Source organism: Toxotes jaculatrix, chromosome 4 (assembly GCF_017976425.1).
Source record: "Toxotes jaculatrix isolate fToxJac2 chromosome 4, fToxJac2.pri, whole genome shotgun sequence".
Taxonomy (NCBI): Eukaryota; Metazoa; Chordata; class Actinopteri; family Toxotidae; genus Toxotes; species Toxotes jaculatrix.
The window spans coordinates 8419408-8484093 of NC_054397.1; the positions used below are offsets into that span (position 1 = coordinate 8419408).

At 41.6% G+C, this 64686-nt stretch overlaps 2 protein-coding genes across 4 annotated transcripts; both read right to left on the reverse strand.

The window, feature by feature from the left end:
- Positions 1-12129: 12129 nt before the first annotated feature.
- Positions 12130-20140, reverse strand: mmaa (metabolism of cobalamin associated A). 3 transcript variants are annotated; one of them, XM_041035216.1, is made up of 7 exons: positions 20071-20140; positions 19289-19697; positions 18397-18519; positions 17968-18138; positions 16928-17013; positions 15846-15995; positions 12130-13281 (listed from the first exon to the last, which is right to left on the reverse strand). In XM_041035216.1, the coding sequence occupies exons 2-7, from the start codon at positions 19674-19676 to the stop codon at positions 12976-12978; spliced, it is 1224 nt and encodes a 407-aa protein (XP_040891150.1). In that variant the 5' UTR covers positions 19677-19697; positions 20071-20140; the 3' UTR covers positions 12130-12975. The 3 variants fall into 3 exon arrangements, with proteins under 3 accessions (XP_040891150.1, XP_040891152.1, XP_040891151.1); XM_041035218.1 differs by having other exon boundaries at positions 12130-13266; positions 20065-20130; XM_041035217.1 differs by lacking the exon at positions 20071-20140 and adding an exon at positions 19986-20040 and having other exon boundaries at positions 12130-13266.
- Positions 20141-21526: 1386 nt separating this feature from the next.
- Positions 21527-37358, reverse strand: smad1 (SMAD family member 1). Its single transcript, XM_041036570.1, has 7 exons — positions 37223-37358; positions 28704-29282; positions 26515-26778; positions 26298-26414; positions 23858-24079; positions 23350-23606; positions 21527-23150 (listed from the first exon to the last, which is right to left on the reverse strand). The coding sequence occupies exons 2-7, from the start codon at positions 29101-29103 to the stop codon at positions 23007-23009; spliced, it is 1404 nt and encodes a 467-aa protein (XP_040892504.1). The 5' UTR covers positions 29104-29282; positions 37223-37358; the 3' UTR covers positions 21527-23006.
- Positions 37359-64686: the final 27328 nt, after the last annotated feature.

A 64686-nucleotide genomic window follows, 5' to 3' on the forward strand; every position in this document is an offset into this window, starting at 1 on the left:
CAAAAAAAATTTTGACCTCAAAATGTCATAAAAAACGTCATAGTATAGTAAGGCGTCAAAATCGGACAAAAAAAGTCAAAAAAATTTTTGACCTCAAAGTGTCATAAAAAACGTCATAGTATAGTAAGGCGTCAAAATCGGACAAAAAAAGTCAGATTTTTTTTTCGCCTCAAAATGTCATAAAAAACGTCATAGTATAGTAAGGCGTCAAAATCGGCCAAAAAAAGTCAACATTTTTTTTGACCTCAAAATGTCACAAAAAACGTCATAGTATAGTAAGGCGTCAAAATCGGACAAAAAAAGTCAAAAAAAATTTTTACCTCAAAATTTAAAAAACGTCATAGTATAGTAAGGCGTCAAAATCGGATTTCAGCACATCCCACAGTTGCTCGATGAGATTGAGATCTTGGGAACTTGGTGGCCAAGTCAGCACCTTGAAGTCTTTGTCCTGTTCCTCAAACCATTCCTGAACACTTTTTGCAGCGTGGCAGAGCATCATCATCCTGCTAAAAGAGGCCACTGCCATCAGGGAATACTGCTGCCATGAAGGGGTGAACCTGGTCTTCCTGTACTGCAATGCACTGTAATAAGATAATCCGTGTTATTCACTTCACCTGTCTGTGGTTTTAATGCTGGTGCTGATCTGATTTTGTTTTTACGTGTCAGTGTGCATTGGAGGGAAGCTCCTTTGACTGAGCTAAACCAGCTTGCTGATGAAGACGCCGAGATGCAGTTAAAAGCTCATAAAATGGGTACAGGACGTTTCTGTCAAATAATTAAAAATATTTATTTCTGACATTGTTAGGAGCACAATAGGATAAATCTAAGCAATACAACATAAAATGGTCAAATTCATTTTGAGTGCATTACTGCTTTGATTTACATCAAGCAACTTTTTTGTTGTTTGAAGCTGAATATTTTCTATCATAATTTTAGACTCTTGGAATTAATAATATTTACAACAGCACCAAAAAGATCAGCATTTAGCTAACATTCATTTCAACTTACACAGAGAGCAAATGCAAATGTGATAAGATTATTTTCTCAGCTGCTGTTTTCATGGTCAAGAATGGACTCTGAACCTCAGCTTTTACACCAACATGGATGAGAAGTTATTAAAGTGATAAGAAAAAGAAGAGAAATTTAAACATCTACACATCAGTGACAACTGGCTATACTCCATCTGCTGAAGAAGACAATGTGTTACGATCCAAAGCTCCAGAACAGCTACAAAATGGGCCTTGTTTTCCCACACAACAGTAAAATAAACTCCAATTCCTCCATCATGCAAAGGCCCTGGTACCCAGTCAATAATCTTGTCAGAGAGAACAGTAAGGGAGGACATAAAAACGAAGGCTGAGAAGAGATCAAACAGGTCTCAGAAGAAGAAAAGCTGGAAAAGAGCAGATATCATTCAGCAGGGAGACAATGGCATGAGTTAAGAAAAAGCACTGATCAGCTTTGAGGGACATAGCATCGTCTAATTTATAACAGTGACGTTCCATCATAATAATAAGGAATAGGATCTGTCATGGTGTCTAGCTAGTGTTTTTATTAGACCGATGGGAGGTCTCTCTCCCTCTCCTTTCTGTGTTGTAGTAATGAAAGTTACAGCACGTTCTCGCCCAGCCAAAGGTTGGCCCTGCCTAATGAAAACAGATGAAGCAGAGATAAAGTGTTTGCCGACATTAAGGGACTCATTTATCACCGTTAGCCCCCGAGCTATAGAACACCTTGGTCTGGAGCTCTCCTTTAACAGGCCCTGCCTCACAGCACCCTGGTGGCACGCTGCAGCCTTCCAGGCACATGAACACCTCCATCTTTACTTTTCTTTCTCTTTCATTCGTGGCATTTTTCGCACTGTGCTCACAGATAAGTTTGCTGTTTACACACACACAATGTCTTCTCATTCACAGGGTTTATATAAGTTAGAGTGAGGTTTTAGCAGCGGAAAGAAAAGAAAGTTTTTAGAGAACCTTATCAGATCTAAAGGATTTGGCAGTCCTTGCGGGACCTACATCACCACGCCCTCTGTGTTGACCCATGTGGGTTCAACAGCCATCCGAAGCCGAATCTCTTCTGTTGAGGGGCCATGTTCTCATCTAGCTGCTCATCTTGCCTGTGTATTAATGAATCTTTTCGGCTGTGTTTAAAGCTGCTTAATTAAGTTCAAAGCAGCGCTCGGGGCACTGTACGCCTGCTCAGCTGACCTCCCTACGAGTGGAAGTGTTGATTAGGAAGTGAAGAGACATGCAGGCACTGCAGGGGATGGCTATTGATTGAAAGGATAGAAAACCTCATTTGGATTTTGTGATTGGAATATCACACTGTACACGGGGGCTGTTTTTCTTCATTTGCCGAATAACAATAACCCTATTCCTGCGCTCACAGTTTGGTGAAATTGTCAACGAAGTGAGGAATTTCTGTGATAAGACTAAACGTCGGAGTTTTCCCTCATCCCAATAATAGCCCTTCACCCTGGCCCAAGCTGTCTGCACAATGTCGACCTTTCGACACCACCTCACGAAAGTTGGCCACTGTCGATCGATAGCGTGTTAGCTTTTTGTTTGTAGGTTCAGGCTGCCTTGGCTTTATTACAGCTGCTGAGAGTCATGGGGGAGTTGTGCACGGCTTTGTGAGAGAGGAGCTCCCTCTTGTTTGCCAAAAGTGTAATCCCGCCATGACCCGCCGTGACCCTGCCCTGAGAGGAAAGCTGCTTAGACAGAAGTGCGTGTCTGTGGGAGCTCCCAGCTGCCTGGCCTCTCTCTCTGTCTCTCTTTTTCTCTCTATTTTGCTCTCCACATCTACCTCACTCTTATTTTTTTCCCTTTATAGGTTCATATACATCTTTCTATCACACAGAATATCTCCTTTTGCCCCTCACTCACTGCTCTTCTTTTTCTCATCTCCTGTTTACCTCCTCATTCTTTTCTGCTCGTTTGTCTTTCTTTTACAGTAAACTCCATGCACGCTTCACTCAGCATTAGTACTTCCAAGACTCCCCTCCACACCGCCCCTCCATCCACCATCAAGGTTTTTAGCTTGTGAAGGAGCCGAGGCTTTGCTAAGTGGAGACAGATCTCCTGTTTTTTGCTCCAACAGAGAAAATAAACACACAAAGTCCTGCCATAGACAGCCTTCAGTATGGGCTGCAGAGCAGGACCACTGGTGCACTGGAAAGAGAAAATGAAGAAAGAAAATGACCTCTGGAATCGATTTGGCATGGGTTGAAGCCAGGGCTACAACTGTGCAGAACAAGGCTCCGCCGAGGCTGCTTGTTGATTTGTAAATCTATTCATCTTTGAAAAAAATTAGGCACCGAAATGAATCAGTAAATATAAAATTCCATGTTTACTCAGCCCTTAATAGTGTGTAGAAGTTGTACAAGTTTGCACAGACTGCTTTATGTAAAGTGCAAAAACAAAGATGTCACGTCCAAGTGTGTGCAAGAAAAAGCAAGAAAAAGACAGTCCACAGCTGAAGGTACACCTAGGAGAGCAGCAGTTAGAGAAGATCTGCCGGCTTGTGTGGCATGTCACTCGCTTGCCACTCTGAGTTGGGTTGGACACGCATGGAGGGACATGTATTTACATGCACGTTTGGTGCCCAGCCCAGGGGCATAGCATCACTGTCTGCGTGCTCCCCTGCTGTGCCCGTTCCCCATTCTCCAGGGTGAGACATCACTCAGTGGGGGTCAGCTGCAATCTGATTCAGGAAGCGCTGCAGGGGGTGTTTGGGGGGAGGAGGGGGAGGGATTACCTGGCATATCCAGACTTAGGGCAGTCTCAATCAGCAGGGGGGACAGATCATACCCCCCTGCTGGCTGCTGCCTCAAAAATAAAGCTAGTGCTTGGACACTCCAACTGGATGACAAACACATTATAGAAGAGAGGAAAGGGGAGGAGGAGGAGGATAGTAATGGGCAGAGGGAGAGCAGCTCTGCTTAAGTATGGTCATGTCTTTGAAATAGATAGGACACAAGCCAGCCAACTCCCCTGTTGTTAGGCTCCACTGTTACCATGGCATTCAATGGCAGTCACCAGCCATAGGTTACTTGGTTTCTATGGGTAACGGCCGGTGCTGCACTTCATTCACATCTCCGGTGACACTGAACCTAAAGATATCGCCCACCGTTTCTCAGCACCTTACAAGTACAATCTCCTCTGTACTAATATAGCTAGGTGTTCATTTTGAAATATCAACACACTCTTGCTGTGTCTTTTTTTTTTTACTGCAATGATTTCAATGATTTGGGTCTGCAGAGATTTGAAGTGAGGAGATTTAGTTGGAGAGAGCTTAACAGAATAGCCCAAGGTCAAGCCCAAACTAATCAGGCTGCTCATTCCCCTGGATGGAGTAATGAAGTAGAAAGCTGACCCCCGACTGACCCTGGGAATCTGTAGCAGGGAAAACTGGCCTGGAGACCAATTAGCCAAAAGTAAACGGAAATATTAAAACAGAGCAGTCATTTATTAATAAACATGATCTGAGTCACCCAAAAAAAGCAGCTTCAAAGCATCTAAATGTGCCTTTATATGAAAAGAATGGTTTGATGTTTTACACCAACTGTCATGAAACCTTAAATCTAGCAGGATAATAAGCTCCATTTAGTCTGTATCCTAAAGATGATTTGTACCGAGGGTTGATTACAACCTGGTTAGCTCTCCTAATTATCTCATGCACTTGAGCTTTTAATGATTTCCATGATTCAATTATCCCTAACTGAATTCCTGTCTTCAATCAATTAAAGCCATAGCTGCACACTCATCCATCTTCCAATCAGGGCATCAGGAATCTCTCCATCCATTCTCATTTGTGAAGAGAGTGGGTCAAACAAATTAACAGGGATCGCATCCATCCATGTCTTTTCATCTTTTTTTCCTTCATTTTCTAACCTTTTCTGTTACTTTTACTTTGTTACTCTTGGGTGTAGCTGGGGCTTATCATTGTTTCATGCGTCCTCAACAATATGGGCGCCCTACTACCTGGACCCTTCATCTGCACAAACAGCTGCTGTGCTTGTGATCATAATGCATTTTGCTGAGACCTTGAACAAATACAGTACAATCTTTTATCTAAAACCCTTTTGTCTGTCTCCTCTCCATTTTTTAAGGTGAATAGTAGGTAGCCCCCTTCACCTCTCAAGAATGCCCTCGCAAGACACTCACTTAGAGACTTAAACACATACACAAACATGCTTTTATACACAAACGCACACAGTTTGGCACCATCTGCTGGAACCTTTAGAAACATGGAGAAGAAATATTTGCAAGGATATTAGTAATAAAGTAGGAGGAGAGAATAGTTGTAATAAACAATAAAAAGGACTGGTGAAAAAAACATCTCAGGCCTGACACAAAAGCCACAAATTATTCCAGTGAGATCAAAGACACACAAACATAATTCTGGGCTCCTTGATAGCAGATTGGTTATTTTTGACAGAAAACCAAAGGCATGTCTGACTGATGAATGCAGCCTGTTCAGCCAGTTCACAGTCGAATTAGAGGAAGAAGAAGCAGCACAGAAATGGTTGCCAAGGTGCCCAGATAGTCATTTAACCCTCATTGGTTGAAAGGGAAGCCGAGGGCAGCGCAGCCTTTTCACATGCTGCTCTTTCCATCCCCATTATCTCCTCTGTCTCATCCCTGCAACCACCAATATGGTTTCCTTGAAAGGGCTTAGCATTCTTTTAAATGTAAATACCAAACTGTGCTCTTTCTGCACAGACGTACAGGATAGAGCCGAAGATTAGGTTTGATGTTGTAACACTGCGGTGGCTTTCTCCTGGGCAAAATCGTTTAACGGCAGCACCAACTGCAGAGCAGAGCATTAGGGGTGTTTTGGTCACATTTAACATTGGGTAAGATCAAACACAAAGACAGACCCAGTAGACTGCAGTGGCCTTGTTCAAGCGTCCCACTATGATGGACTCTGCGGCAAAAACATGGCTACAAACTTCAATCTCATCACTCTCAGCAGCGTTCATCGTGTTACTTCAGATGTCTTTATTCAGAGGACAGCCTCGGCTATATCTTTTCTCAGAGCCCTTGCATTTTTTGGAGGGTGGTGAGTGTGCATTCCCTGGCACAATTTTCAACAGAGCTCCCCCTGGAGTAGCTGGGGAATGGCTATCACAACAATTACACTGACAGCTCGTTTCTAAAGTGCACTTGATTTATTTGATTTAGCTAAGATTAATGGCCCTCCCTCATAGCAGGCCTGCCTGAGATGTGCAGCAAAACATAGGCTTAACCTCTACATGAGCACAGGTGTATGCTACCACAGATAATGAAATTGTATAAAATATATGCACACATCCAAACACATGTGTACATACACTCACAAATCATTCTTGATCATGTTTAATCTGACAAAAGCTTAAGCCTGATTCTCTTTTTTTTCCCTAGTTACCCCTGAAGTGATAAATTCATTCCTCCCAGGATCTCTTATATAAGCAACGGTTGCTTATCTATATACCTGATGAGGGCCATGTGGATCAAAATGTTTTAAGAGTTCAGCGGTCTTCTGACTTACCTGTCAGACATTCAGGTAAGACAGTACCTAGATAGCAGAGTTGCTTAAAAGTTAAGATACAGGAGTCTGGTTATCGCTCAGGCTTGTTTTTGTTTTGAACCAGATTTCATTCTAGCACTGGCAGCCCTAGCCTTTCAATATCAAAATCAGAGAGTGGCTTGAGATCACTGTCTAAATTATTTAAAAAATTATTATTATTATTATTATTATTACTTTATTTAATCTATTCTACTGTTCTACTGCTTATAAAACATTTTAGCCCTGAACTTCAACACTATCAAAATCAGTTCAATTTTTCAATTTTAAAATACTAATATAATTATACGGTTTAATCTTTTTTTTCACTGTCTCACACACACAGGCACAGAAGCTGTATGGAGAGACACATGTTCCTAGAGCTCGCTGCTAGAGGGAGACACCTGCCCATCCACTATGTGCCAGGAAGTGCTACGTCTGGCTGGCTGGCTGACAGTTGCCAGGCCAGTGGTCCGGTACGGTCCAGTGAGGTTGGCACTGACGCCTGCCCATCTGCCCGAGTTGACACGTTCGCTCCCACACCACTTGTCCAGGAGGACGAAATGTGCTGTGGTGTTCTGGCAATGTTCCCCGAAATGTCAACCTGGCGTGACAAACCCATGCCGGCCCCTTGGCCCTCACAGGCCTGATAGTGTGGGGCATTGCCCTGGATCAGACGAGGAGCCAGGAACATGCCATGGTAACAAAAACTGCTGATCGACTACCAGGGCGCTACCATCTTGTCCAGGGTGGATAGAGCTTGTTCGGTCGGGTAGAGGATGACTGTTCCCATTACTGGCCCTGAACCTTACAAAACTTGGCTATTCACTAGTTGATAGAGGGCAGCTGGATAGAAATGAGACATCATGAGCAGGAAACGCATGTGGGAAACACGCTTGGACTCTCTGCCGAAGCAATCCCGTCCCATTAAAAATTGTTATGAATGAAACAAATTGTAACTTGGCGTCTCCTCTTACATGCCAAAAACAATGGAGGCAGAAGACAAATAACATGCGGAACATATTTTCCCTTGTTTGAGCAGATGGTCTTGGAGGTGCTGTGAGGGTCTGATGTTGGCTGACTCTGTCCTGCAGTCCCCCCCAGGGCAGCAAGTGTGAGTGGTCATTAACACAGGGTGCAGGCCATGCCAGGAGAGAGTCTAGCGGTAGTTAACAGCCACTATCCAGTTAAATCCTCCTCCTCTATGCTAAACAGGAACGGCTACAGTATTTCTACTGGTTGCCAAGGCTGTAAAGGCAACACATCGTGTAAGACCTTTAGAAAAAAAAGACATTGTTTTGGAAGTACAAAGGAACAGAATGGGGAAGGATGTATTTCTACTCCACTGCACCTCATCGCTCACTTTTGCTGAATTTAAGGTTACAGCCAGGGCTGTCTGGCAGTTATCCATACACAGCACATCATGGCATTTGTGTGTGCGCACATGTGCCTGTGTGTGCACAATGGAGCTGTGGACAGGTATGACAGGCTGACCTCCACATGTTACCAGAGAGAGTGTGCGGCCCAGTGTTACCTGTCATAACACGGGCTGCCTGGAGCCCCGGAGCACCAGCCTGACCAGGCCACTGGGCAGCCAGAAATAATAGAGACTGGCAAGAGGGCAATGAGGGGTCACACGGAGGGAGATAGGGGGGGGACAGGGACATATGACAGGAGGACTGGTGGAAGGATGAAAGCAGGAGAGTGAGAATGAGAAGGAGAAGGGGAGAGGAAAGAGAAATCTATTTAAGTGAGGAGAGTGGTGAGGATAATGATGTGGGAGCAAATGGGTCAATCAAGGAGCACAGAGAAAAAGATAAGAAAGAGCGAAGTAAGGAAGGTGGCTGCTGTCCTCCCTGCATATTACTGTCTCAGGCCTCTGAAGAGGGATAAAAATTATGCGTAAAGGCAGTGAGGGAAGTGAAGAGGAAATCTGACTCGTGCTTCCAGAGTTCTCAGCATCTGTGCAGCGCACGCAAAGCAGAAAAACAAACCTCGGTTTTAACAAGACAGACCACCTCGCATCACTTCCCATTTGTTTAGAAGCTCAGTTTATCTTTGCGAGTATGATGTTGGAGTATTCTTGAGGTACAGCCACTCGCCTGCAGAGATGGAACAGCTGAATTCACTTAGACAGGCTTGGCCAGCAATTAAAGTGCTGGATTAAGAGTGATTGCATTTTGTGTCCTGAGGAGGCGCTGCCTGCCATCTTGAGAGGTCTCATTAACATGGCTGCCGTGGGCTGTGCTGAGCACTGCCACAGGCAGTTAAAAAATAATGGAGACATTATCAACCTTAATGTCTTGTACCTAGAGTGGAGAAGATTTTATAATCACTATTGTGATGGGCCACAGGCTGCCAGTTGTGCGAAAGGGAAAGGTTGGATGAAGATAACCCTTTTTCTGACCAGACCCCTGTGTGTTTTTTTGATCAGCCACTACACGTGGGGAGTCTGAGCAGCTGGATTTCATTAATTGAGTGCTGGCAGCGTTCTGCTCTGGCGGCAGGGGTGAGTCACACTGGTGGGATTGGTCTCTCTCTCCCTGATATCATCTTCCAACCATAACTACAAATAATTATTCACTCAAATCCATTACCGGGGGTCAGTCAAGTTCCCCAATCAGTTCTAAAGTCCAATTACTGGCGCCAAGGCTGTATTCGCGCTTTCCTGCAGATGAAGGCCTGGCCCACAGGCTGCCCAGTAAATTACACATAGCAAACAGTGGAGTGTGCATGTGTGCATGAGAGCGAGCCTCCTCAGGTGGGTAATAAAGCAGAGGTACATACTGGTCTCCCTGGGGCATTCTGACCGTACCATCTAGCAGACTTTACCAGGTTAAATAGAATTAGCCCATGCAATGAGACACACTTCGAATACCAACCACGTCTCGTCACTCTACAGGCTAGAGAGCATGCACAGCGCAGCCTGGTATTAACATCCATCTCAGCGGTTGATATAATAAGACATGTCGCCATAAGGGTCTTCTTATAAAGAGGCTGAACAGTGACCCATCAGAGCAACATAATGAGTGGGGTGTTACAACTAGCGTACACACACACACACACACACTAAGGGCTTCACTGCAGCTCTCCAACCCCATTAGCGTGTGGCTCCTTGTATCATTTTGCAGCCGTCTTGAAAGTGAGCCCGGAGCCGGGAGGAAATGCTTCTCGCACACTCATCTGTCACTACAGAGAGACAGCAGTGCAGCCAGCCGAGTCGGAGAGGCCGGGTGGGCAACAAGGCAGGCAGTGTGTGTGGCTGCATGTGCGTGAGTGTATGTGACAGGGGATGGATGGCTTGTATGGATGTAGGAGGTGAGCAGGACGGGTGTTCATGTGTGAGAGTGCAGTGGTACAGTGCGTGCTCGTGTGTGAGGAGCAGAGCAACCATAGCGGGGACAGGATGAGGCTTTGTGGATCAGCAGCCCATGACCGGTTGTCCCACTACACACATACATATACACACACAGCTCCCAAATCAGCCTGGTAGGAGGGCCGGTCTGACATTTCCCTCAGTGTCAGGCTTCCCTCACGCTCTGATCTGGCCAGAAAAAAACCTAACTATAATGCTGACACAACCAACAAGAGGAAAAGCACAGATGTCTGTCTGCGCTACGATATGTCTGTTTTGTTTACTGACATTTGTAGCAGCCCCATTGTTCATTGCTAATTCCAGACTTTGAGGTTTTGAAGAGGAAAAGCTGAGTTTTTGGACGGCAATTACAACAGTATGAGGGCACCATGTTGCTTTGTCCTGAGCCAGGAAAGCATTTTGACTTGAGACTGCTGACACAAAGAAAGACTGTCAATGTAAGCCCCTCCATTAAACATGAAAAAACCTCATCAAAGAGCCAGTCTCTGTCCTCTGCTTACATTCAAGAAATCCAGCAAAATGCTAAACACATGTGGATGGGCCCTGTGTTTAGGCTAAAATGGCCGAACACGATCCAGCAGCATTTGAGTTAATCTTCCTTAGTGAAACCGCATAGTGTTGTTTACACTGGAGACAACTGTGTGTGTACGTATATGCATGTCTGTGTGTGCGTGGAGAGCGTCCAGAGCAGCAGAACTCACTGTTCCCTTTTGCAAAGCCAGAGCAGTTACAGTGTGTATGTGTTTGTGTCAGCATGATGGAGGAGAAGGGTGTTACTCAGACCTAATGAATCCATCTGCATTCAAGGGGCATTCTTCCTCTTGTACGCAGGCGGGAGCAAACGAGCAGCGACCTGGGAGCCTGTCCAGCGGTTGGGGGGCTCAGGCTCAGTATTTCCAAAGGAGACAGAGCAAGGACAAGCATGGATTAGTATTGAATTCACCTGATTTTTTTTTCCCCTTTGAAATATAGGCTATTTTCAAAGCGAGGGTTGAGGTTGAAAGCTGTACAGTCACACACTCAACCCTCCTGTCCTGCGCTGAGCTTTGCTCCTTTCTGTTTTTCAGCGAGGATTGAGAATAGCCGAGGTGGGTTTGGCGCTGAGGGTGAGGACTACAGTACAGCCTGTGCTCCAGGAGAGTGGCAGCTGCTGATGTCCTCACCTCCGAGTGACCTGGCACCCTAGGCAACCTCAATGAAGAATGGATGGAGGGCAGGAGGCGGGGGCGTTATGAAGGGGAGGGTGGTTGGCACTGAGGGCCCAGTCATTAGGATAATGAATCCAGAGCTGAGTGGAATTAGGGAGACCTCTAGTGGCTGAGGAAAGTCTGAACAACCAACTTGAAAAACTTTATGTATCGTGTTACTTATTATTATTACTTTATTTAATCTATTCTACTGTTTATACTGTTTGACTGTTTATATATTTTTAGATTACAATTTATTTGTTTTTGTATAAGCACTTTTCAAGTAGATTAAAAAAAACTGCTATACAGATAATCTTTTTTTTTTTAATTACTGTAAACTGAAGAGTTTTGGACCATTGATTGGACAAAAGCCAGCAATATTCAGAGGACAACTTAGGCTCTGGGAGTCCTGACAAGCTTTTTTAAATTATTTTTTTCTGACATTGTATAGACTGACTAATTGAAAAAATAATTTACAGACATTCTGAACATAACAATTGCTTGTTGAAGTTATAGTTTACACAGGTATTTTATGCAGGATACTATCGTAATGAATGTCTGTGGGAAATACCTGTACTGTAGACTATACAAGCTACTGACTATACAAGCTCTACTGACATTAGAGTCTGCCACTTTACCCTGAATAAAACAGCAGGTCTGTTTAAAATTAATAAAGTAGCTGGAGTGAAGTTATTGTTAGTATGTAACTTCTCTTTGTCTTTTGATCTCTGGTGGTGTCCAGGAGTGCTCTGCATTATGAAGGCAATTCTAAAAATATTAAATTGTGTTTTGCCTGAATTAGAAGTAACTGAGCAGCTGACTCATTCGGGGGATACCTAGCGCTGACATTTCTGGCTCCGGAGTGCAGAAAAATTTCATTACATCTTTGACAAATCTCAGGACTAATATTCGTAGAGGTTACATTAATCAGCCCAACCACCACCCCCCCCCCCACGCCACCCTTTTTTCATATCATGAACAAACACAAGGAGAGTGAAAGCTTAGCCAAATGTACTGACAGATTTAATGTTATTCACTTATCTATTTAAGATTCACATCATTCTTTTAATATATGATTCCACTCAGAAAATATAACATTGAATAAACAACATCTTGAATGTGCAGTTGTGTTTGTTATAAGAGCAATGTCCTCGGCAGTTCAACAAGAGAAACAAGTGACTGTACAAATCGCTCTGTTCTAAACCTTCTCCTCTTCTTAACACTTTTCCTTTTCCATTAAGAAATACCACTGATCAATCTGTGGGCAAGAGTGTCGGTGACAACTGATTATCACAGATCATACTTTCACTACAGTATCTGCCATGTCAGTATTTATGGCCTGAACAAGCCACAGCTTGTACTTCTAAAGACACTGTTCGTAACAGTGATCAGTATTGTGCACAGTTTTCCAAGTGTAAAATTGTTCTCAGGGCTGTAGTGTTCTAGTCCAAGAAGACAGTCCCAGTATCCCAGTATCTTCTTTACATCAGAAAGGGGAAAACAAAACACTTTATAGCTGCCAGAACTCTTAAACATGGTCTCTCACAAATGCAGTTTTTCATGTTTCCCTCCACTGTCCAAAAGTGTCTTGAAGCCAAAGGTGAGACATAAAAACTGTCTGCTCAGTCAGGCCTCTTCTGATTTGGATTAAAAGCAAGCTGAAACTGAGTTTCTGTGGAAGAGGTGACTTCTGTCTTGGACATTTTAAAATTTAAAATTTAAAATTAAGTATAAAAAGAGCAAGGCTGCTTCTTTTTGTGCAAACCACAAAGTCAAGGTCACATATTCTCACTCTGTCCTGGTGGGTTTTGGCACCGAGTGGCCCTGATGAACCATGTCACATCCGTCCAGTCCCACTGTTTACTATGCAGACGATGATGAGAAGCCCTTCAGAAGCAGGTCAGCCGCCAGGCCTGGAGAGATGGCCCCTTTGGTGACCCTCTCCTCAAGGTGGGGTAGAGCCTGTCTGACACTGGGATTATTTTGGAAATGGTAGAGGACGTTCTCCTGAATCAGACTCCACATCCAAACCTTCTGCTGGGCCCTCCGTCGGGCCTGCAGTTCACCACTGGCTAACATGGCATCCCGGTAGGACTCCATCTTGGCCCAGACCTCTGGGATGCCCTCACCGGTGTGAGAGGAGGCGCGCACCACCTGAGGAGGGAGTGACTGTATGGTATCTCACTCAGAAAAACTGCACAATGAACCTTTTCCATGAGAGAAGCAAACTTCTGGAATACTCTATCTATGAACTGCACCGTTTGATGAATTTCTGAAAATCAAACTTAAAAAAAACTGTCCTGGTTGCCAACACATGACGTACATACAGCACCTCCAGTCTGATTACAGCCAAGAACCCTTGTTGCATGTCATACCCTGTTCTCCCCTGTGCATTGTTCAATAAGGGCAGAAATGCCGAATTAAAAAAAATAAAAAACAAGCTAAAAAAAGCCTTAATAGCTGTTTACTTACTATTCTAGAAGAATACTACTCTCATAATATTTTGTGATAGTGAGTCACTGTAGCACCCAGTCTGCCCTCAGTCCAACATAAGAGCATGAAGCAGTAGCACTGCCCAGAGGGCATATTCTAACCTCTTGTCTTATAACAACAATGGCTGAAGCTTTTGGCAAGCGACCATTATCCCCATCACCCCCACCGCCACGCACTCCTGGCAAGAAACCACGCAGCAGAAAAAAAACTTACATATAGCAGCTTTAAATTCAAAAGCTTCTGAAAGAGGCATTGTTGAAATTTCATTAAAGTTTAATAATAAAAGAACCTTTTACAGAGATTTAAATTCAGTTGGCGTTGCCGTTTTTCCCCATTCTATGAGTTTCCTCTATGTTTAAGATTTGTTTGGATGCACCACTGTCACTGTCAGGAACTGTCATGCCACTTTTCAAACAGTGTTTTCATCTCCCCATAACACCTTGTTCACACAAGCAATCAGGGGATAAATGTCACTTTAGTGTTTAGTCCTTCAACAAGTGATTTTCTGTCTCTTTTCAGAGCTTGCTACAGATTCAAGTGCACATGATGAAATACAGGGTAACGTTCCAATTCAAAGCAGACACTGAAGTGAAAGCGCCTCAGATTTACAGGAACACAAAAAAGTCAGGGCAATCAGATGTGCATTTAGGACCCACTAAACTGCTTATTTAAAAGTTAACCATCTGTTTCTAATCACTTCATTAAACACTAGTGTATAAAAAGGAGAAAAGGGAGTTTGGAGGAGGAAAGACAAGACTACAGTGTTGATGTAAAATAAACCTTACAGATTCTCTACAATCTCCAGACTGCTGAAGTGTAATGAAATTACATGTATCATTGGGAGATAATTTGACATCAACTGGCAATTGGAAAAGTTGAATGTGACAGGCTGGTAAATATTGGAGGCCTGTGATCAACAGCCAATTATGAATCCTCTAATTAGATCATTAAGTTAATCATTTTACAAGGACTGAATTTGAGGCTGATGCAAAAACAGGAAATTCAAACTTGAGACTAACTGTACTGTGTGTTTGCTAATTATCTTCTGTAAAGGGATAACTAAAACAAACAAACAAAGTACACAAACAAAAAAAAAAAACAATGGAATTTTGTTTGTGGTGCTCAGTGCATTACAAAATTACATTTAAAAATATTAACAATGTCCCTGTTATTCTGAATACTCCAGTTTTCATCTGAACTACTTTCTACCAAGCATACGGTACATAAATAGATGTACTAATACAACAAAGTAAGAAAATATGTTTTTGGTTTTTGAACCAACTATGAATGCACCAACATCAGGGGACTTGTTTTTTTTTTTTTTTTTTCAATTTTCAGACACTTCAAACACCTAAAAAGCAATCAATTAATTGAGAAAATGTTTTGCAGATTAATTGATAGATTGAAAAAAATGTTAGTTGCAGCCCTAACTGTTATTAGGTTTTTTGGGTTTTTTTTTTTTTACATATGACCAAGAACACAGAAATCACAGTAGAATTTATGACATTCATGTTTCATTCATTCATTTATGTTTTCATGCCGAGTGAGGTAGACAACAAAAGGAAGCCTAATGAGGGTGAAAAGACAGAGAGACTAAATCATAGATTATGTTACTACATGTCGAAGAAACACAAAAGAGGGCAGAAATGAAAAGGTAAGAATAAACAGAGAAAAAGACTACGAGAGCAGCTTTTATCTGAGTGTGCAGGCTTATAATGAGCAAAATGCATGACACAGCAGCCGAGTATTCAGAGCAGCAGGAGTCGGGGGTGGGGAGGGGTGGGAGGAGGGTGTGTTGCCTGGCAGATTGCCCAGTGGGCAGATGCTGCATTGGGCTGGGAAAACAAAGGGACAAGGCTAGGCAAGCAGGCGGGTGAACTGGGACATGCGGGGAAGAGTGAGACACTGCAGTGCTGAGGCCATGATGCTATGACATCACCATCACCATCATCATCATCATCATCATCATCATCATCATTATCATCATTCCCCTTCCCCTCCCTCTCCCTCCCTTTCCCAGGTCAGCTGACCCCTCAGCGGGATGGCTTGTTGGGTTCACATGGCAGCTGTGGCTGCCCAGTGGGTCAAATGTTTAACACTTGTCAGTTATATTTTTTTTCTTTTTTTTTAATGCCTAATCATTTCTATGTTGGCTGCCTCCCTCACTACACTGTCAGTTAAGATACAGAGAAATAGACGGGCACACACACAGTCACAGTCTCTTACACACATGTACACACCTTGGGGTTCCAGGACTTGGACTGTCTCCTGAGCAGCTTGAGTGCGCTGGTGTATTCAGTCTGGATCCTCCTGGCCGGCACCACCAGGTCTCCATCCGACTTTGTCACCACCACCAAGTCGGCTCTCTCAATGATGCCCCTCTTGATACCCTGGACAGAAAGTTTGGCATCAGAGAGGGGGCCAATTAACTTCAAAAACACTGTAAACAAATCTGATGTCTAGACACCTAATCTGCTGAGGGATCTCTGTACAGAGTGACGGATGCATGGAGCTGCGGTTCCCTGTTTTATAGCTGGAAGTTTACAAGAAGAAACCAACACAATCTGATAGTGTTACTCTCTATCCATCAGTCACTGATGTCGGCTTCTGACTGATCCAAAACAAAAAAAAATGCAGCTGAACTTATCTGTGACAGTTACTTTAAAAGTGCCTTTCAGTCCTTGTAATTTCAGCTCAGGTTTCTGTATTCAGCTGGTGAATAGAGGCAGCAGTAGATGTACAGAACGATTGCAGCTGCCAATCTTGTTTGTGCTTCTTTTGACTGAGATGTTATTTTTCTCTGCTTGAGTCGTGTAATGTGTCATTCAGTATCTCAGTGAATGGCTAAATCACATTGTTTTCTAGCACTTTCTGTTTTCATTTCCATCGAAACAGTTCTGTTTCGATGGAAATGTCTTTCATTGAAGATATATAATTACAATGGTTAAAACAAATGCCACTTGAGGTGCTTAATGACCATAATTACCATAAGATTTATCCTAATGAGTTAGGCTAATTGAGTGCTTCACTTAACTAATCAATAGATTGATTACCATTTAGTTTTTGTCAGCATGTTATGTTATAATATTCACATGAACAATGCCAAAACACTTACTGGACATTTTCAAGACAACGACAGCAAAGCAGCTTGACATAACCTCTTGTAATAGGCAAGAAATGATGTCTTCCAGCTGCTAATATCAACTTTCTAGACTTGGTTGAACATTATTCTTCCAAAAACACAAAAACTTCCAGTTCCTAACAGATGAAACAGCATTTGACACCTACGATGAGCTTGTTGATGCTGATGTTGTTCACTGACCTGGAGTTCATCGCCCCCTGCTGGTGGAATCAGCAGCACAAACATGTCAACCATGTCAGCCACTGCAAACTCTGACTGGCCCACACCTGAAAACAAAGGAAGAACATGGAGGAATATTTGAACTATCATCGCTGACCAGCAATATGACAAAATGTAATATTGACCCTTACAGCAAATCAGACTACAGCAGATCAATGGTCACACAAAAATCCTCAAACCATGACTAAATCCACAATAAAGAGCTACCAGCTTGAATGTTGTATCATAGTTACATTCACAGTTCACCTGTGTGTGATTTTACAGTACCATCTATGAACAAGAGAAAAATGTAATTCAGCGTAAAATAAGACTCTTGGTCAGGACTTGTTCAGAAGTTCAAAATGGTTTTGAATAATCATGAGCTTTCACAGTCTTCACAGTGAATAAATTCTAGCCTCTTGGATACAACCAAGGTGTGTGATGAACAGGAGCCAGCGTCAGACCTCAGCACTTGGTAATGGCCAAACTGTGTCTGTGGCACCAAGATCGAAAACTGAGAACTCAACAAATATTTCATCATATTCTTACATTTAATACTTAGCTTGGATCTCAACAAATATTTCATCATATTCTTACATTTAATACTTAGCTTGGATCATATAGTTCCTGAATCCTGTTTTTAAAATTTTGTACCTCACTGAAGGTGCTGGAAACAACTCTGGACACTGATAAGTTTATGAGATTTGACTTATTTTGTTAAATACACAAACAGACGCTGCATCGTACTGGAGCTGGTTCCCGAAACATTTACTATTAATGCCTAACCCTATTGATGAACCTCAACAAAGTGTTCAGAGTTGCCGCTTTCCTTTCGATGAAACTGAAAATACAGATTTAATATGATGTAAGTATGGGTAAGAGAGAGGAAATATGCAGGAAGATGTTTCCAAAAATTACATTTGGTGTTATTGCATTCAAATAGGTGCCTGATTATGATAGGGAGAATCAGATACAAGGTGAAACCAAAAAAAAAAAAAAAAAAATCACTCCCAGTATCTTACCTACGGTCTCTACAAGGACAATGTCATAACCTGCGCCCTCACAGAGAACAATGGCCTCATTGGTTGTTCTGGTGACTCCACCAAGTGTTCCAGAGGTTGGCGACGGTCTGATAAAAGCATTCATGTCCCTGGAGAGTTCAGTCATACGAGTCTTATCACCCATCAGAGACCCTGCAACAAGAGGCACAGTTTCAGTTTGGAGCACAAATTTAACTTTTTTTTTCTTTTTGCCACATTGCTGCTGTTGAGAGTACAAGTGGAATCCTGACTAATTCATCAGAACATGAACAACACAGTAAACAGTCAAATTATTTTTAAAAAATATCATTACACAACACATTACAAGTTCCCAAAATATTTATGTTGTATTATCCCAATAAGAACTGTTCTTCGGGATCATATATTTATAATCTGTGCCTCAGATGTTACCTCCTGTGGTGCACGAGGACGGGTCAACAGCCAGCACTGACACTTTATGTCCACGTCCCGTCAACATCTTCCCCACTACCTCGATGAAGGACGACTTCCCTGCTCCAGGGGGACCAGACAAACCTGACAAAGTCAGCATGGAGATCAAATTAGCGACAAATGGCAGCAAGACCAAGACCTCCTGTCAAGACCTGGTTCTATAAAAATAAACTTGCCTTGCCATGTGATTTGCATAAATCATCTATACCGCGATGTTCACTGATATCAAAAAACTATCCTAAAAAAAAAAGAAAAGAAATGAATCACATTCATGCTGCCAGTTTCCTGTTCTACCACATCCCAAATGTAGGGATCTGGTGACTGCGGGGAGGGGCACTAAAGTACACTCAACTCATTGTCATGTTCATGAAACCAGTCTGAGACCGATCTTGCTGTGTGACAGAGCATTATTTTGCTGGAAGTAGCCATTAGAAGATGGTAAATTGTGCCATAAAGGGATGCACATGGTCAGCGGCAATACTCAGATAGGCTGTGACATTCAAACGATGATTGACTGGCATTAAGGGGCCCAAAGCCTGCCAAGAAAACTTCCCCTACACCATTACAATGCCAAATTCTGCCCCTACCATTTACATGGCTCAGCAGAAATCAAGATTCATCAGACCAGGTTTTCTGTCAGCATCAACCGCTCTGGCCTTTCTCCTCTGACCTCTCTAATCAAGAAGCAATTCCAAGTCCTTTTAAAAATCACCATTTAGACAAGAGATAACTCATAACAAAACATCCATGTCTGCCTAAAAGCACATTCCCAGCTCAAAATGGGGCACTGGGGATGTAAGTGAACTGTTCTGAATACAGAACTGAACACAGAAAACGAGCCCACATAGCCTACCTACTCTGAAGGCCACAGGCTTCCCACCATTTCGCCTCTCCTGCTCCGTCCTGTAGGCCAGCACCCTCTGCAGCAGAACCTGGGCAAGCTCTTTCTTCCTGGGATGCTGTGTCTCCACCAGAGTGATGGACTCAGCCAGAGAAGCCCGTTGTCCTCCGATCAGCCCTTCGTACAGTTTTGTCAACAGTCTCTGCTCAAGGCCACTAAGGTCCTGTATGTGCTCGCTGAGGGCTGTGCTCACCCCTCTACTGTGCAGGCAGCTGTGACCTGGGATGGTGGTCTGGTAACAGGGGTGGGAGCCTGTGAAGACCCGTTGGTGGAGGCAGCTTGTTCTGGTGGAGGGAAAGGAGGGGATGTAGCGGAGGAGGGAGAGGCCAAACCGTCCCATTTTAGGATCAGTGTGGGGAATCTAGGAGGAGAAAACAATGGAGGTTTGGTAACTCATTCACGACAGCTTCAGTGTTTTATGCTCAAAGTAACAAACAAAAGGGGATACAGCATATTCATCTCTGCTTTGACCGAATAATTTAGCGGTATCTCTGGCACTAGCTAAGCTAAAAGTATTGTTAGAAATGACACGGCTGAACAGCAAAGTGACCAAACTTGCCACTGACTGCTTCAACACGCGCATATATAAACCGTTTTCTCCCACTGACCGTTGGGCTAACGCTATGTCAGCGCAAACATACGCTCATACCGTGAGTATAAATACAGTTGTCAAAGATACAACCAGCAAACATTTTACACAAAACGGTCATGAAGTTCTGTGAACGTACGCTGACCTCGTAGCAGCTGCACGGAGGCGCTTCACGGGTGTTACAGGTTACATATCCACGGTTGTTTCATTCATTCTCTTCCGTTTCCGGTGACGTAAGGCACTGCCCCCGACAAATAGTTCCGTCGATTTACTTATGCAACAAAAATATGTAAAGACAATAATATATACATATATATACAATATAATATATATATACAACATATTTGAAACAAATAGAATTGAAACGGTATGAGAGAGTTGTGAAAAGTAGTATTCAGTAAATGAAAATGAAAAGATGGTAGTGGACAGGTTTAACCAGCAGATGGCAACAGAGCTTCATTTTCACATCCCATTTTTTCAATGAACCAAATCTGATGTTAAGTCTTGAAAAACTTTGATTTCACTTTCCTTAAATAAATAAATTGCGAATGACAAGGGCCTTGCATTATTTTTTCTAGCCATGGAAAATCTAGAGTATCATTGTTCCAGACCTCTGATGTTATATGAAATTCGTATATACTCGTACACGGGCCTCACACAAGGCTAGTTTTAATTATTTACTTGTTCCATCCATTTATCCATCCATTTTCTGCATCTGAAAAGTGACATGGGGGTCCACATTTCAAAGCAAAGAGGTTGCTCAGAACATTTGGGAATAGATCCAGGGTTTGGAATATTTTAATTTTATACAGTGTGTAGTGGTAAAGTATATGAATTTACTTTCTCAAACTGCTAATTGTTTACAAGTTTAATATGCAAGTGGATTGGCCAACCTCACTATATACAGGACAATAGACACCTTGAATGGGTTTTTAGTACATCACAGGCCTGTGGCATGCAGGGTAGACCAACAGTCCGAGGCTTTTACTCATAGACACTGAGAGTGTCTACTCCACCTGACGTGCTTGTCTGTGAATTTTGGGAGAAACATGCAAACTCTTGGGAGGCAGCAGTACTAACCACTGTGCAACCATACCACCCACGTCATGTACAGTCGAATGAAACTCCTGCACGCAGAAAAACACAGACACACTCGCGTTTCAGTCAGTGATTTCCAAGGGAGCTTCCTGGAAGACTGCGCTAACTGTTCCAGTACTGTCACAATGTGTCCCATAAAACAAGGGAAAACACATGATTTCATGCATTTTCATGCAGTTTACTGGAAAATGCAATTATGCTTAACATTAGTGCAGTTGGATTTCAGATGCACTTATAATTGTTGTGCCTCCCTAATTGAAGGTCTACTCCCATGTGCACACACACACACACACACAAACACACACACACACACACACACACACACACACACACACACACACACACACACACAGTGGTTGATGTTTTTGAAAGTCCCTGACAATACCATGATGCATATTTTCTTAGTATGGGTGGCCTGTAATTAAACAGACAGGGTCACAAAGACACACAAACGCATGCCCTGACAGTGTTCATAAAAGAGACAGACATAATGCAAGTAATGAAACAAATTTATTGAATCTTCCAGTAGAGACTTGATATTCATGGAATAAAACTGCTTTTCTGGGAGCTTTACTGAGCAAAAACGGAAACAAGAAGGAAAAACAAAAATAAAAACAAAAAGTGCAGACAAAAAAAAGGAAAACTAAACAGAAAACAGGTTCAAAAATACAAAAAGAATGTAAAGAGTACAACAGTTTAACAGCAAAGAGGATTGCTCAAAGCATAAAAGAATTAAATGGCAAAATCTGCAATTTATTAAAAAAAAAATCATATTGGGACATCAGTAACTGATACCCTTTTCTCTGTCAACAATTAAAATTTGAATGCTCAACATTTTCCCATAACAGTCATTTAACAAGTTCTGCTCAGTCAATGTAATAAGAGAATGAAGCACAGTCACTGAAATATGTATGTCCTCAATGTGACTCTGTCTTTGACACATTTGATTTTGCTGCAGAGTATACAGCAAGTGACCAACTAAGCTGCACTTGTTTTTGCCTCTGCTTCATATGATGTTCAGCTACCAGTCTTAAATGTGTGACACTACACTAACCAAACTATGCCTTGCAAAACCAGACTGCACAGCACATATTCTAATAGTGAATATCTAAACACTATTCTTTATTTTCTTAAAATTCATTTGAAACACGAGTGTAACACAAGATGAGCAACACTTAAACATTAGTCTTTTATGTCTGAAATGCCCTTTTAGTGCCATGCCCCACACTAAACCCCACGCTAAACTCTCAAACTCCCCTTAAATTTTGCCCTCCTATTATTTTTCATGATTTGTAATATGGGATTTCATTTTCATGATAACTTTGCACTGCTTTAATTTATTAAACTAAAAAAGAACACTATGAGGAAACAGCATACTTCTTTAAGTGTCTGGAGATGATTAAAATTTTCAGTCATACTGGTCATCATCCAAGTCCCTGCTAACTTTGTACATGTCGTAAGTACATTTCATGCCAACCTCATTGCAGTCAGACAGAAAACAGCCGCCAACTGCAATTTCGGTGACCTGGAATGTCCCATAATTATTTCAACTACACACGTACATCTGGATTTCCGAGGGAATATTTAGATGCAAACTAGTTATGAGTCAGAATAATAGAACAATGAAAAAGAGACATTGTGGGAGCAAGATCAGGGAGGATATTTGCATCATGATGAGTGTGATGGTCTAATTATTACAGTTGGTCACAAAGATCAAGTATCTTCCAGTTGCATCACGCTCACCTTACTTACTCCTCTCCCAGTCTGTGAATGTGCCCAATTCAGACGTCCTTCAAGTAGAGAACAAACCAACCCATTTAACAACCTGCCCAACCCTACAGGTCCCAGATCAGCCTGTGTTTTAGTCTAAACCCCAGTTACTGACTAAACCACAAACCAGTCTGGGACCAGCTAGCCCCTATTCTTGTTACTTAGACCAAAATGCTGGAGTGTGGACAGCCACAGGGATGAGGACACTGAAGCCTAGGAGACGGAAGATATAGGGTTGTGGGGGGAGCCCATCTGGGTTAGCACCTTATCCAACCACTGCAGGGGACCATGCAGGTGAATCTCAATCCAGCAGGGTGTGCTGGTCACATCCTGGCGGTGGTACTCTGCTCCCCAGCCCTGGAACATATGGGAAAAACATGGTTTAGGATAAGGACGGGGACACAACTTTTCTTCTTTCTGCTCATTTTTTAAAAACTTATTCATTTCATACTATTTGGACTGTACAATGTGAATGCTGAGATTTAAGTTGAATAATTGCCTAGGTGCAAAAAATACATACTATTCTTGTTTTTTCTTCTCTGTTTGACCAGCCTACCTTAACAAAGCTCATGCGAATGGTACACATCTTTGTGAGCTCATAAACGGCCTCAAAGCCGTGATTGACGGACTGGGCCAGCAGCTCAGCAAACTCCTGGTTGTTGAAAATCTTCAGGCTGCAGCCGCTGGGAATCTTGCATACAGTTGTGGGATGGAAGCCGTGGTGGTAGTTACAGTTACGACTCTGGACGAAGATACTGCTATCACTCAGACATTCTGCGTACACCTCCCCACCAACATAATACAGGTGGACACCTGAGAAGAAGGAGAGGACAAAGTGTTAGGTCACCTGAGGAAGCAAAGCTGTTATGTCATCAGGAAAAACAAGAGCCCCAAAAACATTGCAGTGGTCACTTTAAAATCAATACACTAAAACGTTCTCTCAATTTGTTGTTATTGTTCAGATCTGCTCCAGATCCCAATCCCTATTGACAAAATGAATTGATTTAGTCTCGTCTGCTAAAAGTCAGTGCATCGTAGTCATTGATGGGGTTTGCATACTGCACCTTTGCCAATGTGCCGCCGAGTGTTCTCAATGGTGGAGTTGCGGTTGACGTTGGAGAGCAAGCCGAGACAGAATCGGTTGCGGTTGTTGGAGGGATCTGTGAAGCCATCGACAAGCACACTGGTAGAGGAAGCCTGGAACGCCTCTCCGACACGATTGTTGAGCTCGTAGTAAACAATAGAGCACCAGTGCTTGGGTTCCTCATAGGCCACGGGCTGCACATCTGTGCAGGAAACAAGAGAGTGAGCCGAGTACACTGTACATGCAGAGACAGAAGGAGACACATTTAATGCACATTTAAGGATCCTCTGTGCAGAGAAGCTGCCAGGATTCAGTGATGCCAGCAGAGGCTCAGATGTAAATCTTACTCATCGGTGCAATTATTTCTTCCTAATTGTCCCCTGTAGCCTGTAACAATAATTTGAATTAACATATAGGACCCTCTGGCTACATTTGTGTACATTTACTCTGACCAAAATCAATGCAGATGCATCCTAAAGCATGCAAACTGTCTGTGGTCTGTGTTCCAGCCTTTATTGAGCAGACCAACAGTCAATAGAAGGGATCTGGCCATGCTCTCTGTGCCTGGTATCTCAGAGCAAGCCAGTGCCAGCTGGCCTCACCCTCTCTGAGAGAGAGGAATAAATCATGTTTATCTAAGCACATACTTCTCCCAAACTTCCTCTGTAGGGTGGTACTGGCTAGCAGGTGTGTTTTGTCTGTCCTCTTCCCAGAACTGGCCTACAATAGAGACCCACTCCCCTGTACAGGATGCAGCTTGTGGAAAAGAACTCAAAAACTCCCCATACTCCCACTTCAGGCAAACATTTCAACAGTTCTTCCCGCTACTGCTGTCACCATGTGTGGGCAGAATCTCTAGGCCTTGAGTGCACGATGATAAAAATGTACAAATATTTAGTGGATCAGGTGTGGAAAAGTTCAGACGAAAGTCCAGCAAAGTGACATGAAAATGATTTAACCGCAAACGCTTTGGTGAAACAGGGCAGTCTCTAACCAATTTACAAAGAAAATTAAACATTTAAGGTTTCTTATAATTTGGGTCTTATTTCTATTTTGTCCTTTGTTTTTATCTGTTCTAATAACATTGTGCTCAACAAAGAAATTGCTGAGGTCCGGGAACATGGTGACACGGCTACCACAAGGTCTGACAAGGCAAGAAACATGAGCCAGTAAGACTATCAGACAGATTGTAAACAAACCAACAACTAAGCCAAATTATGTAAATCAGTGGTTCCCAACCAGAGGGTCTGGATCCCAACAAGAAGCTGAATGATAATTATCACACTTTGAAATGGAAAAACAACAAAATTCTGTTACACACAATTGTTTTTCACACATTTCCTTTGAAATACTGTATAGTTTACCTCCCCAGGCCTCTAAGCATTATTCTGAGACCGGAAAATCACTCCTGATTTGCCATGCAATCAATCTGTAGACCCACAGACTTTGTTATGAGGGGTTACAAACAGAAAAGTGTAAACCACTGATCAAAAACACTTACTGTATTTGACAGTAAAATCAAAAGTGAGAGAACTTGGAATACTAGCAATAATCCCTCACTGCATAGGAAAATTGTGTGTACTAACTATGTAAGTATAGTAGGACAGAGTGTAATACAGAATGCTAGTCTATAGACTGATGGATGTTTACATTTGACAGTATGAGTCATGATTTTATCATTAATTTTTTTGGGAGGTTTGTATCTAACCATCTGGCTACACTTCTCTTCCCCCAGATTTCTTATTAGAAATAGCACCATGTTCCTTGGTTTCAACAATCAACCTAATGTGTACGTTTGTATTACTACACAACAAAAAAAAAAGTTCAATACATGTCCATAGCATGCTCTATTACAAATTCATGAATGCTGCGCTCAGATGTGTATGCCCAACATAATAAAGGCAAAACCACAAAGTTGAGATAGCAACAATTATTGCACCACACTTCAGATCTGAAAGTCGGAGGTAATTAGTGAATCTTATCATTAACGAGTTTCCAGTCATTACCACCAGCAGAGATGACATAAGCCCCAGCTTTTATAGGCCTCATAAAACCACTCTGAGGCCTGGCTTAATTTGCTGAGTCTCTGAGCTTCCCCTGGGCTTGCACCCACAGACGAGGGCTCACTGTAAACTAGCAGATCCTTTTCCACACACTGTTCAGGTTTTATCAGGACATGGCATAACAACCCCACTAAGATTTTTCTTTCTTTTTTTTTTTTGCATTTGGAGTTCAACCTCGAGAGAAATAAAAAAAAAAAAAAAAAAAAAACTTTAAAAACAACCATGCTTCCCAGAAATCGTTGCACCTGCAGATCAAGGTGAGCAGGTGCAGACAGCTTTATGTGGATGATATCACCATGAACACAAGGATGTGTGTGTGTGTGTGTGTGTGTGAGAAATAGTAACTGCCATGGTTACCTGCCCGGTTGTTGCTCTCTAGAGGCAAGGGTGGAGCCATGAGGTTGGTGTCCATTGGCTGGGGGCAATCCTGAGTCATTTGCTCCTCTGGGGGCATGTAGGCAGGAGGGGGAGTCTCTGCATCAAGAAGGGGGCAGAACAAAGACAAGTGAGTTGTTGCTGTTCAGCACAGAGGAAAGGGAAGACAAGTGGAAGATAATTTACTGTTGCATCTCACCTGGCATCTGGAATGGACTGCCGGGGTCCGAGCTGGATGGTGAATGAGGGAAGGTGGCGCTGCTGCCGCTTCCCGGTGAGTTCGGGTAGCTGTTTCCCGGTGAATGCGGGAAGGGCATGGTGTTGGCCTGAGCAAAGGACTCTGGGAAAGTGGCATTCTGGGGCATGTGCGGCTCGTTCTGTTGTAGAGGATTGCGGAAGCGAGGGAGCATTGTATGCTTGGCGTTGAACTCGCTGTTCCTCGGTACCAACACAGGCGGCAGCACTGGGGAGGGAGAAATAAAAATGGTTAAAACAGGATGCTTTGATCCATTGGCAATATTTTAGCCAATCCCATATGATTTCCAGTGCATAGGGAAGTTAAATTTAGAAATCCTTTTAAAAATGTATCTACTTTTAGGCAAACAAAACACTGATGTGGCACTTAGGGCTTTTAAAGCTCTTGTTATTGTTCAGTGATTTGTGTGACTTGGCTTCTGTGACACCACAACTGGATTTAATAAATAACTTAATCTATCTCTGACAATCTAATAATTAATGTACTAATCATTTCAGCACTGAAAACGCTGTGTACTTTCATGCACATCCAAACCTGAACATACAATCTGAGTAAGAACTGAGTTATTTGAACCCACGATAATAAATAAATGTCTTTCTGGCACTTTTTATGATTCAACATTCTGAGCGCAGATGTCCCTGCATTTTTAAAATGTCAGCTTCCAGCCTGTTGGTCTTAGCCAGCAGTATCTGGCCCAGATTCTCAGGTTTCTGCTCAGAAAAGACATTTTGAGGCGAGCCATTTGTGAGGAATTCATCACTTAGGGTAAATATCCTGGCTGATGTGAGGGCTATTCAGGTGCAGTACATAGAAACCACAGAGATATGCTCCACTTGTGTCTATAAATACTTGTGCAGATAAATAAAGCTGGTGCTGAAATTTTAGACGGGGCCCGCACTGCTGTCAGTGTTCCTGCAGGTAGGCCGCGTGTGCTTCACTGGGCCAGTGCATCAGTGTAGCAGTTTATTTCAAAGGTTATAAGTGGAGCTGGCGGACAGCTGTGGTGTTTGGTAGAATAGTGAAGGGAGATTGACAGGAAGTGTGTGTGTGTGTAGGCGGGTAGTGTTGGGGTAGATGGGAAGGGGAGGGGGTGTAGTGTGGACAGACAGGTGCTCTTGGGTTGAATCACCTTAGGCCCCTGTCTAAAACAAAAAATGTGCAAGGCAGGCAACAACTCTTTCCTCCCATTGTGTGCGGGTGACTGGCTTCCTGTCCCAGCTATCCTCAGAGAAACTGTGCGTGCAGTCATGGGTGTGTGTGTATCCTCGTTTTAGTAGCACACGTGTAAGTACGCGTCTGTGTGCCTGTGTGTGTCTACATGTGTGCATAAATGAGTTCAGAGCATGCCCAAAACAAAGCCCTTATTCTTCCCCAGATGGAATTTCCTGCTACACACACACATGAACGAACACACACACATGCACACACACACACACTTGGCCCTTTACACACTTAACACTCTGCACACAGCTGTTTCTATCTAGTCAGCTGACCCTCACTTTCTGTTTAGTAAGAGGCCAAATAGTGTTTGATTTGTCTTGTTTTTCCACTACCTTTGCAGTCAAGGCCCCGTGGCTCAGGAATGACCTGCCCAAGGTAATAAAGAAGGCTGGGTCAGTGTCATTTTTTTTTTTTTTTTCCTTCGGGGCTTTTTTTTCTACTCTTTCTTGTATTGCACATAGTTAGTTTTTTATGTATTTGATTAGAATTTACATTTTACATTTTAACTTGCTGTCTTTCATCTGCTGCCTTGTCTAAGGCACTTCGTAACTTGGGTTTTGGGATGTTCTATACAAAATAAAGATTATTACTACACAAAGGCAAAGGCAACATTTCTTCACAATGGACGTAATGTGGTGAAATTTTTCTATCAGCCTTGTTAATAAAACATGTGCAGACCATAAGGCCAGTATATCTCTAAACACAAATTCAGAAAGTTTTTAATTTTACACCATTCATGCATATGTGTTTCTTTGGATGCACTGATTCTTCAGCTTCTGTAACTCTCTCCAGATACTGAATCTGACTCTTCAGTTGAACTGAGGTGTGAAACATAAAGGATCTGTATGTAATATGGTAAGGTTGTATCAGCACCGATGCATGCATCCCTAATTACTTCTGCAGGAACTCACCTGGGCTGTCCACTCGTTTGTAGTGGTAAGGGTTGATACACACATCCTTCTGTTTGGAGCCAAAGGGGTACTCGCAGCACTCCAGGGCCTTCAGCTCATGGTGGGACTGCAGGTCGGGCCAGCGCCACACCCGACAGTAAATGACATGCGGCAGACCTTTCCTGTGGGACACCTGCAGCCGACCGTCCAGAGAGCGGGGGATTGTCACACAGTTACTGGGCTGACCTGGACAGCTGAGAGCCCTCTCCAGCTCTTCCATGGCTCCTTTCTTCTTTTTCAGTTTCTTAACCAAAGCATCCACAGCCTTCTCTGCCCATTTCTCTTCCTCATCTCCCTGCTTCCAACCCAGCAGCCGTTTGACCGCCGGGCTGGTGAAGGAGAAGAGTGAGGTGACATTCATGATGGACAAGCCGCCCTCCTCCCCTCTCCCTTCTGTCCAAAAGAAAGTGTGAGCAGTGATGGGGGACAGTCCAGTCTCAGAAGACAAAGGGTGATATATTACTTGAGTGGTTTTTTTAAGAGTTTCAGATAATCCTCAGCTTCCAAGAAGTCAAATCAGGTCCTCTTGACAGCCACTTACTAGAAGAAAAGGAGAGGCAAGTTAGCATCTGTAAAAATCTCCTTCAAAAGAGATTTAAAATACAATTCTCATGAAACCAGCTCTATCTTTTCTCTCACTAAGTTCCTGCAACTGTGGTGAACGTTAGCCTCTTCTCCTTTTACTTCACTAGTGCTGATGTCTCACCAGAGAAACTTCTGATGAGGCGATGATGTCGGTTATAGCTGTTACAGCCGTGTCAGTCATGACTTCTGGGAAACTGGCAGAGGAGTTACAACGGACGACCTCCCATGAACATCAGTACCAACCAGGCATTCTGCAGATAGCTTCCTGTCCGTATGGCTTGTCACATTACCGCCACCCACTAAAGTCATTTACAGCAAAGGACTTCACAGACTGTGCGCAGTCTATACAACCTGGACTGCAATTATTAACAACTGATTCACTCTTTGGATGACTAAATATGTAATCCTGGAAGAGTCTGACCATCACAAAACCTAAGAATATTCAGTTTACTGAAAATCTTCTTTATTAATCAATAATCATTTCATTGTTCAATATCAATAAATCAGTTTTCCAATAAAATGTAAGAGAACTGTGGCTTTACCACAGCCAGGTTTACAATAACATAACATAAAACTGACAAAGGCAACAAATCCTGATATTTGAGAAGTTAGAGCCAGAAAATGTTTGACATCGCTGAAGGGAGTTTTTTTAGGGAGTTATGTGTGAACAACTTCTCTCTTCATGTTTTTTATGCTGTTTAATTAAGCCAGCACAACATCAATACGCCTTTTAACAACTTGTTAATTAAAAATCAAATTATTTTCATTATCAATCAATCTGATGATTGTGTTCTTGATTAATCATTATCAGGACAGAATTCATAATTCACAACTGTTAACTGTAAGTCAAAGTATACGTATGTGAGGTATGCAAAGATTATTCAGATTTTAGAGGAATGAGTTTGAATGAGCAGCCTGCTGAGGCAAACGTTCTCCGAAGCTTTTAACACCAACAACCAACAAACACTGGTATTGGGCAGGAATCTGGCAATGTGTGGGACAATAAAAAGGAAGTGCATGTGGACCCCAGGAATAAATGTGCCCATTCACTTGGGTCCCACAGGAGCAATTCAGTAGCCAGGAGGTGCACGCATTCTAGCTCTTAAAAGGGAAAACAAGAGCGCATTGAGCTCTCCCAGTTCCACCTTCTTTTCAAGTTTTCCTGAATGCAATTAGGGAGATAAAACATAGTTATGGCTGAGGTTTGGCTGCACATGAATGTTCAGATGCAATCCCACAATCAAATAAACAGCTTGTCAGAAATCCACCACCTTTTATCCGTACTGACTCACGGTTGAGGATGCATCACTCTCTGACAGTAAAGCCTGCAGTATATTGGATTTCCTGCGAGCAGGAACAAATACATCATTAAGACTGCTCTGTAGTTATTCTTGGCCCTTCAGATTATGGGATGAATAGCGATTTCTATCTTTGTCAGCTACTGCATGTGTGGGCTACATCATACGGACAAACGGGCAGGGAAGTTTGATGAGAACAGGTGCTGTTCACAATGCGTGTGTGTGTGTGTTGTGGAAGCTCTGGACACCTACTACGGCGAACCACACTGATTGGTAAGCTGCAAGTTGCAACTGCACTTAGCCACTGAAATCAGATTGGCTAATCACAAGTGACACTGAACTACAAACATATGAGGGAGGGGACATACGGGTGGACTAGGGTGTGTCTATATGTGTGTACGTGTTTGATCGTGTGAGATGGAGGGAAAACATATCTCAACACTGATGTCTCTCATGTCTCAAGACCACATTATGATACTGCACACTGCTAGCATCATATGAACAACCCATAAGAGAGACAGGAAACAGGCTGCATAGTCATCTCAAGCACGGCAGCGGCATCGCTGACATCACTTCCTCTTGCTGAGACCTACAGGTTTTTCCATAGGTGTGGGGTGGGAAAGAAAAATGCTAATTTCCTAAAATCAAGCCAACTTTGACCTCTCTCTTTTATCTGTAGTAAAACATGAATAACAAGTGGAGGAGAATGGGTCAGAAGCTGGGTCACTGAAGCAATCAGAGTTCTGTGACGTTGCCTGAAACTTCATATATAAATTATTCTTTTTATTAATGATGGACATTGACATGAAAAGTGAGACTGCAACAAACGATTACTTACATCATTGATAAATCTGCAGTTATTTGCTTTATGAATCAAATTACTATTTTGTGAACAAAACATCAGAAAATAAAAAATTAATTTCCATCACAAGATCCCTGGGCCTTCAAAAACATATTTTTTTATGCTGGAGGTCTACATTACATCCAATGGCAACATGATAGAGATAAGAGACAGAAACTCAACCAAATAAAAAAAACACAGTGAACTGTATATTTAAAAGGTTTTCATAGGTGTTAAAAAATGTATACATTTAAAACTGAACAAACAAAACAGATAAATAGAAAGCCTCTTTTTCACTTAACAAAAGAAGCCATCTGATCAAGTAAGCAAGACTGCAAATCTGACCCAACTTTTGATACCTACCTTTACTTTTTTGGCCCCTGAAGCTATGATGCATTTCTATTGCTATTCCCAAAAACATTGGTCCTGCCCGACTACAGTTGTAATGATGCAGATTCAGCAGTTCACTTGATTTCAGAATGGGTATTATGGGCGTCTGATGCAAAATTGGCTCAGCGCATCTTCGCACAAAGCAAAACACATTCTTAAGAGCTGAATGTGAAGCATAACAATAAAACATACAGTTCAAAAGGCAAAACCAGCAACATCATGTTTGTACCAGGGTCACCATCCAGACACAGAGGGAGACGTTTTGATCCACTACCAGCCACAGAGCTGCTTTGATGGCCTCCCGGTGACAGCTCACACTATCAGCACAAGTTCAAGACTAGCTGCATAAAGACAAGCTTTAATCCATTTCAGATGGAAGACTGCAGAAAGTTCTGTATTATAACATCTGAAGCAGGCCTCACAATCCTCTGCTGTCATTCAGCTGCAGCTGGAGACCATATCTTTTGGATATTTTCAACCCTGACAGTCAGTAATATCTGACTGGTGGCCTGACCACATGCTTATTTAAAGAGTCTGATATGGCTTTGTGCTGCTTCTTTGGACAATGCTAGTTTAGATTTGTCTGAGAGGCAGTCAAAATATAAAAGCGCCATTGTGCCTCCCTGTTCCAGTGCCTATGTATAGACTAGGATGTCTGCATGACATAAACAGGCTTTTTGGACGCCAGCTTTCCAAATGATTCGCTGAAAATTTTCACTTTAAATAGAACTAGTGTTCACATGAAGGCCGTTTTGAAAATTGGCTGTCAAAACTAATTCTGAATACAATAAGTTTATCTCAGATCTAATCAAAATAAAAGCGCTTTGTTTAAAATTCTGGTACACAATTTGTCACCATGAAAGATCTTGATTCCATCACTCTTCGCTCAGAGAAAAGTTTCAGTCTCAGTTGGTCACAAATACCACAAATCATAAACATACTGAAATGAATTAACGCTAGCTGATTTCTGTTTATAGTTAATAGAAGTTAATCTTGCATGCACCATGCAGATAAAAAAATGTAGATTTAAAGGCCGTCTCTCAACTAACTGTACAGCTGTGCTGATCTCATCCATTCCTGTTTCCATTTTTGTGGCGCTATTTTTTTTTTTTTATGGATGAAGCTATTTTTCTGACTCTGAGCCAGGAAGATGACATTCTCATTCTTTATCCCACCTACAAAGCTCTGATTGGCTCAGCTGATTTCCAGCTGGAACAGCTGTCAAGAATCTGTGAAAAATCCCCTTTACAACTTCCCAGAGCACAAGGTGACGTCTTTCAATTGCTTGTTTTGTCCAACCAAGAGCCCAAAACAAAAATGTATTTAATTAAATTCATAACACAGGAAAAGTAGTAAACTGAATTGGTCAAGGGCTGCCATGTAACGTTTTCATTATTGATTAATCTGTTGATTATTTCTTTGATTAACCGATTAAGTGTTTGGTCACTAAAACATCAGAAAAAGAGTGGAAAAGGTCAGAGGCGTTGTTTACACTTCGCAGTCACACTCGGCAAAGAAAACCAGCAAACCTGCACAAATGGCGAGCTGGGACAGATACATTTTTGGCGGCTCTGTACGTAATCATCAGCCTTTGAGAGTCATAGCGCGTGTCTCATGAACAGTCACACAGATGCCTGCACACACCGTCATTTACACAACAGCTCCATAAAACCCCTGACATTCCCTACAGCCATATCCAAGCGACGCTCTCTCGATATTGCATTAGCGGTAGCTTGTTATGGCCATCAGTTAGCCAATCGGGCAGAGAGTGAGGCTAATGGGAGCACAGAGTGGGATCATGCGACACTGACAGGCGGAGGCTTTGACCCACCTGGTGCGAGCTGTTAGCCACTACACTAGCCCCATGGATCATTTTGCACCACTCCAGTGTCTGTTAATCAATTTAGGCCTGGGCTGTGTAGGATGAGGAGGCAGTAATGATGCTCTCTGGACCCTCCCCGGGGACGGAGCATTATAAAGAAGCTACATTATTTATCAGCAGGGTCCTGGATGGGGCCTCCATTAGCCCCCGCTCAATGGAGTCACTGGCTATAAACAGGGGAGTGCAGGAAGAGAGAGAGAGAGAGAGAGAGAGAGAGAGAGAGAGAGAGAGAGAGATAAAGGGAAAGAGATAGAAATAAAGGGGGAATGATGCAAAGAGAGAAAGAGAGAGAGAAAGAGAGTGAAGGTGAAGCCAGAGATCTAAGACAGGCTGAGTGTTTTGGACAGAGAGAGAGAGAGATTGAGAACACTCATATATCTGGTCTCTTCACTGAGTACTTCTGGATTAACTGCCTTCAAGGGTCATTACTAAGTAAATAGTGACACTACAGGGACACAATATATGCTTTTTCACAAATACAAATCATGACAATGCAGCCATGAGGCATGAAAGCATCCCTAGAAAAGGAGCTATAGGGAAGTTCAATATCCCTTTGACGTATTAGCTATTAAATAAGGTCTGAAATTTCAATACTTGTACCGTTATGATAGTTTCCGACAACCAGTTAGACAAACACCACCTTAAGCAATGGAAAACTGTGATGAGCATGTTTCTCTATATTCTGACATTTAATAGATTAAATGATTTATCGGGCAAGTTATCAACAGATCAGTTAACAGAAATGAATTGTGAGTTGCAGCTCTTGTAGCCATGTTTTCAACAAAAACTCTTTTATTCGTTTTCCAAAAGAATTCAACCTTCTCAAATGTTAAATGTTGTATAAATAAAAGCAGCTGCACAAGAACTTTGCCTGAACAAAATGGTCTAAAATTGGCAAAATCTTTATTTAATCCGTCTTTATTCATACTATGTGATCAAAGAAAATTCACACAAGACTGCAAATCTGACACGACATTTGAAGCCAGATTTTAGAATTTGACAATTTTTGATACTAGAGCCAATATTTAAGAAGGATTCCTCAATTTTTGTTATTGAAGAATTATATGAAAAATATGTAATGAGTGAGACATTTTACAGTTGAAAAATAAACCTGTCAGTGCTCTCTGGTGTATAAACTTACAAGATCAACATACATTTAGAATTTCTTTACTGCAATTTCTTTGTAATTATTGGCAAACATCTGCAGTACTATGTCTCCAATAACCTAATACTGGCTGATATGTCAGCCTGTCCTGTTTAAAGAAAGTATTGAGGTTCAATAGCCAGGCCTAATAACCAGAAAATGCTGATTTTTGCCACAGCCACTTCAGTCACATTCAACAGTCTAAGAGCGAAGCTTGAAATAACCACAGTGAGACGTGAGGTGTTGCCCTTAGTGACCAGACATGCCATTGACCTTAAACTCACTGGGGTCACTTTTCTTCACAAACACCAACACATACACAACTCTGGCCTAGTAAAGATTACACTACAATACAAGTGAGTGAAAACAAGCTATCACATCACTTCAGGTACGACACAGAAAACAGCAGAAAAACTCTGTGGTCAGTATTGTGCAGACTTCAGAGGGGCTGAACTGGGATCAGATTCTTTATGTCCCCCGACGCACCAGTCCACACATGACTGTAGACGTAACTAGCCAACACATGGGGTTTCAAGCAGCTATCTCAACCATGCTTGGCACTCAGTGTTGGGTTAGTGTTGTGTTAGGGTGGACACCTCACCGTGACACATGGCAGGCTATGTTGTTCTGACCGTACAGACACACAGGAGGGTTTTGACGTTGTTCACTACTGTTGTGACTGACTCTCTGGATACAGGAATGCCACTAACCTATATTTACACCTTGTAGTTGAGTAGTTTTTTGCCTTTGCTACAGTCACACATAGCGAGATAGTAACAAGTCTGTAAGGACAGACTTAGGTATACAGAGGCAAATAAATAGTGTGCTATGTTTTGTATGTATACAAAAGGGAATTAAGCTCATAAAAGTCCACTATATCTGCACTTCCATTTATCAAAGAGCCTTCATCCTCATTTCAATCCTACAGAAACAGCATTTGTTTAATTTTCAAACAGAACTTAAAGCTGCATGCCTTGAGAATGCACGACAATAAAAACAATTGGAAGTAAATCACAGACAAGGACAAATTCCTGTCCTTTGGGTAATCTGATATGTCATCTTCAATAATGTCAGGAGATCTAGCCTTAGCTGCTGTACGTCTCTCTCTTACCCTTTTCCTCTCTCCCTCTCTCACATGAACACTTACACAGACACACAGATTCATAAACACATTGGTATAACTAGAAACACACACATGGGACACAGGTCCACGCCAGTGCACCAGTCCAAATAGCCTCAGTGAAGACAGTACAGTAATGAAAACAGTGAGATGTAAAGGTATGGCATGTGTAGATCTGTAACCAGGGCAGGGTATTATACTGCATTTATACTTCCTTGTTCCTTTTACACTTTTTTTAGTCGCATCAAACAATAATTAATTGAGTGTATATTACAATAAGACCACCCATCAATCCATATGCCATAGTTTAACAAACCAGAAAGCCCTAAACAATGCATTAACGACTATACCACTAGTTTATATACTATAGTACAAAGATGAAAGGATTAGTCGATAAATCAAGTGGTTGATTGTCAGAAAATTAAATCAACAGTTTTGATAACTTCAATCATTTTTCGAGTAGAAATGCTAAGTATCTGCTGTTTCGTGCTTCTTAAAATGCCAGGGTTTGTTTCTTATCTCGATTTTATATTATTCTAAAGTCAATATCTCTCACAGTTGGACACACAAATCACGCGATCTGAAGTCATCATCCTGGGCTTTAGGAAGTTATGGTGGGCAATTTCAACAATTAGACTGCCGTTTATTCGTCAAGAAAAGGTGTTTAACACACACAAAAAATTATCTATCAATTCACATCCTGTAGCCTAACGCCCTACACCATGTGTCTTTCAAAGCAGCAGAACAACATATAGTCCCTGCTGAAGCCACTACAGAGTTTACAAGTGCTTGTATGATGGATGCTTTGGAGAGACTTGAGCACAATTAATGGTGTTTTCAGTGTCCAAAAGCAGTCTTTCTACAGCCGTCCTACTGGAACTGACTGTAAACTACAGCAAAACTGTAAATTATCTTAGATTATTACAAGATTAGGATATTGCTTTATCAACACACTGCTGCTTTTAACACGTAACCTGAACAATTAGTTTTACACCTTCATGAAAATGTGGCTAAATCTGCAACCCCAGTCAGATACCGTGCGTAAAAGGAAGAAGAAAAAAAAAAGTTTGAAAACTGCCAACTAGATACACTGTTGAGCTGATAACCACCAGGGTCTATTTCGTTACAAACAGTGCTATGCACACTATTACGAGCGAAAATACAGACACGGAAACTTTTCATTTAGCAAAGTTAAAAATGAAAACAAAAGTTTACAGTACCTTTTCTTTCACTGCAGCCCTCTCTCTTTCTCTCTGTGAGTGTGTGTATGTGTATGTGTGTGTATGTGTGTCTCCTCCTGTGTGCTCTCCCTGCCTGTCTTCGGTCTGCTCGGCCTGGCGTCAGTGAGTCGCGGAGCCGTCTCACCCTCCGCTGAGCGCCAGTATCACGCCGCGGGATGCAGCCCCGACAATAACAAGACCTACTTTTCACACATCTAATATCTTCGTTCACCGTGCGGAAACGGATTATGTAACTGTGAAACAATGCGGGTTTTTTTTTTTTGTTGCCCTCTCTGATTTCGAAGGAGAGTGTCTTTTCAGATGTTTGGGTTTGTTGCTGCAAACTTGCCCGTTAAAATGGGCAGAGAGGGGGTCTGTTCACTTCAGAGGCTCCCAGAACATCCACGCAAAATATAAAATAATTGTCTCATTTCACTGTTTTCTACCAGCAAATGCACAATGAGAGTTTAAGGCCTTTTTTTAATCTGATTTTAAACTCCCACTGACCTGGTACCTCTTCAAATTCAAAATACCACAAACACATCTTAAATGGGGACTTAAAGATTGAACAAAACACTAATTAGTAGATTGTCAGGTTCAAACAAAGGCTACACCGACCATAAAATGGCCTGTTTAGAAACATTCATTCATTCTCCCTCTCTCTGTTCTCACTAAATCTAACAGTTCTTCTTCTTCAAACTTGGGCCAAATAAGCTCTTGTAGTAGTTTAAACTGACAGACAATCGACTTGGTGGTTTATCTGTAGTGAACTGCACCGCACTAAGCCTGACTCTCAGTTCCCGCTTTGCTTTGACTGTGACTTGATAAGCACTATTTATGCTGTAGGGAGAACAAAAGTGTGAAGGAACAGGGTGAGCACAGGAGCATGCTTACACATGCCATCATTTCAACTTCTCACCTCAAGACAATAGTGCATACACACACACACACACAACGAGCTCAGACCTGATGCAGGTCTTTCCTCCAGTGGGTATATAGAGACATAATTTTGCAATGTCAAGAGCAAAACTTCCAACAGGTATTCAGACCATCTCATTAATATTGCATGATAATGCATGGAAATAGCACTCAGGCAGTGCAGCAGCAGCAGAGGACATGAAGTGTCATTTCCTCAGAAGTGAGCTAAATCAGTCCATTCATACTGGGAGTTACATCTAAGAAGGTTATGTTTTATCTGATCAAAACCGAGATGAAGAGGTGAATTCCTCTTGATAATAAGAGTCAAAAAAAGGAAGTCGTCTCAGAGCACAAGAATAACTTCATTTTAAAAAGTCAAGGAGATTTTATTGCTAAAAATACACTTACACAGAAATAAGAATGTCAAAATGCCATAAAACACAGTTGCAATAAATAAATTAACCTGCTGATTATTTTCTTGATTAAGCGATTGTTTGGTTTATGTCAGAATATAGTGTAAAATGCCTGTTGTCAATTTGCACAGTCCAACCAACAGACCAAAACCTAAATATGTCCACTTTAAAAGTATTAAATCCCACATTTGAGAAAAGGGAAACTGCTTTTTCCCCCATTTTTGCTTAGAAAATGGATGAAAACGTTTAGTTAATACTGATAACAGCGGCCTTTTAATTTCCTGTCCATGACTTATTAACTAAGCCCTACATACAAGCACATGGCATCAATAATTAAGTACTGACTAACATACACCACAAGCGTTTCTTATGATGAATACAACAGAAATATTATTATTTAGTGTTAATAAGCTCTGACTTACTCTAAATACTTAAGAGCAACGAAGAAACATTGGGTCAAATAATAGAATTCTTAATAATAATAATTTTAAAAAAACTCCACTGATGTGATGGAAACAAAAGAAGCTTTTTCAGTGTTTCAGGAGCTCATCAGTCAAGTTCAGGGTTGCCGCGGTGAGGGGGGACTAGATTATCTGAAGGACAGGCGGAGGGAAACCGTTCCGAGCGGAGGAGGCTCCTGGCGCAGGTGACGTCACGGCGCTGGCGACAGAATGTCTGAGTAAGGCGGGAGCGAGCTGCACGTGAATAAATCTGGGAAAACAGTGCGAGCAGGGGGGAGGGAGGGTCGGTGATGATGATGATGATGATGAGTAGGAATATAGGGAAGGCTCCCCAAACTTTTTTAGTTAAAAGGATTCCCCTCTAACACACACACGCACACACACACACTGACACAGACACGCACATTAGGCAGCTGCACATTCATTAGACCACAAACATTTTACAGTCCTGTTGCTACAGAGAAGAGGCTCCTCAGTTTATTCAAACTATCAGGCTTTATGGCATTTTATCTCATAATAACAGTGTAATCAACCAGTAATGTTCTCATAAAGATAATTTTACTTTGATATTTGTGCCGCATGTAACATGGGAATACAACTGGTGGTTAAAAGCAACAAAGTCAAGGCTGGATTACCAACCGGGCAAAGCCAGGCAACTGACCCAGAGGCCCACAGATCTCAAAAATCCGAGGTTTACTTCATATCATTTGGGTCTACAAAGTCTGACTGAATTGAAAATTTGTTAGAAAGCAAAAGATCAACTAAAACAGATCCTATAGTGTGTAGCCCTGAATTTGTAGAGGGACTCTGAGCTAAAATCAAACCTCAGTTGTCTCAGTTTATATTTAGCATATGTTGTGAAGTTGTGCTTTAGCAAATTTCTTCCATTTTTTCTGCATGTCAAGGAATTAACACCCAAATATCAAGGAGAACTATGTGGCTGTAACCAGCTGTTATTTTCGTTGTCAACAGGTCTGGGATTTTTTTTTTTAATATATATATTTTATTTACTATGTGCTATACTAGTTACTGAAATTACACAGCAAAGGAACTCTGGAGCTGAGAACTGCAAAAACATACTTATACCCAGGATTCTTGCTGGGACACCAAAACATGCTGTTTCAAAGCCTTCTTCACACTGCCAGGAATAAAATTCTGGTGGAGTACTGATGAATCCTTTATTTATTTTTTGGCCTATATAATAAGTCTAAAATTTAGAGGGTAGGCCTCAGTGTGGTCATTGTTTGTAATACTGTCTTGCTATATAAAATGCAACAACAACAACAGATTAGACAGTTGGAACTTCTGTTCTTTACAATGGTAAATTTGATTACCTGGCAGCAGGGTGTTGGCTGTTTTGTTTATACAGCACATAAAACAGGCACAATGCAAATATTTGCATTTTTAAAGTGGATAACACGAGTCAAATTACATTTCACATCACACAAATTCAGCAATGGAGTTGCTGGGATCTGGTTTATGTGACCACTAATGAAAATCATTAACCGTTGCTTATTTACCTTGCTCATGCATTTACAGTATTGTTATATCAGTAGCAGGGAAGCTAACCAAATGTTTATACAAAGGGTCCTTCTTTTTTGTAATGGCAATAGCAGCTGATACTGTACTGGCAATATCCTACTGTAATTGTTCTCACGTAATATTGCTATCTTGGTAAAAGCAATAACAAATTATGTGCTCATACATGTTATGAACAGACACAAAGAAGTTTCTGTAGAAACCTTTAGATTGGCCTTGCTCATGATAAGAACTGAATGTGGATGCAATTAGAAGACAGCCCACATTGTTGAACCACCACAGCAGGACACCAACCAATGATGGGGAGGAGAAAAGGCCAACAGAGGGGTCAGCTCCTTCCCATCTCTCTGCTGTCTAACACTTACTTTTAGTACATGTCACTTCTGGAGCCAACCTTTGGCCACCTGGAGCTGAAAGAGATAAGTACCCTGTGGATCTAAAGCCATGAGAAGGCACGGGGAGATGTAATAGATAGGTTCATCACAACCATGTGATTTCTATTTTGGTATTCCAGTATTTAAAATGTAGCTAAAAACATTACAAGAATTTGAAAGACTTCAGCCTGTATTCAACTTCCAAACTGAGGGGCAGCCAGGTGTACTGTGGATCTGCTGCAGTTTGCAGACATGAAGCTGTGCCCATTGGATGGCACAGCAACCTTTTGCACTGCCTCTGGCTTAGCTGGACCCACCCTCATACTGGTGGTGTTCATTGGTTTCAAAAGCTGGCAGGAGATCGTAAATGGTCAGTGCACTGCAGTGACAATAAAACTCACGGAACAACTTGAGAATTTACTCAGACTATACTGGGAAATGTCAAGAAATAAACTTGTAAAGAGAGTTAAGTAGAATTCAGACATCGCATCACCTAAGGTTGCTTTCCTGATCCGGTTTGTGTTCACTTTGGCTTTTTACAAACAAAGAAAAAACCATAAAGATTAATTCTTACATGGTATGGTTCTTGGAATTTGAGTTCCCCACTGGGTGCATGTAGCACTGATGATACATGATATCAGTTGCCAGAACTGTCCCAATAAAAGATATCTGCAGTTTTGTGTTTACAAAATTGAAAGCCAACAAAGAATCATTTTTCCTCCTCTGTCTGACACAAATGAACTGACCTGCAGGTGTGAAAATGGCACCCTAGGAGTTTAAACCACTAATCCTGTTCTGTCAGGTTAAAGTCTGGGAAAATCTTGGCCTTGACTGGACTTTTAACATGTCTATAACTATCACAACAGAGCTAGGCACAGATTTTTATGTGCCACCATTTGCCTTTTAATCATATACCAAATACACAAAAACAGATTTATTTTCTTTCTTTTTAAAGAGATGATGCTACAATATACTGATGCTACAATATACAACTCCTACTATCCTTAGACTTGCTTTTTGGATAAGGAAAAAGGGGAGGAAACTTCATAAAAAGCAACAGAGGACTGATCATTCTTCGGGGATGGACAAGATGGAGTAAACAGTAAAGTTACAATACGAAGAAAGGGATAATATAAGGTTAAAAAAATGCACAAACATTTCATTCTAAAGGAACAGTTTGACATTTTGGGAAACTGACTGGAAACATGGCGAAACATCTGCTAAATCCACCTACCAACACCTCTAAAGCTCACTAATTAACACGTTATATTATGTTTGATTTAATCCACTTAAGAGGTGCTGGTGCAGTTAGTGGATTTTGTTACCTTTGGGCAGGGCCTGACACCACCTACACTTAACGCACAGATATGAGAGTGTATGAGGTTGAGATATGAGGGTCAGGGTTAACGCTGAGCCAGAGCCATTTAGAAACCTTGGAGCGCTGCCTGTCTCTAACCAGGCCGAGGAAGAGTGGACTCATGGGTTAGGATTGATTACAACATTAACACCACAGACTTCCATGAATTAGCACGGGGTTGAAATGCTCAACGATGACTGACATACGTGTTTAGATGACACTCCTTCACGCATGCAATTCATTTTGCCATCCGAGGGCTCTTGGCAGGCCCTTTGATTTTTTTGCAGCAATGTGAAGCATGGCAGCAGTGCATCATGTCAGCTCACATTTCAAACGGGTGGTTCATTTGGCATGGCTTTTTGCAAGTCCTTCTAGAAATAATGTCGGGGGTGGTAATATTTGAATGCTGTCTCCAGGGGCTCTTGGTTTACCTCTTCTACCTTCATTGCACAGAGACAGAGGATGCACCAATCAGAGGGTGACACCACCTTAAGTCCTAAGTGCGCACTGCTTTGTCTTTTTGTAGTTGAGATTTGTCCTTTTACATCCAGTGAAGGCATTTTATAAGTCACATGCACTCTGGGCAGCCTTATCTGACACTTTCTTATTGTATCTTAGACCCTTGATTGATTGTTCTCACAGGTCTTTTGGAGGTTTGATCAGTGGCCTCATCAACAGATAATGCAGTACTTCTAATTTAAATCCACTGTGTAAAATGAGACCCCCTTGAGGACTGTGTCTGCGACCTCCCCACAACTGTCACATACACAATTCTGTTCAACCCCAGAAAGGAGATTTTCTGAACTCGGTGTAGAGGGTGGTCTGCCCTGCTCCCCTTCTCTTGGTTTAGAGAGTGGAAGTCCTCAGGTCTTGGGGAGGGGAAGTGTCTGACAGCAGCTGTCACAGTCACTTGTTGGATGGGACAGTTAACCCTGGACAGCACAGCTGTCAGTCAAAGCAGTCGCGGCACATTTTTCACAAGGGGGTGGTGACACGTTGAACTTCAGCCAACTGCAGACACTTGTGTCTGAGTGGCCACATGGTTGGTGCACCTGTATCTTGGCCAGCTGTCCCTCACTCTACAGGTGCACCGTCAGAGGCTTTGTTATTTATTCACTAAAGTACTGTCTTTTTGTCCTAATGTTGCAATACTGTGTTTTACAGTACTATTTGTGTTTCTGTGAATTTCCTCTCACTTCCCAAAGACATATAAGCCAAGTGAAGTATGAGACTCTAAATTGCCCACAAGTATTCTGCCTCGCCTTGCAAAGGATTGGAGTCCACTCGAGGGCATTTCCCTTTGATTAATGAATGTGCTTGACATCTTATACCTTTGAAGATTCCTCTGAACTCAGCTGCTGAGTTTACTGGGTTTACTGGCTCCCCTCTAAGCAAGTTTCTGCATCTTTTAAAGACACCTTTTTGTCACTTTTACCTTCATCAAACAGATAGAAATAAATGGTAAAATAGTTTTCCCATTTATGTCGTGCTTTCATCCAAAGCGCTTAACAATTAGCAACCACGAGGGAGGACCTCCTTGCTCATAGTAAGAGGCCTAGAGGTCCACATACTAGCTTTCCCCTGAACTTTCTGCTGCATCTCACAGTCTTATTGTAAACCTAGAAGGTAAAAAAGGAATAATTATATGTGACAAAAGATTTCATTTGATAACATGTTTTACAGTGGACTGGACACCTTGTGGTAGATCATAATTGCAGTAAGCACTGCAGATACAGAATACTGAGGTATCTCATGCAACACTGAAGAATGTCAGGGTCACATTTTTAAGCAGTGCATACAGTACTTTGCTGGATCTTCTTGCCAAATGCATTTCCATGTTGCCTGGAACATATCCTGTTCAATCAAGGGGCATAAAGTAGTGCACTTAATTATACAAGGATATGCATAAACCTTTAACTAGTCTCCTTGTTTCTGACCTATTTGATTACAAATATTTTCCCCCTCATCAGATACAAGACTCTCTCCAGTGTAATGTCTTGCATCAGATCAAACCTGCATCCTGCTAACTAGATCATCAAGCAGATGCTCCCTCTGTACACCCAGGCTGAGGTCATACCTCAGGAGAGAAGGGAGCGGGTGGAGGTGGGGGGGGGGGGGGGGGGGGGGGGGGGGGGGGGCTGGAGCATTGTAAACGATAGCCATCATGACATCACCTCTTCCTGGTTTGGCCTCCAAAGACAGATCTGCAGGGCAAAAATAGATGGTTCCTCAAACAAAGATCATGACTGATTGTTTGCAGCAAAAATGATTAAAGCAGTGGATAAACCACAACGACAGCTGAGGTCAAATGTAGAATAAAAGAAGATCTGTAAATGAACAAAGATAATTTAACTTTTCTTCTTTCTTATCTATTTTTCTAGCCATGTTAGTGGTGTGGCTCTAGGGATGGTGATGTTGGCTCGAGTTATGTCCAGAAACCTTTCAAGAGCAACAAAATGGATGGCTATAAAATTTTGCACAGACATTCATGCCCCCCCAGAGGATGAATTTGAAAAATTATGCCACAATGAGTCAGGTCAAAATTTTGTCCAGTATCTCAGCTTATGATCAAAAACTTGCAAAACCAATGACATGAGTTCCCATCAGTTTCCACTGTACTTTTTCTATAATGTTAATTAGCAAACTTGATATTAGCTTAATTCCTCTTTTTAGAAAAATAAAAATAAATAAAAACAAAAACAAATCTCTCTTTATACAACACCCACTTGCACTAACAATTTGCTGAAAAGCCAATTCAGAGTAAATCACACTGAATTATCTTTTCAGCAGTTATTCCTCCTGGCAGAAGAGTGACAGGGACAAAAAAATTTTTTATGGCCATTTACAGAAAAAAAAGAAAAGTGAAACTGTTTTGGAATACAGCATTTAAATAAATACACAGCAACGGGACACTAAGTTTGTCTAACTCAATGGGTGGTGAGTTGGCATTTGCTTTGCGGTGACATGACACAATATGAAATGAATGTTGCCACCACATTGCAAATGTGGCTGCAAACAACCTGCTAAAAATATGATTTTAATCTATTTTCTGAGCCAGTGCTTACTTGAAACCAAAAAAAGCAGCAGGTCACAAAGCAGCCCATGAGTTAAAGCATACAGATGGTCGACCTGGGAATCCCCTCCCCATTTACACTCGGGGACAGAAACTCTATCCAGACACTGTGATGATGTCACCAATCATTAATCGATCCCTGTGGTTTGTATTGTCATGTGACCAGTCAGATGTGTGTGTGTGTGTGTGTGTGTGTGTGTGTGTGTGTGTGTGTGTGTGTGTGTGTGTGTGTGTGTGTGTGTGTGTGTGTGTCTTCAATAGGGACTGGGGGCTGATAAGTTTGACTTGGACCAGATCAGACATTTACAGAACAAGCTCACTTAACTGCACAGCCTTATTAGATAAACTCCCCTCTCAACTACCATTCAGGCCATTCCTGAGTAAACCGAGGCTTTGCTCATGTGTGAGTGTGGCGTCATGTGTTGCTTTCAGCTGGCTAAGTGACCACCCATCTCCTCTCCCCACCCCCTCCATCCTCAGTTTAAAGACTTGGCCCTTGGGGGAAAGACCCATCGATTACAAGGATATACAGCAGTTGTCCTCCTCAGGACATCAGATCAACAATCCTGCTCTGCCCAGTTAGCTGATGCATCTTCCTCTGACCTGCTTTTTCTCTCTGAGCTCTGAGAGTTTGACTTTTTTTTTTTCCTTTGTCTGGTTCCTTATGTTTGCATAGAAGCACTAAACCACATTTAAACCTGTTTTGCAATGTACAGCAGTGAGAACAGGAAACCCTTTGCAAACACAGGGCACTAACACTAACCCACATGAATAAATACAACAATGCAAGACTGAATTGAACGCTTTCCTCAATCATTTTGATAATCAAGATCAAGAGTAAGTGACCTACTGCTGCCAGATGAACAATTTAAGATATGCTGATATTCTGTAAGATGTAAAATGGAATATAACGGTTCCTGTGAGGTTATGCAGCAGATGCCCATAATTATCTTCTTAGCATCAAAAATGCAGTTAACATTTGATTTCTATTCTACATAATAGTAACAAAACAATCCTTAAAGGTTTCATGAGCGGCTATGTATCAAATCATGATGTCCATGGTTTGCTGCATGAGCCAGAGATAAATTTAAAAAACAAATAAAAAATAAAAACAAATCTTTGAACCATGAAATAGTCATAATTAAGCTTTGATTGGCAGGGTTATTTAATTAAACTAATTTGTTTCCATTTTGTAAACACAAATCAAGAAGTATAATGTGAACAGATGGAACTGTCCACTGGTGCAGAGAAGCAGCAAGTCTAGAAGTGGGTTCTAAGCGCCACCTAGTGATAAAGACAGCTAATTACATTTTTACCTGTAGACTGGCTACGAGAATTTGAGTATCACATACATCAAGTAGTTTTAATGGCACTTTGTGCTATTATCTTCAGAAACAAGACAATTTTTCTAAAACATTCAACTAAATAAAAAGGTGTAAAATAATATTTGTAATGAGCAATAACATCTTTAACAGTCCTCATTTACAAAGTGGTTGGCTCCATCTTTTGTGAAGTGAATTAAAAAACGTATTCATTATGTTTCATTTAAACGAGCAATGGAAAAGCATCTGCATCTGCTAGACATTATGTCCATTCACCTGAGATCAAAGAACTCTGGGGAAAGTTTTCTACCAAGTCTCAAAGCCAGGATCCTTGCAGCAGTTTTATGTTGCCCAGTTTCACAAATTTGCATCAGGGGGCTTTACAACACACTCTGTCCTTAAACCCTTCATTAGAATAAAGAAAACCCCTCCAGAAAAAAAAAACTTCTAACAGTTAAGAAAAGAAAAATGGAAGAATAACAGAGTAGCATCTCCTTTACGGAAAAAAATGGATTATTAGCCATTTAGTCTCTTATTCTGTCCCATGCTGTGTGAAGATGATACACATGGGTGGTTAATTGTGCAAAGTGTTGATGATAGTTTTTTTTCAAAAGCCATACTTGCAATGATTTTCTAATTGAAAGGAGATTCCTTTTAATGAGGGAAGACTTATAAATGGGGTGATTAATGTCCCACCATGGACTGGACTTCTTCATCCAAATGGAATCAGAAAGCCAACCCATGTCAACAAATGTCTTCCTTTTGCTTACTCATGAAAGAAATCAGAGGAACTTTGTTATGTGTGTTAAGTCCTGTTCCCAGTGCATTAATATCACAGGAGTCAAGCAAGAAATCTCAATAAAAATACTATTAACATGTTAGTCTTTGAATAAACACATTATTTATGGAAAATGTATTATGCCTTTGTCCATCCATCTATCCACAGAGGCTTAACTCCATTTTCAGGCATGTACAAGAGAGGGAGTACAAACTCTTTTTTTCCCTCCACAGATGTATAATACATTTGAAATGACAATCATTTTCACATTATTCAGCAGTTATCCAGCTGCGATCCTCCTTTGTAAAAGGAAAGGTTTGTTGTGGAAAACATAAAGTCACGTCCCTAAATCAAGAGTTTTGTGAACTGAGTTTTACAGTTTTGGGGATCTGGGCCAAAAATGTCTGAGGCTTCACAGCAGTCTTGTGATCATCCTCCAAGACCTTGGTAAAGAAGTTTTGAAGCTCTGAACCACAAAAATAGATGGAAACCTCTTGCCAGCCTGGTGAGCATGGGAGTCACAGATTATGTAAGATTAAATTAACTGCAAAAATACTGCAGGGAACGTAAACAATCTTTGTTGCCTGTATATTCTCCTATCTGTTGTTTACTTGCTCATTAACATCAATTCTAAGGTACTTTTATAAGTGTCAAAGAACAGAAGAAAAGCACAATTCATCAGTATTGAGTGAAATCTTATTGTATGGAAACCAAATGATCAAAATATTCAATCGTACTCAAATAAAATAATGGTTAAACACAAATTCACTTACATTTGACTCATTTTATATCAACCAATGAATCTGGTTGAAGGTTAAACAGGAGTAAGTGCACACCAGCCTGAGGTAGGAGGACATGAGAAGCCTGGAGAGCTGTAGAAAAGGAGAATTATCTTATGGAAAGATGGAAAGATTGATTCCAACCTGCTCCTGGGATCAGCATATTTCCAGCTGGACATGGCTGCCCTGAGAAGTCCAGGAAATCCAGCTGGTCCTTAAAACAGCTGCCTCTCCATTTTAGTTTATGTACTTCTACTACATTTCATTCTGTAAGTACATGTCCAGAAACAGGATCAAGACTTTTAAATATCTCCTCCTTTAGTCACCCTCACTCTTCTTTCTGTTCTCCTCCATGTTGCTTTTGTTGGTTGTCTTAACCCCTCCCGCCTGGCTCACAGGTGTGTTTGATTTATCTCTTCACCTTCCCCAACTTCCTGTTCTTTTTAGGTTGTAAAGGGTTATTCTGCACTTTTTGTTCCTTCTGCTCCAGTCTGCTATAGTTTTGGCATAAAGTGTTTTAACTGTGCAAATGTTTCTGTTAATGACTTGGTCCTGCCCAAGTGTCTTTATGTTTCCAAATATTTTAAAGTTAAACCTTTTTATTTTAATGTGTTTCTGAACATAGATTAATTTTGCTGAAGCACCATAAAAACAACTCAGCTTAACATCCCTTTAAACTATTTTTTCACATAATAAACCCATAAATAGTACTGCTTACTCAGAAGGCATTTGGGAGATTAGAAACATATTTTTGCTGCTTTTTGGATCATTCAATTTTGTATGCACATCTCATGGTTTTCCATGAGATGTCAGTGTTGCACTACAAACAGTTACCCTGCCCTGAGAAGTTGTGTCAAAGGCGCCTTTGAGAGTCACTTGGCAGCACCTGACTCACAGCTAAACACTGGTTCGTTTGGATGGAAAATCAGACTCTTGCCCAGGCTACAAGAAACATTCCATGTCAAATTATTTAAACTTTTCCGTCAAAATAGACTACATTTTTTTAAACTGAAACGGTTCGCCAGTAATTCATGGAGCTAACATGCAGGACAGTGTTGATTTCTACGTTGCCAAAATAGACAGAGTAAAGCCTAAAGTAAAACAATATCTCAACCAATGGTTCATAACATCTCAGCGATGGGATAGACTGCCAGAAGTGGTTGGAGTGCGGTCAGGTTGAGGTGAGGTTTTGGGGTTGTCGGCTCCTCCTCAAGTTTAGCTTAAGTGGAAATTGAGGTTCAGTTTGGCCTGGCGTTTATGGGTTTAGAAGTGAAGCGGGAAATGGGGAAGTTTCTTGAGCAACATATTGTTTCCTTTGCATTGTCAAAAGACAGACAGGGGCAGCAATTAACAGAACATCAAAACAGGCCTGTGCCTAAAAACTGTAAACATATAAATCTTCTTGTGCCATGCTCCTGTTCTGCACTGTCAGAACAGTTAAATTGGACATCAAATCAAGTGCAATGAACATGCAACTTGAGCACTACAGTAATAAAACAATTTCCACCCATTGAAGTTTTTAGCAGAACACACTGTTTTCATTTCTCAGTTCCACTCTGAAAATTTAGAGTGTGTCCCCACGGGCAGGGTGGGGTGGCAGCTAGGCAGAGTGAATGGGAAGGTATTACACAGCATGACTACAGTCCGTCTCTGTGTCTGAGTCTATGTTCCCCGACTACTGCCCTTGTGAGATCACCAGCCACTGACAGGGAATTGGCTGCGGTCTGCTCTCACTGAGTGATTCCCCAGCGGGACAACCTGCCAAAGCAGCGAGCTTGCCAGCAACCCTCTCATACATTCCTCAACAGAGTGACTGCTGCCAGCTCGGCAAGTCTGGGTGGATGCCACCCAGTACTTCCTTAGCTGCCCCAGACACCTGAACCAGCACAGGAGTGGAGGAGAAAGAGAGAGAAACAAGGATAGCTGGAAGGGTGCACGGTGGGAGTGAGAGCTCTGTTAAATAGCCAGCAAACAGCCACTGCAGCTGTTGTGGCCTTTTCCACAACTATTCCACTGTTCGAGCTTCCAGTACAGCACTAATTAAAACTGTGCCCATCTCTCTTCTTTCCAGAACTTTCCTTAAACACTTGCATATATACACACATGAATTCAAACACATGCTCTCTCTCAGACTCACATGTATATACATCCCAGGCCTCCAGCCCCTGCCCATGAAACCAATAGGTGGCCTGTCTAATTAAATAACTGAACATCATTTGTTGTGTACAAAATTAACCACCCTTCTGCCGAACTGATTTAAGCTGCATCAACTGATATTTTGGTCACTTGGGGGCAGCAAAACAAGCTGTAAATGCAACACTGACACTGACACTGACTTCTTACCCAGTTAAGTTGATACAGGAAACATGTTAGCAAACAATTGCTAACTTCATTACTACACCCAGCAGACACAAAGCATCATTAGAATTCACTTGAAGTGTTGTTTGTGGCTATCTTTCAAATGTAGGTCCAGTATTCATTCTCTTTAGCTCTGTTTTTGGTCTCTACCAACTCCTGAGGGAAATATGCTAAAGTTGCCTCAGGCCCACAGTGCTCAGCAGCCCAAAGCCCAAAGAAATTCACCTCACAACAATAAAAACACAAAGGTGGGAAATCTTCATATCTGAGATGCTGGAATTTTGACTTGTAGATGACTCAAACTGTTGCCTATTGACTTTCTGTCATTTGACTATTTAATTCATCGACTAAATGTTTCTTCACTGCTACAAAGCAAACTCTTCTCTCGGTACCCTGGAGGACACACATGTTGTAAAAGAACAGAAATATAGTGCTTTTCCTTTCTGCTGTTGGGCTTTAATTGCTGCACAAAAGAATAATGAAGTGTGTTGGCTTCCAAGAGAAACCTTTGGTCCCAGCCACTTCCCTTCACCTTCTCCAGAGTGGGCATTCCTGTATAGATTAGCTGGAAATCTTTCCTGTTCTATCGAGGATAATCCCCCGAACAAGGCCGCTCAGCTCTCATATTAAGAATGATTTAGGCACAGTGAATTCCGGTCAGGTCAAGTCTCCACTTTCATGTTATGATGTGGCTGTTCCAGTTGTTATATGTACCTTGTGGGGAGAATAGGAGCGGACAGAAGAAAGGAAAGGGAAAGAGGGCAGCTCTTTCACTGTTCAAACAGAGTTCAAAGTCATCATGTGGATTTGAAACATGAATTAAGGTCGCTGATACACTGAAGCTCAGTCCATTTGAAAGAAAGAGGACGTGCGTGTGTGAGTGTGTGCGTGTGTAGTTTGAACAAGGGTGTTTGGGAGTTCACTTTTTAAGACGTTTGAGGTCTTACAGATATTTCCACATCAGGTTTTCCTTTAGCCTCACACACACACACACTACCCACCACATAGCAGAACATTCATCAGGACTGTATTAGTATGAATGAGAATTACAAGAAAGAGCGGGTGCACATGGGCCTTTTTTCTCCTGGGGTCACACAGAAGAGAGTGACTCACATGTATTTACTCCACATAATGTGATTTAAAAGTGACTGAGAGGACACTGCTGCCTTTAAGATAACAGGAAGTTTTAATTATCCCCGTGGTAAAACTGGGTTAGTTGAGCTGCCGTGGTGTGATTCTATTTTCATTTCGAAACTGAAACAAATGAGCCCAGTTCATTTCATTTTGTCCTATTTTGGCACAGATTCATGAATACAGGGATCAATATGGTATCAGAACCAGTAAGCTCAGCTTTATTTAGTTCAGCTCACTTTAGTCACATTCAGTCGTGTATAAAAGGAATCTGGGAAGATTGCTGTAGGCAGTGAGTTGTCACACTCTCTTTACTCTACTGCAGATTTTGTAGGCAGAGGCAAGCACGAGAAAATGGCTTCTTAACAAGATTTACTATTTTACGCCAAGCATTCAAACTCATTCCCCTGAGTGGGATTGGTCAGCATTTATAATTTTAATTCATTCATGGAAACACTGCACTGTGTTCTTCCTTAAAGTGACATTATAGCAACATAATACCAGAATTTGCTGTGGAAAAGTCTCCACTGATGGAGCAAGGAGAGAAAAGACTGGCTTGTTTCAAACTAAAGTGAAAAGGACAGTATGGGCAAGACAGGGGTTTTAGTGGTTTTACAGTTCAGTGGTGGTGTTTGAAAGCATGGTCTTTCAGCAACGTGGGTGGCACGGTTGTTCCTAGCATCTCTGCTATTGTATTGTCATTGGCTCTATGCACTTGTCAGCATCATTGCTCACTTTCTCAGGATAAATGTTGATTTTGCTTTATATAAGGAAAGCCGAGGCAGCAGCGCTTTGATTCGTGAAATTGCCATGGCCTCGGTGTGAGAGCTTGTGTCACTGCAGATGTCCAAATTCCTCTGACATGTTTATTGTTTTCTTTTATTTTGCGGAGGCTATTCTGCACGGCTCTAGCGCCACTGTTCCTGTAGCTACTCCTCCATGCGAAATCTTGTGTGTCGTGTAAACAGAGGACCAGAAAATAACAAGCACAAGAAAAGGGAAAATTTCCACCCCAGCGTCGTCCTCCTTTTTCTCCCTCACCCCCTTCAGTGTACCCACCACTTGTTGTCCTTTATTTGTAGCCTAAGTGCTTTGGCATTAAATCTTATTATTTTTTGGTAAATAAACCAGTTTCTGGTAGGAATTACACACAACTTGGTGTGAGGTCCTTTTCAGAAAGGGGCCTGGATCCTTTTATCTAAAATGTTTTCTATTTCTGCTTTTGTAAGACACTTTTGACTGCTTTGAAAGAGAGAAACCAGGTTTTTCTTGCGTTTCTGGGGGTGAGGTTGGGGATTTTTCTCAGCATTGTGGTGAGATTTATTCGAAGAGGCTGCATTTTTTTCTGATTTCCCTCTTTGTTCTCTGTAAGTAGTTCCAGGTCCCCCCTCACACACACACACACACACACACACACACACACACACACACAGATTGTGTGTGTGTGTGTGTGTGTGTGTGTGTGTGTGTGTGTGTGTATAAACTTGCACGAGGCTCTGTGATTTTGCTCATGGGTGTATATGTGTGTGTGTATGTGCGTGTGAGGAGCACATGTGTGCATGTGTGTGCGTGAGGGTGAGGCGGGGACTTGATGTGACACCTGCTGTTGGGATGAATAGGGTCAGTGGCAGGGCCCTTCAGCAGGCAGCAGCTGCTTGTTCTCACTGCAAGCTCGACTCTCACAGAGCTCCAAAGCCTGCAGGACTACAACGGAGACCCTGACACAACACATAGTGCCCCCTGCCACCGTCTCCTATCATTACAGTTATTATCTTCAAGTATTGCAATTCCCCCTCTCCCAGGGTCACAATCCTAATCGTTTGGAAGGAAACGTGAAATTGACCTGAGGAAAACATCAAAAAAGAACTTCAATTTCCATTCTTGCGCTCTCTGAACGCAGGAAGAGGTTTCCAGACAGCTGCTGACCGACAAAGATACTTGGTATTTGGTTGGTCTGACCTGTCTGTGCTCTCTTGCTGTGTGGTAGTCCGCCCTGCGTGTGACTTAGTAGGTCTGAAAACATTCCCTGTGGCACAACAGAGGAAGAGGGCAGAGGATAAACAGTGAGTTATGAAAACATCAGCCTGTGTTTTAGCAGTGTTTAAAATGCCTCCGAGCTGACTGAGTTTAATTTTTCTTTTTTTTTTTGATACATCTTTAATTTGAAATTCAGAAAAATAGCATATAGCAATAGTTGACTTACAAGTCACAGTAAATATCCTTTCACAGCATTTTCTCTCACCAAAAGTGTAGAAATATTTTTCCTTATCTATCCACCAGAGGTCAGTCTTTTATTAACAAATTCTAATGTACTTTAACAAAACTGCATTTTTCATGAATAAAACTCACTAAATGGAATATTTCATAAATTACTAATGCTGCACAAGCATCTTTTGTACAACAGTTTGTTGGACAAAGTACATCCCACATACAATAACGGGTGGTGTTTCTGTGACACTGGTGATACCAGCGTAAGGAAAACCCCTCTGTCATCAAAGTCCATTTGGGTTGAAGCACACAAGCAAAGTACAGAGTATGGTCCGTTTGCAGTGCATCTGTTAAATGAAGGGTTTCCTCAACAGACAACAAAGAGGCAACCAATAGTCCTGGGGGTATTCCAGGCTTAGTCTTGCTGAACAGGGGAAGAAATAACAGGCTTAAAGGCCACAAGCTTTCCAGTTGTTTCAAAAATGTTTAACATTACATAGCAAAATACTTGACATTTTAGCATGTTCTCTGTGTTGAAAATTTCTGCAACTTTGTTCACATTTTTTTTAACCTGAACACCTTTATATTTATTCACTATTGTTGTATATCCCTCTTTGCTGGAGCCATGTACGTTGTAAAGGGGTAGGTCTAAGGTGAAGGTTGTGTTTGCTTGGTCCTTTTGGAGAGTTTGTAGTTGAAGTACATAAGAGCCTTGGACTGTGGGGCTCTCCTGGGCCAGCAGGTGCGTCCGTTGCCGAAGTAGTCCTCCAAACACTGACAGGTGTAAGAACCATCTGTGTTGACACACTGAGCATGGTGGCTGCACCGGTGAGACCCGGTTAAACATTCATCCTTATCTGTGAAGAAGAAGAGAAGGAGATTAGACATGCTGATTAATGCCAGTCAGATCTTTAATCATTTCTTTTTCAGAGCATGAAGGTAAGCTAAAGCTGCTTCATAGCTAAGTCCTATTAGATCAGTATGGAGAGAGCAAAGGGTTTTCAGAACTGTCTGTTTCAAACCTGCTAAAGAGATAATGTTGCAATGCTCATCACATGGATGAAAACAAAAACAGCTTGTGGGTGAGCCCACAGCTGAGTGGGTGAGCTATGAGTGCTCATCAAATAAACATGGTTTCTGGATCCTCTGCTGCCAAAGCACATCTTCACATGATCCCTCTCTCTGCCAATTAACGCAGATGAGGAGAACATGTGGAGCTGTGCTGTGATCCATTTAGTCATTTACAAGGAACATGGAACAGATCTGAACGTGGCTTAAAAAAATCTCACACATGGGTGTCCCTGTGACCTGGTGGTCTAGGTTGGATAACACGTCGTCTTAACATCCCCAGTCCGATTCCTGTGGAGAACTTCTCTTGCATGAGATCCCCTTTGCTCCCTCTCACATTTAGTGTTTAGCTCTACTGAATTGTGTCAATGCCAAAAGAAAACCGTACACGTCTGGACTATCAAACACTTAAACGCACATCCTCACATTTATCACCATTTCATGAGATTTTATGAGAAACATGGGCATCTGGTAAAAAAAAATGGAGATCTGCAGGATACAAGTGCTGTATCCAAAAACACATCCAATAAAACAACAACCAACAGAGAGGGGTAGTTTTGTTTTTCTTTACCTCGACATTGCACTGAGCCCTTGAGTGTCCCCATAACAAAACCATCTCGGCACACACAGATAAAGCTTCCAAAGGTGTTCCTGCAGGTCTGCCGTGGTGGACACACACCAGCATCTCGCTCACACTCATCTACATCTGCAAAAAAATACAAACATGTCTCCAACATCACCAGCAACATGCAAAATTTGACTAATTTCTTTGCACAACTAATTTCTTTTGGACCTTCTTGTCCACACAATCAAGCCCTTAAAACACACACACACACACACACACACACACACACACACACACACACACACACACACACACACACACACACACACACACACACACACACACACACACACAAACCTAACCTCTCAAGGACAAGGTGCTTAAATGTTTCTTGTCTCTGCACAAAACAATAATTACCTTCAAAAAGACATGAGGGGCACAAATGAGTACCTTGACCTTGCAACCACCTCTTTGTGCTGAAGCTTTGAAAGGTGCACTGCTGTTCAAAAACAAGGGATGACCCAAATGCTCAAATGTTTTTTTGTTAAGGCTTTTAGTCTCTCAAGCAATTCCTCAGTCTTCTTACGTATATTTCTTAATAATGAATAGAAATAAACAGCTCTCTAAATTCATCTCAAGTCACTTGTGATTATAGTATGAACAGACTGCCTGTTTATCAGACACAGCCAACTACAGTACGTCTTACTTTTATTTTATTTTATTTAACCAAATTTTTAACAGGTTGATCTCTTCTAGTTCAGGGTATCTCTTTTTTGACACAGTCCTGGACAAAATGACAGAAAAAACTACACACAAATGGGATTTAAAAAAAATACAGTAAAACAGCACAAAACTATGAAGTGTGAACTAAAGAGAATCCAATTTGATGACAATAGCTCCTAACTTTATGAACATTATTGTATTTCAGTTCATGTGATGACTGTCAGAGAGGTATTGATGCAACTCAATGGCAGCTCCATGTTCCTCGTATTCATTCCAGTTGTCTTTAAAGTACAGTTACACATGGTGAGAAAAAAGCAATGATTTCTCTTCACTTCAGAGGGTGGCTTGTTCCCACCATAAGTGCTCCTACAGTGTGAGAATGTCTCCCTAACAGCCGTGAGAGAGGCTGGGGAAGACTCGCTTCATTACAGGACAGGAGGTGCCTGCTGACGAGTTATCAAGAGGGACTTCAGTCATAAAGTAGTCGGACACTGAAGAGAAAGTACAGGGTATGTTTGTCTTTGCATCAGGTAATGAAAGGCTTTTTTTTACCATTGGGTAGACAGGCTCAGTGCCATTGGTAAATCAGTCGCAGGTAGCAACTGACAGCTCAGAAGTGACAGAAGAGAACAACAGAAATGGTTGAAGAACCCAGCCTGGTTCTTTTGCAGCGCTGTGTCAGATTAGATAAAGAAGTGAATCCCAGCGGCACTCCAGTCTGATTCTCTGGCTAAGAAGACGACAAAGTGATAAATCTAAAAATGTGAGGCATCTAGCTGTGGCGATTCACCATAGCAAGGAGCTGAGGGGGTGTTTCAGAGAAGGCACTACCTTTACACGTCTTGTTGTCAGCGGCCAGGTGGAGGCCGGGGGGACACAGACAGCGCACCGCTCCCCCTCTCTCCATCTGGCAGCCAAACTGGCAGCGCAGAGAAGAACATGCGGCCTCTCCTGGAAGACAGACAGGGAAACACTGGCTGAGGATCGGTCAGAGAAATGGGCAACTGGATCACCACTGAGAGAGAACACACACACACACACACACACACACACACACACACACACACACACACACACACACACACACACACACACACACACACACACATATACTGTCATACCACCACACACGCAGTCACAGCACACGAGTACAGGCTCTAAAACACTGGGACTGGTAATGACGCCATAAGCAAAAATGTTGACCGACCTCAACCTAAATACAAAAATCCATCTTACATAAATCACACATTTATATTTTTGCCCTTGAATCATCACAAAGCTTTGTTATGATATCACTTTCTACAATATAAACTGCAAATACCTAACATAAACATAACATAAACATTTATGTTAGCTTAGCAAGGTGTGTAAACTGTGTACTAAGTCCTCAGATCCTTTAACCTTCAGTTATGGTATAAAGATGGCTGATGGCTTTTTGTGGAAATCTGATGCAACGTCAGAAATGTCATCTGTCAGTACAGAGATTTTCTCCTTTCTGGTTTTTAAATGTTGGCCTGTTAGTTTTAAATGTTGAGTTTAAAAAGGAAATTACTCACTGGTGCAGGTGTATCCATCTACACTGAGCATGTATCCAGGTTCACAGTAACAGCGATAGCTACCGTGTGTATTCATGCAGCGCTGGGAACATGGTCTCTCCAGCAAACCGCACTCGTTCACATCTGGAGCCAATATGAAACGTTATTCAAGCAGTAGATAGAAATCCTTGTGGTAAATGATGCAGAACAACACAGGTAATGGTTGAGAAATTAAAACCATAAGCCTGATAATGATTTTGTAAGTTATACTCTTACCTTTATCACACAGTGGTCCTTTATAGCCTCTGGAGCATAAACACTTGTCTGGTCCCACACATTTTCCGTTTATGCATGACTTCTTACACACAGCTGTGGACAACAATGGACACAATATAAATTAAAATATTCTGAAATCAACAGGATAAGATTATAGGAAAAGTATACTACGTGAATGTAAAAAGTAGTATTAATTATTTTTTGTCCATTTGATGGCAGTGGCACAATCTATAAACACAACACTGACACATCCTGTTTCAAAGCTGATATTGCCTTGACAAACAGTTGCCTATTATTACATCCAGCAGATACACAGCAACATTGGCATTCATTTGAAGTGCACCATCTGTTGAAGTCCAGAATTAGCTCTCATTTGACCTCTGTTTTGGTCCTCACTCCTGAGGGAAATATCTAAATATCTGCCGTAAAACCAAAACAACAAGCTGAAAGATGCTAAATGACGTGTGGTCATTTGATGCCATGGCAATATAAACATATACAAAGCAGTTCAGCTTTAAAAGTTAAAATTCAAAAATGGGCGTGGCAAAGTGAAATCAGCAAAATGTATTTGTATTTTAATGTAGATGGTTGAGAGGTAAATTGCAAAGACTACATTTAAGTACAGTATTTGAGTACATTTGTATGTTTACCTTCCACCACTGATGATGATAACGTTGTTAGTAGACACAAAGATGCAAGGATCAAAGGTTCTTCACATTTATTTCCCCATTTTCTGCTGTTTGTTGTTGTGCTGAGATGCTTGACTGATAACCTGTGAACTCTGGGTAATGTGTCATTGTAGCTGTGCTGTCATTAAATTGCAGAGTGACTTACGTTGACAAATGCCGTTAACATTCCTCCATCCAAAACAACAGGAAGTAGTTTGACCATAGCTGCAGTATCCCGGTCGTTCACGACCCCCGGTGTGCTCCAGCGCATCCTCCACTGACCTGTGGAGGCTGAGACAAAAGGTTATCAGATCATTTAGCGTCATCAAGCCCTCAGGGCCGCAGTTTCGCCACAGAGCCCACACAGACTGATGTCCTGGAGTAAGAGAACATGACATTTTTTTACTTTTTTTCAACTTTTTTCCTCATTAAAATCTTCAAACACATTTTAACACCGCTTACACTGAAAGCTCATCCTCTTTCAGTACTTTCCACTGTAGTTGTGTTGTTGTGTGTGAAAAGTTCAGCTGTTTCAAATGTTGAAACTGCCTACTAAAAATTGGATTGAGAACATAGTTTTCTCTAGTTTTAAACAGCCGCTTTATCTGTTTGATTTTTTTTTTTTACCAGTCTAAAATTTTTCCAGGTGGCTTCACCTTCTTCCACATCTTTGATTACACATATCATAACCACTTACACATAACTGCTTGTTAGCAGATCTGTAGAGCACACTGGAACCCATTTAATGCAGCTGTAAACAGGAATTACTTATGAAACACCTTCCTCATTCCCTTGCATTCATATGAAAAGTCCTTGTATTTTAAGCAGTAATAATTTCTCCCTCATTATAATCTGCTGCCATAAACAAAAGTGCAATAAACTGCATTGCATACAGAACCACTGAACAAGTTTCATTCATGGCTGCTGTTAAATCTCCTCACACCCACATTGTAATAAGAGCCTATTAAATAATTTGACACAGGCCAAGTAGTAGGTTCATTTCACATGCTCACACTGTACTGGAAGAAACCACCAGCAATCTATGAGAGAAAGATCCACAGCCCTTCTTGTCTCTCAATCTTTCTTTTTTTTTTTAAAGGAAGTGACTAAATTGCACAAACTCTTGGTGTCATCATGCAACATTTATCTTTCTATTGTTTCAAGAAACATAAATTACTTCAAAACATACCATCAAATTCTGAAAGCAAAAATGAGATTTACTCCCAAAAACGTTTCATCTTCATGGACTCTTACCTTTCCTGATGATGAGCCACGGAGAACGTAATGAAATGCACCATCACCACAAAGACCCGTCGGCTTATCTCGATCATTTTCTTCCACCAGGTTTTTTATTATAACCTTTTAAGTACATATTAGCTTCCTCCTGCCTCCCAAACCTTCTCACTCGTTTCGTGATGTGTGTATGTGTTTAAAAGGCAATTCTGTAGGTGTATTCTGTGCCAAAGGGCATTTAAGTGTGTGTGTGAGGGCTTGAAGAGTTGACAGGGTGTGTGTGTGTGTGTGTGTGTGTGTGTGTGTGTGTGTGTGTGTGTGTGTGTATGATGGGGGGGGGGGGGGGGGGGGGGGGGGGGCGGTCGGTCACATGGTATAATTGTAGGGTGCTGAGAGAAAAAGGTGTGACAGCTCACCTGTGTGCAAAAACAGAGAGGAACAAAGAGAGGAACAAAAAGATAAACACAGCTGAAAAATGTAAGCATGAGAATGCAAAGAAATCTAGAAATAAGAAATATATGACTTAAATAATTGGTTGACGAAACATCGGTCCACATACCCCTTGTTCTGGATTATATCATATGGCCATTATTCTCCGTTCTTATTCAGAGCACTTTTAGGACTTATTGCTCATGTTGGCTGAAAAAGTTCATCACTGTAAATATTTTGTAAATATTTTAGTTTATATTATATTTTATTTTATACTTCAGATCTTTTATTATCTTATTTTACACTGCTTTTGCACTGATACTGGTGGTGGCTTAATCTCGTTGTACTTACGTATAATGACAATAAAGGCATTCTTCACTGACCATGGAAAAAGCAGATGACAAAGCAATCTCCATTCAAGGTCTGATTCTTCACTATAATCTCATTTAATCAGTGTCTTGTCCAGAGAAGATTAATACCACTCTCACGTCTATACACTAAACATGAAGCTAGAACCAGCAAACATTTAGTGCAATGTTTCTGGAATGAACAGAGGCTCAGATGAAGAGAAACACTCACGATGAAAAGTTCAAAAAGGCAAAGTCTTTACGGAATAGCCCAGTAGTCATGCACAAACACTCAGTCCAATTCAAGCAAATATTATCAGGCAAGGAGAAGGCAAAAATCCAGAAAAAAACAAAGGGCAAGGCAAAGTCAAAATCCACCGAGTCTAACACAAAGAAAATTGCTGGAACGTGATGAGCGCACGAGGATGAACAAAGACAATTTGGCGAGTGAACAGGCAAAACAGGGAGGTATATATAGATTCAGAGCTGACTGAATACCAGGAACAGGTAAGTGATTGGAATCAGGTGTGTATGATCAATGGGCAGGAAACACATGAGGGCAGGAACTGAGAGAGATTAGTATTTCAAAATAAAACAGGAAGCAGGCTAGCTGGCTCTGATCTGATCTAACACTGATCCCAATGAGTGTGGTGTCAAACCAACTGTCCTTTTAAACCAATATGGAGAAGACGTCCCAAAAGTGCGAGGTCAAAAGGGACATTTGGTTCAGTTAAACACTCCAGAACAAATAAGAAAAAGGATCTTGACTGGAGATTTTCAACCTCTGTTTCCAGGTCAACAATGAACTCTCAAACTCAAATTATATGTTTCGAATTCAATGGACATATATGATATCATGTTTTTATATATTATTCTTTTCATATTATCATTACTGAATTCTGTTAGTTTGTAAATACTACATTTTAATATTATACCATGTGATTTTTTTTTACATAATAATGACTTTTTTCTGTCATTTGCTTGTTACTTACAGGATTAAAACTTACAGCAAAAAAGGGATAAAAATAAATAAAGAAATTGTCCCTCATAAAAAGTGAAATAAAGATACAGAGGATGAAGTGTTTTCTAAAGGCTGGGATGAAGATCTTGGGGTCGGAAATAACTGCTGGCAGCCTCAGAGGTAGTGCCTTTGAAGCCTTAACTATTACCAGCTCTGATCAGAGTGCAATCAGTTGTATTAAGCTCAAAGGCGGAGTCCATGTCTGGACGCCTGGTGGTCCACTCACGAGGCAGAATCACAAGCACACATGCTCACACACTCCCACATACACACACATCTTCCCTTGATGTTGCATCTGTCTGATGAATGAACGTCAGCTGTTAAAAGCATCTTTCATAAGTTAATGTCATGTGTTAACTTCCCTACAGCTTCATTGAAGGCCCAGATCAAACTGATTATATCTCTATACACCAAAGCCAATATTGTTTTCCTTGTTTAACCAGTTTACAGAAAACCAGACTTTTCTGCTCTCAATTGACACCTCAGTTTGTCTGACCCCAAAACAACAAATCGCACATATTTGGCAGCGTCTCCCAAACCCATTCGGCTAATTATGAGATTACTTTGGGTGGGTGGCCCCAGGGTGCCACGGCTGGAGAGGAGACCATAGTATAGAGGCACTCAAACTGCAAAGCACACCGTTTTTTTTTTACACTCAACCAATCATACTTACAGAAAAATGTGATTGTATGAGGTGCTGGAAAACAGAGAAGAAGGTGCGGTTAAGGGTGACTGAAAATTGGTCTGTGTAAAACTTTTGTTTCAGTTCATTTTCAGCTCTGTCTCTCTGTACACACACACACACACACTCACACACAGCTCCCCACCCAAACCTCTGTCTTGGATGGTTTTTGTCAAATGTGTCACCACCACACATCAGCAAGCGAGGTGGAAAGAAACCATAAAATAGCTTTGCATGGTCTGCCTTGACTTAGCGCCAAACCTCACTCCATATCTGTCATATACGATACAATTAAACTTAATCCTGCCTGCCAAAAAGGAAAGGAGTGAGGGAAATGGAGAAAAAATGAAAGTGGCCGTCAACAGTAAAACAGAATGATGAACGTTGTCGGTGCTAGCGCAGTGTGTGGCAAGTGCAGGAGTTGATCAGAGAGTTGTGCTGTGCTCTCTTCCATCTGCCAGCATGGACTTGGTGGGAGAGGATCGAGATTTCAAGTGTGTGTCTGCGCCAAATCTGCAGATCCTCCTCCTCCTCCTCCTCCTCTTTTGACCACATTAGAGGTGTAACACGCTGGTGGTCTTTGATTCCTTGACTTAAAAAGGGATGCCCCACAAAGAGATCAGATGTCTTTCAAAGCCCCTTCCTCACCCGAACCTGCTCAAAAAATATAACATATCGTTCACAAATGATGAGGTTGGAGTGAATCCCCCAATGTGAAAATAAGATTCCTGGAACAGTGTTGGTTACGTTTGAGGTTTCATGAGTGAGTGCACTTTTGTGTTTAATTTTTTTTTTTTTTTTTTTAATGTTTTACATGTTGGAGTCGCTGAAATATTCACGCTTACATGGGATTTACTTGCCAAGATAGATACAAATTGTTGTTTTTTCTATACAGCTGGAAAATAAATGGGAATTTAGTGTACACATGTAAGGCTGCATTTGAAAGTTTTAGGTTCATCTTTTCAGTTAATAACAATGAACTTTTCAGGGATGCTTCACATATTAAGGCCTGGAAATCATTAATAGGCAACTGCAGCCAAACACAGTTTTCTGTCTCTTTCATTTATCTGCAATGAAGAAACCAAAACAATGCCACATCGTGTAAAACTGTGGGCAGCTGCTGCTTGCACAGGAGCCGCCTGGCAGAGTAAACAAGTGACTGGCGGAGAAAGTTCTCTGTTATTTGACTTTTCATAGCAGCAAATACTCAGTACAGTATGCTCTATCCCTCATGCATGATAAACATACCATATATATACTACTTCCTTGCCTATATTCATGGATTCACATTTAAGCATATGCCCAAGTACACATGGAAAAGTGTAGAAGTACATCTGGCTCTAATACACATGCGAATATATGAATGTATGTATGAGTTAATATGTAAAGCAGATATTGACTTATTCATGTGTACTGATGCAAGGTTTTTTTCTGTCCTACTTTTTCATGTGAAATGCAAGAAACTGAAATTAGGAGCTGTGCTGAGACTTTCATCACCCCCGAGCTCTTATAGTTTTTTGGTTAATGCTTTTAACAGGTGACCCCAGGATGATGGACACTCTGGGGTCAGAGTTCATAGAGGGTATGCAAAGGAGTCGCCCAGGTGTGAGGGGTCAAAGGCTGAAGGTCAGGGATGAGGTCAGCGGATGGGACACCTGCAGGGGCCTGATGAGGACAGCAGTGTGATGGCTGTGGCAGGAGGACAATGTAACAGATTTCAAGGAGGGTGCGGTAGGGGGGGTGGCGTCTCATGCCATCCGTCACCATGTTGCCGATCACCTGGCAAATCTGGTGTGGTCTGTGAAGGCAAAGTTGTGCTGTGGGGGATTCAGAGTAAAAGAATTAAAAAACTGAATTATAGTGTAAAAAAAAAAAAAAACTTTCAGGTTGCAGTGATATGTGTGTGATGGAGTTTGGACCTGAGCCTGGGCCTAAGCTTAGCCAACAGCAGCACTGGATACACATGATCAAATAATGCAACTGAATCCCATCTGTACAAGACTGAGCAGGTTGGCCGCTACGTGTGAATGTGCCATGTAGAGACTTACTTTGTCCTTCACATGACTGCAGAGGGAACACAGATATTTTAAATCGGCTGGTTTCACAGTGTGAAATTAGTTTTCCAGCAATTGTGCTGAAATGATCGATGGAAAGTAGCTACGAGCAATTTAGATCAACCATTAATTTCTAGGGTGCAGACAAACTG

Bases quoted from the DNA above. Each gene is read 5' to 3' on its own strand.
- mmaa (XM_041035216.1), bottom strand. From the start codon at position 19,676: ATGGGACGGTTTGGCCTCTCCCTCCTCCGCTACATCCCCTCCTTTCCC. The intron at 18,520-19,288 runs GTAGGCTATGTG...TGACTTTGTCAG, and splicing joins GCCTGTGGCCTTCAGAGTAG to GTTTGTCTGGTCCCCCTGGA. The intron at 15,996-16,927 runs GTCAGTGAACAA...CTTTCTGTCCAG, and splicing joins CAGGGGGCGATGAACTCCAG to GGTATCAAGAGGGGCATCAT.
- smad1 (XM_041036570.1), bottom strand. From the start codon at position 29,103: ATGAATGTCACCTCACTCTTCTCCTTCACCAGCCCGGCGGTCAAACGG. The intron at 24,080-26,297 runs GTAACCATGGCA...TTTCCTGCACAG, and splicing joins AGAGAGCAACAACCGGGCAG to ATGTGCAGCCCGTGGCCTAT. The intron at 23,607-23,857 runs GTGCAGTATGCA...CCTTCTTCTCAG, and splicing joins TCGGCGGCACATTGGCAAAG to GTGTCCACCTGTATTATGTT.